General features: G+C 40.3%; 2 protein-coding genes across 3 annotated transcripts in view; both read right to left on the reverse strand.

The window, feature by feature from the left end:
- Nucleotides 1-28,088: 28,088 nt before the first annotated feature.
- mntb (MAX network transcriptional repressor b) lies at nucleotides 28,089-57,553 on the reverse strand. 2 transcript variants are annotated; one of them, XM_080779790.1, is made up of 6 exons: nucleotides 57,214-57,553; nucleotides 50,507-51,146; nucleotides 50,254-50,295; nucleotides 47,561-47,672; nucleotides 35,231-35,423; nucleotides 28,089-33,104 (listed from the first exon to the last, which is right to left on the reverse strand). In XM_080779790.1, the coding sequence occupies exons 1-6, from the start codon at nucleotides 57,284-57,286 to the stop codon at nucleotides 32,269-32,271; spliced, it is 1,896 nt and encodes a 631-aa protein (XP_080635916.1). In that variant the 5' UTR covers nucleotides 57,287-57,553; the 3' UTR covers nucleotides 28,089-32,268. The 2 variants fall into 2 exon arrangements, with proteins under 2 accessions (XP_080635916.1, XP_080635915.1); XM_080779789.1 differs by having other exon boundaries at nucleotides 50,501-51,146.
- A 5,199-nt stretch (nucleotides 57,554-62,752) lies between these two features.
- Nucleotides 62,753-72,089, reverse strand: part of LOC308327095 (lissencephaly-1 homolog A-like) — a 21,290-nt gene continuing 11,953 nt past the window's right edge. Inside the window, exons 5-11 of the mRNA XM_080780240.1 lie at nucleotides 70,584-70,790; nucleotides 68,470-68,638; nucleotides 67,497-67,599; nucleotides 66,397-66,625; nucleotides 65,339-65,440; nucleotides 64,615-64,771; nucleotides 62,753-64,161 (exon numbers count right to left, since the gene is read on the reverse strand). Of these exons, the coding sequence (XP_080636366.1) occupies nucleotides 64,088-64,161; nucleotides 64,615-64,771; nucleotides 65,339-65,440; nucleotides 66,397-66,625; nucleotides 67,497-67,599; nucleotides 68,470-68,638; nucleotides 70,584-70,790 (1,041 nt within the window). The 3' untranslated portion in view covers nucleotides 62,753-64,087. The remainder of the gene's footprint in view (nucleotides 64,162-64,614; nucleotides 64,772-65,338; nucleotides 65,441-66,396; nucleotides 66,626-67,496; nucleotides 67,600-68,469; nucleotides 68,639-70,583; nucleotides 70,791-72,089) is intronic.

The following is a 72,089-nucleotide window of genomic DNA, read 5'->3' on the forward strand; positions in this document are numbered from 1 at the left end:
ACATGGGCTATAGCCCCTACCGTACGGCATACTATAGCACGCCGTTTTTCATCATTTTTGAGGATTTGAAGAAAATTCAAAATTTCAAAAAACATGGGTTATAGCCCATCGTTTTTTGAATTTTTGAAAAAAATGTTATCCTCATTTTTCATCATTTTTGAACATGGGCTATAGCCCCTACCGTACGGCATACTATAGCACGCCGTTTTTCATCATTTTTGAGGATTTGAAGAAAATTCAAATTTTCAAAAAACATGGGTTATAGCCCATTGTTTTTGAATTTTTGAAAAAAATGTTATCCTCATTTTTCATCATTTTTGAACATGGGCTATAGCCCCTACCGTACGGCATACTATAGCACGCCGTTTTTCATCATTTTTGAGGATTTGAAGAAAATTCAAAATTTCAAAAAACATGGGTTATAGCCCATCGTTTTTTGATTTTTTGAAAAAAATGTTATCCTCATTTTTCATCATTTTTGAACATGGGCTATAGCCCCTACCGTACGGCATACTATAGCACGCCGTTTTTCATCATTTTTGAGGATTTGAAGAAAATTCAAAATTTCAAAAAACATGGGTTATAGCCCATTGTTTTTTGAATTTTTGAAAAAAATGTTATCCTCATTTTTCATCATTTTTGAACATGGGCTATAGCCCCTACCGTACGGCATACTATAGCATGCCGTTTTTCATCATTTTTGAGGATTTGAAGAAAATTCAAAATTTCAAAAAACATGGGTTATAGCCCATCGTTTTTTGAATTTTTGAACATGGGCTATAGCCCCTACCGTACGGCATACTATAGCACGCCGTTTTTCATCATTTTTGAGGATTTGAAGAAAATTCAAAATTTCAAAAAACATGGGTTATAGCCCATCGTTTTTTGAATTTTTGAAAAAAATGTTATCCTCATTTTTCATCATTTTTGAACATGGGCTATAGCCCCTACCGTACGGCATACTATAGCACGCCGTTTTTCATCAATTTTGAGGATTTGAAGAAAATTCAAAATTTCAAAAAACATGGGTTATAGCCCATCGTTTTTTGAATTTTTGAAAAAATGTTATCCTCATTTTTCATCATTTTTGAACATGGGCTATAGCCCCTACCGTACGGCATACTATAGCACGCCGTTTTTCATCATTTTTGAGGATTTGAAGAAAATTCAAAATTTCAAAAAACATGGGTTATAGCCCATCGTTTTTTTAATTTTTGAACATGGGCTATAGCCCCTACCGTACGGCATACTATAGCACGCCGTTTTTCATCATTTTTGAGGATTTGAAGAAAATTCAAAATTTCAAAAAACATGGGTTATAGCCCATCGTTTTTTGAATTTTTGAAAAAAATGTTATCCTCATTTTTCATCATTTTTGAACATGGGCTATAGCCCCTACCGTACGGCATACTATAGCACGCCGTTTTTCATCAATTTTGAGGATTTGAAGAAAATTCAAAATTTCAAAAAACATGGGTTATAGCCCATCGTTTTTTGAATTTTTGAAAAAATGTTATCCTCATTTTTCATCATTTTTGAACATGGGCTATAGCCCCTACCGTACGGCATACTATAGCACGCCGTTTTTCATCAATTTTGAGGATTTGATGAAAATTCAAAATTTCAAAAAACATGGGTTATAGCCCATCGTTTTTTGAATTTTTGAAAAAAATGTTATCCTCATTTTTCATCATTTTTGAACATGGGCTATAGCCCCTACCGTACGGCATACTATAGCACGCCGTTTTTCATCATTTTTGAGGATTTGAAGAAAATTCAAATTTTCAAAAAACATGGGTTATAGCCCATTGTTTTTGAATTTTTGAAAAAAATGTTATCCTAATTTTTCATCATTTTTGAACATGGGCTATAGCCCCTACCGTACGGCATACTATAGCACGCCGTTTTTCATCATTTTTGAGGATTTGAAGAAAATTAAAAATTTCAAAAAACATGGGTTATAGCCCATCGTTTTTTGAATTTTTGAAAAAAATGTTATCCTCATTTTTCATCATTTTTGAACATGGGCTATAGCCCCTACCGTACGGCATACTATAGCACGCCGTTTTTCATCATTTTTGAGGATTTGAAGAAAATTCAAAATTTCAAAAAACATGGGTTATAGCCCATCGTTTTTTGAATTTTTGAAAAAAATGTTATCCTCATTTTTCATCATTTTTGAACATGGGCTATAGCCCCTACCATACGGCATACTATAGCACGCCGTTTTTCATCATTTTTGAGGATTTGAAGAAAATTCAACATTTCAAAAAACATGGGTTATAGCCCATCGTTTTTTGAATTTTTGAAAAAATGTTATCCTCATTTTTCATCATTTTTGAACATGGGCTATAGCCCCTACCGTACGGCATACTATAGCACGCCGTTTTTCATCATTTTTGAGGATTTGAAGAAAATTCAAAATTTCAAAAAACATGGGTTATAGCCCATTGTTTTTTGAATTTTTGAAAAAAATGTTATCCTCATTTTTCATCATTTTTGAACATGGGCTATAGCCCCTACCGTACGGCATACTATAGCATGCCGTTTTTCATCATTTTTGAGGATTTGAAGAAAATTCAAAATTTCAAAAAACATGGGTTATAGCCCATCGTTTTTTGAATTTTTGAACATGGGCTATAGCCCCTACCGTACGGCATACTATAGCACGCCGTTTTTCATCATTTTTGAGGATTTGAAGAAAATTCAAAATTTCAAAAAACATGGGTTATAGCCCATCGTTTTTTGAATTTTTGAAAAAAATGTTATCCTCATTTTTCATCATTTTTGAACATGGGCTATAGCCCCTACCGTACGGCATACTATAGCACGCCGTTTTTCATCAATTTTGAGGATTTGAAGAAAATTCAAAATTTCAAAAAACATGGGTTATAGCCCATCGTTTTTTGAATTTTTGAAAAAATGTTATCCTCATTTTTCATCATTTTTGAACATGGGCTATAGCCCCTACCGTACGGCATACTATAGCACGCCGTTTTTCATCATTTTTGAGGATTTGAAGAAAATTCAAAATTTCAAAAAACATGGGTTATAGCCCATCGTTTTTTGAATTTTTGAAAAAAATGTTATCCTCATTTTTCATCATTTTTGAACATGGGCTATAGCCCCTACCGTACGGCATAATATAGCACGCCGTTTTTCATCATTTTTGAGGATTTGAAGAAAATTCAAAATTTCAAAAAACATGGGTTATAGCCCATTGTTTTTGAATTTTTGAAAAAAATGTTATCCTCATTTTTCATCATTTTTGAACATGGGCTATAGCCCCTACCGTACGGCATACTATAGCACGCCGTTTTTCATCATTTTTGAGGATTTGAAGAAAATTCAAAATTTCAAAAAACATGGGTTATAGCCCATCGTTTTTTGAATTTTTGAAAAAAATGTTATCCTCATTTTTCATCATTTTTGAACATGGGCTATAGCCCCTACCGTACGGCATACTATAGCACGCCGTTTTTCATCATTTTTGAGGATTTGAAGAAAATTCAAAATTTCAAAAAACATGGGTTATAGCCCATTGTTTTTGAATTTTTGAAAAAAATGTTATCCTCATTTTTCATCATTTTTGAACATGGGCTATAGCCCCTACCGTACGGCATACTATAGCACGCCGTTTTTCATCATTTTTGAGGATTTGAAGAAAATTCAAAATTTCAAAAAACATGGGTTATAGCCCATTGTTTTTTGAATTTTTGAAAAAAATGTTATCCTCATTTTTCATCATTTTTGAACATGGGCTATAGCCCCTACCGTACGGCATACTATAGCACGCCGTTTTTCATCATTTTTGAGGATTTGAAGAAAATTCAAAATTTCAAAAAACATGAGTTATAGCCCATTGTTTTTTGAATTTTTGAAAAAAATGTTATCCTCATTTTTCATCATTTTTGAACATGGGCTATAGCCCCTACCGTACGGCATACTATAGCACGCCGTTTTTCATCATTTTTGAGGATTTGAAGAAAATTCAAAATTTCAAAAAACATGGGTTATAGCCCATCGTTTTTTGAATTTTTGAAAAAAATGTTATCCTCATTTTTCATCATTTTTGAACATGGGCTATAGCCCCTACCGTACGGCATACTATAGCACGCCGTTTTTCATCATTTTTGAGGATTTGAAGAAAATTCAAAATTTCAAAAAACATGGGTTATAGCCCATTGTTTTTGAATTTTTGAAAAAAATGTTATCCTCATTTTTCATCATTTTTGAACATGGGCTATAGCCCCTACCGTACGGCATACTATAGCACGCCGTTTTTCATCATTTTTGAGGATTTGAAGAAAATTCAAAATTTCAAAAAACATGGGTTATAGCCCATTGTTTTTTGAATTTTTGAAAAAAATGTTATCCTCATTTTTCATCATTTTTGAACATGGGCTATAGCCCCTACCGTACGGCATACTATAGCACGCCGTTTTTCATCATTTTTGAGGATTTGAAGAAAATTCAAAATTTCAAAAAACATGAGTTATAGCCCATCGTTTTTTGAATTTTTGAAAAAAATGTTATCCTCATTTTTCATCATTTTTGAACATGGGCTATAGCCCCTACCGTACGGCATACTATAGCACGCCGTTTTTCATCATTTTTGAGGATTTGAAGAAAATTCAAAATTTCAAAAAACATGGGTTATAGCCCATTGTTTTTTGAATTTTTGAAAAAAATGTTATCCTCATTTTTCATCATTTTTGAACATGGGCTATAGCCCCTACCGTACGGCATACTATAGCACGCCGTTTTTCATCATTTTTGAGGATTTGAAGAAAATTCAAAATTTCAAAAAACATGGGTTATAGCCCATCGTTTTTGAATTTTTGAAAAAAAAAATATCCTCATTTTTCATCATTTTTGAACATGGGCTATAGCCCCTACCGTACGGCATACTATAGCACGCCGTTTTTCATCATTTTTGAGGATTTGAAGAAAATTCAAAATTTCAAAAAACATGGGTTATAGCCCATCGTTTTTTGAATTTTTGAAAAAAATGTTATCCTCATTTTTCATCATTTTTGAACATGGGCTATAGCCCCTACCATACGGCATACTATAGCACGCCGTTTTTCATCAATTTTGAGGATTTGAAGAAAATTCAAAATTTCAAAAAACATGGGTTATAGCCCATCGTTTTTTGAATTTTTGAAAAAATGTTATCCTCATTTTTCATCATTTTTGAACATGGGCTATAGCCCCTACCGTACGGCATACTATAGCACGCCGTTTTTCATCATTTTTGAGGATTTTAAGAAAATTCAAAATTTCAAAAAACATGGGTTATAGCCCATCGTTTTTTTAATTTTTGAAAAAAATGTTATCCTCATTTTTCATCATTTTTGAACATGGGCTATAGCCCCTACCGTACGGCATACTATAGCACGCCGTTTTTCATCATTTTTGAGGATTTGAAGAAAATTCAAAATTTCAAAAAACATGGGTTATAGCCCATTGTTTTTGAATTTTTGAAAAAAATGTTATCCTCATTTTTCATCATTTTTGAACATGGGCTATAGCCCCTACCGTACGGCATACTATAGCACGCCGTTTTTCATCATTTTTGAGGATTTGAAGAAAATTCAAATTTTCAAAAAACATGGGTTATAGCCCATTGTTTTTGAATTTTTGAAAAAAATGTTATCCTAATTTTTCATCATTTTTGAACATGGGCTATAGCCCCTACCGTACGGCATACTATAGCACGCCGTTTTTCATCATTTTTGAGGATTTGAAGAAAATTAAAAATTTCAAAAAACATGGGTTATAGCCCATCGTTTTTTGAATTTTTGAAAAAAATGTTATCCTCATTTTTCATCATTTTTGAACATGGGCTATAGCCCCTACCGTACGGCATACTATAGCACGCCGTTTTTCATCATTTTTGAGGATTTGAAGAAAATTCAAAATTTCAAAAAACATGGGTTATAGCCCATCGTTTTTTGAATTTTTGAAAAAAATGTTATCCTCATTTTTCATCATTTTTGAACATGGGCTATAGCCCCTACCATACGGCATACTATAGCACGCCGTTTTTCATCATTTTTGAGGATTTGAAGAAAATTCAACATTTCAAAAAACATGGGTTATAGCCCATCGTTTTTTGAATTTTTGAAAAAATGTTATCCTCATTTTTCATCATTTTTGAACATGGGCTATAGCCCCTACCGTACGGCATACTATAGCACGCCGTTTTTCATCATTTTTGAGGATTTGAAGAAAATTCAAAATTTCAAAAAACATGGGTTATAGCCCATTGTTTTTTGAATTTTTGAAAAAAATGTTATCCTCATTTTTCATCATTTTTGAACATGGGCTATAGCCCCTACCGTACGGCATACTATAGCATGCCGTTTTTCATCATTTTTGAGGATTTGAAGAAAATTCAAAATTTCAAAAAACATGGGTTATAGCCCATCGTTTTTTGAATTTTTGAACATGGGCTATAGCCCCTACCGTACGGCATACTATAGCACGCCGTTTTTCATCATTTTTGAGGATTTGAAGAAAATTCAAAATTTCAAAAAACATGGGTTATAGCCCATCGTTTTTTGAATTTTTGAAAAAAATGTTATCCTCATTTTTCATCATTTTTGAACATGGGCTATAGCCCCTACCGTACGGCATACTATAGCACGCCGTTTTTCATCAATTTTGAGGATTTGAAGAAAATTCAAAATTTCAAAAAACATGGGTTATAGCCCATCGTTTTTTGAATTTTTGAAAAAATGTTATCCTCATTTTTCATCATTTTTGAACATGGGCTATAGCCCCTACCGTACGGCATACTATAGCACGCCGTTTTTCATCATTTTTGAGGATTTGAAGAAAATTCAAAATTTCAAAAAACATGGGTTATAGCCCATCGTTTTTTGAATTTTTGAAAAAAATGTTATCCTCATTTTTCATCATTTTTGAACATGGGCTATAGCCCCTACCGTACGGCATAATATAGCACGCCGTTTTTCATCATTTTTGAGGATTTGAAGAAAATTCAAAATTTCAAAAAACATGGGTTATAGCCCATTGTTTTTGAATTTTTGAAAAAAATGTTATCCTCATTTTTCATCATTTTTGAACATGGGCTATAGCCCCTACCGTACGGCATACTATAGCACGCCGTTTTTCATCATTTTTGAGGATTTGAAGAAAATTCAAAATTTCAAAAAACATGGGTTATAGCCCATCGTTTTTTGAATTTTTGAAAAAAATGTTATCCTCATTTTTCATCATTTTTGAACATGGGCTATAGCCCCTACCGTACGGCATACTATAGCACGCCGTTTTTCATCATTTTTGAGGATTTGAAGAAAATTCAAAATTTCAAAAAACATGGGTTATAGCCCATTGTTTTTGAATTTTTGAAAAAAATGTTATCCTCATTTTTCATCATTTTTGAACATGGGCTATAGCCCCTACCGTACGGCATACTATAGCACGCCGTTTTTCATCATTTTTGAGGATTTGAAGAAAATTCAAAATTTCAAAAAACATGGGTTATAGCCCATTGTTTTTTGAATTTTTGAAAAAAATGTTATCCTCATTTTTCATCATTTTTGAACATGGGCTATAGCCCCTACCGTACGGCATACTATAGCACGCCGTTTTTCATCATTTTTGAGGATTTGAAGAAAATTCAAAATTTCAAAAAACATGAGTTATAGCCCATCGTTTTTTGAATTTTTGAAAAAAATGTTATCCTCATTTTTCATCATTTTTGAACATGGGCTATAGCCCCTACCGTACGGCATACTATAGCACGCCGTTTTTCATCATTTTTGAGGATTTGAAGAAAATTCAAAATTTCAAAAAACATGGGTTATAGCCCATCGTTTTTGAATTTTTGAAAAAAAAATTATCCTCATTTTTCATCATTTTTGAACATGGGCTATAGCCCCTACCGTACGGCATACTATAGCACGCCGTTTTTCATCATTTTTGAGGATTTGAAGAAAATTCAAAATTTCAAAAAACATGGGTTATAGCCCATCGTTTTTTGAATTTTTGAAAAAAATGTTATCCTCATTTTTCATCATTTTTGAACATGGGCTATAGCTCCTACCGTACGGCATACTATAGCACGCCGTTTTTCATCATTTTTGAGGATTTGAAGAAAATTCAAAATTTCAAAAAACATGGGTTATAGCCCATCGTTTTTTGAATTTTTGAAAAAAATGTTATCCTCATTTTTCATCATTTTTGAACATGGGCTATAGCCCCTACCGTACGGCATTTGTAAGTGTAAGGCTTTATTGGGTCGTCCACTCACAGTTAACAGTCTTTGTATTGAGTTTGTGCTTGAAATGTAGGCCTACTGTAATTCTGCAAACTGTTAATAAATATTTCAATCAATCAATCAATCAAAATTGACATTTCAACTATTGATCAGACGCTGTGCATTGACGACACCTAGTGGTCATTCATTTTAATTGCATGCATGCAGAGAAATCACAACATTGTGAGACGCACTGGGTCGTTGCCATGTTTTGCCACGGAAACCAGCGACCTGCCTTGTGTAAGTAAGTAAATTTTATTTATAAAGCACCTTTCTTAACAATGTTACAAAGTGCTGTACAGTGACACAATAAAATCAATCATAATTAAAACAGGACAGTACAACAAGCAAATAAGAACAACATAATCAAGTCAAATAAAATCAGAAAAATGTTCCCGAAATAAAAACGTTTTCAGTGGACGAAGCCAGGCTTGATACGAGCAGACGTGGCAACGCGATCGAAACACAGGGGCAATCTCCCGTTGGCCGAGAGGTTGGAACTCACGGGCCAATGGGAGCCTGTGTCGTGTAATTTCTCCCTTTACACTGACTATAATTCTATCTATTTGAGACAGAAACGGCTAAGCAATACGGCAGGCTGTAGGCTGTAGTCAAAAGCACCGGACGAATGAAGGCAGGCAGAGAGTGTTCTGAAGTGTAGTGTAGAGTCGATCATTTTATTGCAACCGAGACCAAGACAGAGAGCTTCGCCATTGTCCCTGAGCCTGGAGCTCAGGGACTCCCTCGTACTGAACCGCTGCCGCGGCCAGTTTAAGACTCCGTAAACCTTGCATTTTACAGGACATATATACAGTGTTTTTGCATAGACACAGATATACGGAGGTGAAGACTGAAACTTTACATACCGGTATTCATCAACATATTGCCACTTGGTAAGCAAAGGTCTCTCCTGGATACAATAGAATGCTAAGTTCCCTATCACACCTGGCCAGGCCAAGCTACTTGACTAAGGCCCACGACACCTTGACTTTAAATATCAAAGACAGGCCTCTGCAGACACAGTGACTGCAGATAGTGACAGTTGACTTATTTAGCATGCCCTTAGCACAGTGACCAAATGTATAAGTCGGACATTTTAACATGGCTTATATATGAATATCATGAAATATAGATACCACACCTGCATGCTTTTGGGCGGCCAATAAGGGCAGGGGTAAAACAGAGAGAATTGTTTCCGGATCCTTAACATCAACTAGCACAGAAAAGCTGTGTTGTATTAACCAGCAGTTAGCTCAGTCTGATGAGTGTCTGTGTTTGTGATCCACAGGTCCAGGGTTCAAATCCCACATTATTCATGTGTCTCTGTGATTCTTTGCTTTGCACACTGACTTTCAGAAGGACAACTTTAAAGCAGCACAGAAATTCCCAATGATTGTGTGCCTCAGTGGACCAACGGATAAGTCAAATGATATCCGTAGTATACCTAGTAGAAGTGTGCCGGTTCGAACCCCGACATACTCAAATCTTTACTGACACTTTGCATTCCACACTAACATCAACTAGCACAGAAAAGCTGTGTTGTAGTAACCAGCACTTAGCTCAGTGTGATGAGTGGCTGTACTTAGTTGTGATCCACAGGTCCACAGTTCAAATCCCACATTATTCATGTGTCTCTGTGATGCTTTGCTTTGCACACTGACTTTCTTGAATAAAAAATAAAAACTCAAAAGCACCAGGAGACATCTGCTGAATGCCCCAAGGTGCCTTGGCTCAATGGTGTGGAGCGCTTGACCCAGTTGCCAGCTAAAGACAGTTGGCCGGTTCAAGTCCCATGTCATGACATCAAGGTGCTGGAGGACCATCGGGAGTTCCTCCTACAGCTCAATGCTGCAGTAATTTGAACTTTTCAAGGCTAGAATAAAAAATAAAAACTCAAAAGCACCCGGAGACATCTGCTGAATGCCCAAAGGTGCCGTGGCGTAATGGTGTGGAGCGCTTGGCCCGTTGCCTCTGCTACAGTCAGTTGGCCGGTTCAAGTCCCATGTCATGACATCAAGGTGCTGGAGGACCCCTGAAGAACATTTTCAATGTCCATCTAAATTCTAAAAGGCTTGTTAAATATGAGTTCCCGGTTATACCTTACATGCCAGTGTGGCGCAGGTGATAAACCGGGGGTTTGTAAACAGGACATTCAGGGTTCAAGTCCCCTGAAGAACATTTTCAATGTCCATCTAAATTCTAAAAGGCTGGTTAAATATGAGTTCCCGGTAATTCCTTACATGCCAGTGTGGCGCAGGTGATAAACCGGGGGTTTGTAAACAGGACATTCAGGGTTCAAGTCCCCTGAAGAACATTTTCAATGTCCATCTAAATTCTAAAAGGCTGGTTAAATATGAGTTCCCGGTTATACCTTACATGCCAGTGTGGCGCAGGTGATAAACCGGGGGTTTGTAAACAGGACATTCAGGGTTCAAGTCCCCTGAAGAACATTTTCAATGTCCATCTAAATTCTAAAAGGCTGGTTAAATATGAGTTCCCGGTTATACCTTACATGTCAGTGTGGCACTTAGCTCAGTGTGATGAGTGGCTGTACTTAGTTGTGATCCACAGGTCCACGGTTCAAATCCCACATTATTCATGTGTCTCTGTGATGCTTTGCTTTGCACACTGACTTTCTTGAATAAAAAATAAAAACTCAAAAGCACCAGGAGACATCTGCTGAATGCCCCAAGGTGCCTTGGCTCAATGGTGTGGAGCGCTTGACCCAGTTGCCAGCTTCAGACAGTTGGCCGGTTCAAGTCCCATGTCATGACATCAAGGTGCTGGGAAGGACCATCGGGAGACGGTGCTCTCTCCCCCTGTTTCCTGAAAAGTAACGGTTGGGGGTTATGCCGTACGATATAGGCTATAGCCCACGGTCCAAAATGATGAGAAACGAGGATAACTTTTTTTTTTCAAAATTTCAAAAAACATGGGCTATAACCCATCGGTTTTTTTTTTTTTTTTTTTTTCATTTATTCCGCAATTTCCGCAATTTCCATTTCCACAATTTCCATTTCCGCAATTTCCACAATTTCCATTTCCGCAATTTCCGCAATTTCCATTTCCGCAATTTCCGCAATTTCCATTTCCGCAATTTCGCAATTTCCGCAATTTTCACAATTCCGCAATTTCCGCAATTAGAATTTCCGCAATTTCCGCAATTTCCGCAATTTCCATTTCCGCAATTTCCGCAATTACCATTTCCGCAATTTCCGCAATTACCATTTCCGCAATTTCCGCAATTACAATTTCCGCAATTTTGCAATTTCCGCGATTTCCATTTCCGCAATTTCCGCAATTTGCGGAAATTGCGGAATAAATGAAAAAAAAAAACGATGGGTTATAGCCCATGTTTTTTGAAATTTTGAAAAAAAAGTAATCCTCGTTTCTCATCATTTTGGACGGTGGGCTATAGCCTATATCGTACGGCATAACCCCCAACCGTTACTTTTCAGGAAACAGGGGGAGAGAGCACCGTCTCCCGATGGTCCTTCCCAGCACCTTGATGTCATGACATGGGACTTGAACCGGCCAACTGTCTGAAGCTGGCAACTGGGTCAAGCGCTCCACACCATTGAGCCAAGGCACCTTGGGGCATTCAGCAGATGTCTCCTGGTGCTTTTGAGTTTTTATTTTTTATTCAAGAAAGTCAGTGTGCAAAGCAAAGCATCACAGAGACACATGAATAATGTGGGATTTGAACCGTGGACCTGTGGATCACAACTAAGTACAGCCACTCATCACACTGAGCTAAGTGCCACACTGACATGTAAGGTATAACCGGGAACTCATATTTAACCAGCCTTTTAGAATTTAGATGGACATTGAAAATGTTCTTCAGGGGACTTGAACCCTGAATGTCCTGTTTACAAACCCCCGGTTTATCACCTGCGCCACACTGGCATGTAAGGTATAACCGGGAACTCATATTTAACCAGCCTTTTAGAATTTAGATGGACATTGAAAATGTTCTTCAGGGGACTTGAACCCTGAATGTCCTGTTTACAAACCCCCGGTTTATCACCTGCTCCACACTGGCATGTAAGGAATTACCGGGAACTCATATTTAACCAGCCTTTTAGAATTTAGATGGACATTGAAAATGTTCTTCAGGGGACTTGAACCCTGAATGTCCTGTTTACAAACCCCCGGTTTATCACCTGCGCCACACTGGCATGTAAGGTATAACCGGGAACTCATATTTAACAAGCCTTTTAGAATTTAGATGGACATTGAAAATGTTCTTCAGGGGTCCTCCAGCACCTTGATGTCATGACATGGGACTTGAACCGGCCAACTGACTGTAGCAGAGGCAACGGGCCAAGCGCTCCACACCATTACGCCACGGCACCTTTGGGCATTCAGCAGATGTCTCCGGGTGCTTTTGAGTTTTTATTTTTTATTCTAGCCTTGAAAAGTTCAAATTACTGCAGCATTGAGCTGTAGGAGGAACTCCCGATGGTCCTCCAGCACCTTGATGTCATGACATGGGACTTGAACCGGCCAACTGTCTGAAGCTGGCAACTGGGTCAAGCGCTCCACACCATTGAGCCAAGGCACCTTGGGGCATTCAGCAGATGTCTCCTGGTGCTTTTGAGTTTTTATTTTTTATTCAAGAAAGTCAGTGTGCAAAGCAAAGCATCACAGAGACACATGAATAATGTGGGATTTGAACCGTGGACCTGTGGATCACAACTAAGTACAGCCACTCATCACACTGAGCTAAGTGCTGGTTACTACAACACAGCTTTTCTGTGCTAGTTGATGTTAGTGTGGAATGCAAAGTGTCAGTAAAGATTTGAGTATGTCGGGGTTCGAACCGGCACACTTCTACTAGGTATACTACGGATATCATTTGACTTATCCGTTGGTCCACTGAGGCACACAATCATTGGGAATTTCTGTGCTGCTTTAAAGTTGTCCTTCTGAAAGTCAGTGTGCAAAGCAAAGAATCACAGAGACACATGAATAATGTGGGATTTGAACCCTGGACCTGTGGATCACAAACACAGACACTCATCAGACTGAGCTAACTGCTGGTTAATACAACACAGCTTTTCTGTGCTAGTTGATGTTAAGGATCCGGAAACAATTCTCTCTGTTTTACCCCTGCCCTTATTGGCCGCCCAAAAGCATGCAGGTGTGGTATCTATATTTCATGATATTCATATATAAGCCATGTTAAAATGTCCGACTTATACATTTGGTCACTGTGCTAAGGGCATGCTAAATAAGTCAACTGTCACTATCTGCAGTCACTGTGTCTGCAGAGGCCTGTCTTTGATATTTAAAGTCAAGGTGTCGTGGGCCTTAGTCAAGTAGCTTGGCCTGGCCAGGTGTGATAGGGAACTTAGCATTCTATTGTATCCAGGAGAGACCTTTGCTTACCAAGTGGCAATATGTTGATGAATACCGGTATGTAAAGTTTCAGTCTCCACCTCCGTATATCTGTGTCTATGCAAAAACACTGTAAAATGCAAGGTTTACGGAGTCTTAAACTGGCCGCGGCAGCGGTTCAGTACGAGGGAGTCCCTGAGCTCCAGGCTCAGGGACAATGGCGAAGCTCTCTGTCTTGGTCTCGGTTGCAATAAAATGATCGACTCTACACTACACTTCAGAACACTCTCTGCCTGCCTTCATTCGTCCGGTGCTTTTGACTACAGCCTACAGCCTGCCGTATTGCTTAGCCGTTTCTGTCTCAAATAGATAGAATTATAGTCAGTGTAAAGGGAGAAATTACACGACACAGGCTCCCATTGGCCCGTGAGTTCCAACCTCTCGGCCAACGGGAGATTGCCCCTGTGTTTCGATCGCGTTGCCACGTCTGCTCGTATCAAGCCTGGCTTCGTCCACTGAAAACGTTTTTATTTCGGGAACATTTTTCTGATTTTATTTGACTTGATTATGTTGTTCTTATTTGCTTGTTGTACTGTCCTGTTTTAATTATGATTGATTTTATTGTGTCACTGTACAGCACTTTGTAACATTGTTAAGAAAGGTGCTTTATAAATAAAATTTACTTACTTACACAAGGCAGGTCGCTGGTTTCCGTGGCAAAACATGGCAACGACCCAGTGCGTCTCACAATGTTGTGATTTCTCTGCATGCATGCAATTAAAATGAATGACCACTAGGTGTCGTCAATGCACAGCGTCTGATCAATAGTTGAAATGTCAATTTTGATTGATTGATTGATTGAAATATTTATTAACAGTTTGCAGAATTACAGTAGGCCTACATTTCAAGCACAAACTCAATACAAAGACTGTTAACTGTGAGTGGACGACCCAATAAAGCCTTACACTTACAAATGCCGTACGGTAGGGGCTATAGCCCATGTTCAAAAATGATGAAAAATGAGGATAACATTTTTTTCAAAAATTCAAAAAACGATGGGCTATAACCCATGTTTTTTGAAATTTTGAATTTTCTTCAAATCCTCAAAAATGATGAAAAACGGCGTGCTATAGTATGCCGTACGGTAGGAGCTATAGCCCATGTTCAAAAATGATGAAAAATGAGGATAACATTTTTTTCAAAAATTCAAAAAACGATGGGCTATAACCCATGTTTTTTGAAATTTTGAATTTTCTTCAAATCCTCAAAAATGATGAAAAACGGCGTGCTATAGTATGCCGTACGGTAGGGGCTATAGCCCATGTTCAAAAATGATGAAAAATGAGGATAATTTCTTTTTCAAAAATTCAAAAACGATGGGCTATAACCCATGTTTTTTGAAATTTTGAATTTTCTTCAAATCCTCAAAAATGATGAAAAACGGCGTGCTATAGTATGCCGTACGGTAGGGGCTATAGCCCATGTTCAAAAATGATGAAAAATGAGGATAACATTTTTTTCAAAAATTCAAAAAACAATGGGCTATAACCCATGTTTTTTGAAATTTTGAATTTTCTTCAAATCCTCAAAAATGATGAAAAACGGCGTGCTATAGTATGCCGTACGGTAGGGGCTATAGCCCATGTTCAAAAATGATGAAAAATGAGGATAACATTTTTTTCAAAAATTCAAAAAACGATGGGCTATAACCCATGTTTTTTGAAATTTTGAATTTTCTTCAAATCCTCAAAAATGATGAAAAACGGCGTGCTATAGTATGCCGTACGGTAGGGGCTATAGCCCATGTTCAAAAATGATGAAAAATGAGGATAACATTTTTTTCAAAAATTCAAAAAACAATGGGCTATAACCCATGTTTTTTGAAATTTTGAATTTTCTTCAAATCCTCAAAAATGATGAAAAACGGCGTGCTATAGTATGCCGTACGGTAGGGCTATAGCCCATGTTCAAAAATGATGAAAAATGAGGATAACATTTTTTTCAAAAATTCAAAAAACGATGGGCTATAACCCATGTTTTTTTAAATTTTGAATTTTCTTCAAATCCTCAAAAATGATGAAAAACGGCGTGCTATAGTATGCCGTACGGTAGGGGCTATAGCCCATGTTCAAAAATGATGAAAAATGAGGATAACATTTTTTTCAAAAATTCAAAAAACGATGGGCTATAACCCATGTTTTTTTAAATTTTGAATTTTCTTCAAATCCTCAAAAATGATGAAAAACGGCGTGCTATAGTATGCCGTACGGTAGGGGCTATAGCCCATGTTCAAAAATGATGAAAAATGAGGATAACATTTTTTTCAAAAATTCAAAAAACGATGGGCTATAACCCATGTTTTTGAAATTTTGAATTTTCTTCAAATCCTCAAAAATGATGAAAAACGGCGTGCTATAGTATGCCGTACGGTAGGGGCTATAGCCCATGTTCAAAAATGATGAAAAATGAGGATAATTTCTTTTTCAAAAATTCAAAAAACAATGGGCTATAACCCATGTTTTTTGAAATTTTGAATTTTCTTCAAATCCTCAAAAATGATGAAAAACGGCGTGCTATAGTATGCCGTACGGTAGGGGCTATAGCCCATGTTCAAAAATGATGAAAAATGAGGATAACATTTTTTTCAAAAATTCAAAAAACGATGGGCTATAACCCATGTTTTTTGAAATTTTGAATTTTCTTCAAATCCTCAAAAATGATGAAAAACGGCGTGCTATAGTATGCCGTACGGTAGGGCTATAGCCCATGTTCAAAAATGATGAAAAATGAGGATAACATTTTTTTCAAAAATTCAAAAAACGATGGGCTATAACCCATGTTTTTTTAAATTTTGAATTTTCTTCAAATCCTCAAAAATGATGAAAAACGGCGTGCTATAGTATGCCGTACGGTAGGGGCTATAGCCCATGTTCAAAAATGATGAAAAATGAGGATAACATTTTTTTCAAAAATTCAAAAAACGATGGGGTATAACCCATGTTTTTTGAAAATTTGAATTTTCTTCAAATCCTCAAAAATGATGAAAAACGGCGTGCTATAGTATGCCGTACGGTAGGGGCTATAGCCCATGTTCAAAAATGATGAAAAATGAGGATAACATTTTTTTCAAAAATTCAAAAAACGATGGGCTATAACCCATGTTTTTTTAAATTTTGAATTTTCTTCAAATCCTCAAAAATGATGAAAAACGGCGTGCTATAGTATGCCGTACGGTAGGGGCTATAGCCCATGTTCAAAAATGATGAAAAATGAGGATAACATTTTTTTCAAAAATTCAAAAAACGATGGGCTATAACCCATGTTTTTTGAAATTTTGAAATTTCTTCAAATCCTCAAAAATGATGAAAAACGGCGTGCTATAGTATGCCGTACGGTAGGGGCTATAGCCCATGTTCAAAAATGATGAAAAATGAGGATAACATTTTTTTCAAAAATTCAAAAAACGATGGGCTATAACCCATGTTTTTGAAATTTTGAATTTTCTTCAAATCCTCAAAAATGATGAAAAACGGCGTGCTATAGTATGCCGTACGGTAGGGGCTATAGCCCATGTTCAAAAATGATGAAAAATGAGGATAACATTTTATTCAAAAATTCAAAAAACGATGGGCTATAACCCATGTTTTTTGAAATTTTGAATTTTCTTCAAATCCTCAAAAATGATGAAAAACGGCGTGCTATAGTATGCCGTACGGTAGGAGCTATAGCCCATGTTCAAAAATGATGAAAAATGAGGATAACATTTTTTTCAAAAATTAAAAAAACAATGGGCTATAACCCATGTTTTTTGAAATTTTGAATGTTCTTCAAATCCTCAAAAATGATAAAAAACGGCGTGCTATAGTATGCCGTACGGTAGGGGCTATAGCCCATGTTCAAAAATGATGAAAAATGAGGATAACATTTTTTTCAAAAATTCAAAAAACGATGGGCTATAACCCATGTTTTTTGAAATTTTGAATTTTCTTCAAATCCTCAAAAATGATGAAAAACGGCGTGCTATAGTATGCCGTACGGTAGGGGCTATAGCCCATGTTCAAAAATGATGAAAAATGAGGATAACATTTTTTTCAAAAATTCAAAAAACGATGGGCTATAACCCATGTTTTTTGAAATTTTGAATTTTCTTCAAATCCTCAAAAATGATGAAAAACGGCGTGCTATAGTATGCCGTACGGTAGGGGCTATAGCCCATGTTCAAAAATGATGAAAAATGAGGATAACATTTTTTTCAAAAATTCAAAAAACAATGGGCTATAACCCATGTTTTTTGAAATTTTGAATTTTCTTCAAATCCTCAAAAATGATGAAAAACGGCGTGCTATAGTATGCCGTACGGTAGGGCTATAGCCCATGTTCAAAAATGATGAAAAATGAGGATAACATTTTTTTCAAAAATTCAAAAAACGATGGGCTATAACCCATGTTTTTTTAAATTTTGAATTTTCTTCAAATCCTCAAAAATGATGAAAAACGGCGTGCTATAGTATGCCGTACGGTAGGGGCTATAGCCCATGTTCAAAAATGATGAAAAATGAGGATAACATTTTTTTCAAAAATTCAAAAAACGATGGGGTATAACCCATGTTTTTTGAAATTTTGAATTTTCTTCAAATCCTCAAAAATGATGAAAAACGGCGTGCTATAGTATGCCGTACGGTAGGGGCTATAGCCCATGTTCAAAATTGATGAAAAATGAGGATAACATTTTTTTTAAAAATTCAAAAAACGATGGGCTATAACCCATGTTTTTTTAAATTTTGAATTTTCTTCAAATCCTCAAAAATGATGAAAAACGGCGTGCTATAGTATGCCGTACGGTAGGGGCTATAGCCCATGTTCAAAAATGATGAAAAATGAGGATAACATTTTTTTCAAAAATTCAAAAAACGATGGGCTATAACCCATGTTTTTTGAAATTTTGAAATTTCTTCAAATCCTCAAAAATGATGAAAAACGGCGTGCTATAGTATGCCGTACGGTAGGGGCTATAGCCCATGTTCAAAAATGATGAAAAATGAGGATAACATTTTTTTCAAAAATTCAAAAAACGATGGGCTATAACCCATGTTTTTGAAATTTTGAATTTTCTTCAAATCCTCAAAAATGATGAAAAACGGCGTGCTATAGTATGCCGTACGGTAGGGGCTATAGCCCATGTTCAAAAATGATGAAAAATGAGGATAATTTCTTTTTCAAAAATTCAAAAACGATGGGCTATAACCCATGTTTTTTGAAATTTTGAATTTTCTTCAAATCCTCAAAAATGATGAAAAACGGCGTGCTATAGTATGCCGTACGGTAGGGGCTATAGCCCATGTTCAAAAATGATGAAAAATGAGGATAACATTTTTTTCAAAAATTCAAAAAACAATGGGCTATAACCCATGTTTTTTGAAATTTTGAATTTTCTTCAAATCCTCAAAAATGATGAAAAACGGCGTGCTATAGTATGCCGTACGGTAGGGGCTATAGCCCATGTTCAAAAATGATGAAAAATGAGGATAACATTTTTTTCAAAAATTCAAAAAACGATGGGCTATAACCCATGTTTTTTGAAATTTTGAATTTTCTTCAAATCCTCAAAAATGATGAAAAACGGCGTGCTATAGTATGCCGTACGGTAGGGGCTATAGCCCATGTTCAAAAATGATGAAAAATGAGGATAACATTTTTTTCAAAAATTCAAAAAACGATGGGGTATAACCCATGTTTTTTGAAAATTTGAATTTTCTTCAAATCCTCAAAAATGATGAAAAACGGCGTGCTATAGTATGCCGTACGGTAGGGGCTATAGCCCATGTTCAAAAATGATGAAAAATGAGGATAACATTTTTTTCAAAAATTCAAAAAACGATGGGCTATAACCCATGTTTTTTTAAATTTTGAATTTTCTTCAAATCCTCAAAAATGATGAAAAACGGCGTGCTATAGTATGCCGTACGGTAGGGGCTATAGCCCATGTTCAAAAATGATGAAAAATGAGGATAACATTTTTTTCAAAAATTCAAAAAACGATGGGCTATAACCCATGTTTTTTGAAATTTTGAAATTTCTTCAAATCCTCAAAAATGATGAAAAACGGCGTGCTATAGTATGCCGTACGGTAGGGGCTATAGCCCATGTTCAAAAATGATGAAAAATGAGGATAACATTTTTTTCAAAAATTCAAAAAACGATGGGCTATAACCCATGTTTTTGAAATTTTGAATTTTCTTCAAATCCTCAAAAATGATGAAAAACGGCGTGCTATAGTATGCCGTACGGTAGGGGCTATAGCCCATGTTCAAAAATGATGAAAAATGAGGATAACATTTTATTCAAAAATTCAAAAAACGATGGGCTATAACCCATGTTTTTTGAAATTTTGAATTTTCTTCAAATCCTCAAAAATGATGAAAAACGGCGTGCTATAGTATGCCGTACGGTAGGGGCTATAGCCCATGTTCAAAAATGATGAAAAATGAGGATAACATTTTTTTCAAAAATTCAAAAAACAATGGGCTATAACCCATGTTTTTTGAAATTTTGAATGTTCTTCAAATCCTCAAAAATGATAAAAAACGGCGTGCTATAGTATGCCGTACGGTAGGGGCTATAGCCCATGTTCAAAAATGATGAAAAATGAGGATAACATTTTTTTCAAAAATTCAAAAAACGATGGGCTATAACCCATGTTTTTTGAAATTTTGAATTTTCTTCAAATCCTCAAAAATGATGAAAAACGGCGTGCTATAGTATGCCGTACGGTAGGGGCTATAGCCCATGTTCAAAAATGATGAAAAATGAGGATAACATTTTTTTTTAAATTCAAAAAACGATGGGCTATAACCCATGTTTTTTGAAATTTTGAATTTTCTTCAAATCCTCAAAAATGATGAAAAACGGCGTGCTATAGTATGCCGTACGGTAGGGGCTATAGCCCATGTTCAAAAATGATGAAAAATGAGGATAACATTTTTTTCAAAAATTCAAAAAACGATGGGCTATAACCCATGTTTTTTGAAATTTTGAATTTTCTTCAAATCCTCAAAAATGATGAAAAACGGCGTGCTATAGTATGCCGTACGGTAGGGGCTATAGCCCATGTTCAAAAATGATGAAAAATGAGGATAACATTTTTTTCAAAAATTCAAAAACAATGGGCTATAACCCATGTTTTTTGAAATTTTGAATTTTCTTCAAATCCTCAAAAATGATGAAAAACGGCGTGCTATAGTATGCCGTACGGTAGGGGCTATAGCCCATGTTCAAAAATGATGAAAAATGAGGATAACATTTTTTTCAAAAATTCAAAAAACGATGGGCTATAACCCATGTTTTTTGAAATTTTGAATTTTCTTCAAATCCTCAAAAATGATGAAAAACGGCGTGCTATAGTATGCCGTACGGTAGGGGCTATAGCCCATGTTCAAAAATGATGAAAAATGAGGATAACATTTTTTTCAAAAATTCAAAAAACGATGGGCTATAACCCATGTTTTTTGAAATTTTGAATTTTCTTCAAATCCTCAAAAATGATGAAAAACGGCGTGCTATAGTATGCCGTACGGTAGGGGCTATAGCCCATGTTCAAAAATGATGAAAAATGAGGATAACATTTTTTTCAAAAATTCAAAAAACGATGGGCTATAACCCATGTTTTTTGAAATTTTGAATTTTCTTCAAATCCTCAAAAATGATGAAAAACGGCGTGCTATAGTATGCCGTACGGTAGGGGCTATAGCCCATGTTCAAAAATGATGAAAAATGAGGATAACATTTTTTTTTTAATTAAAAAACAATGGGCTATAACCCATGTTTTTTGAAATTTTGAATTTTCTTCAAATCCTCAAAAATGATGAAAAACGGCGTGCTATAGTATGCCGTACGGTAGGGGCTATAGCCCATGTTCAAAAATGATGAAAAATGAGGATAACATTTTTTTCAAAAATTCAAAAACAATGGGCTATAACCCATGTTTTTTGAAATTTTGAATTTTCTTCAAATCCTCAAAAATGATGAAAAACGGCGTGCTATAGTATGCCGTACGGTAGGGGCTATAGCCCATGTTCAAAAATGATGAAAAATGAGGATAACATTTTTTTCAAAAATTCAAAAAACGATGGGCTATATAACCCATGTTTTTTGAAATTTTGAATTTTCTTCAAATCCTCAAAAATGATGAAAAACGGCGTGCTATAGTATGCCGTACGGTAGGGGCTATAGCCCATGTTCAAAAATGATGAAAAATGAGGATAACATTTTTTTCAAAAATTCAAAAAACGATGGGCTATAACCCATGTTTTTTGAAATTTTGAATTTTCTTCAAATCCTCAAAAATGATGAAAAACGGCGTGCTATAGTATGCCGTACGGTAGGGGCTATAGCCCATGTTCAAAAATGATGAAAAATGAGGATAACATTTTTTTCAAAAATTCAAAAACAATGGGCTATAACCCATGTTTTTTGAAATTTTGAATTTTCTTCAAATCCTCAAAAATGATGAAAAACGGCGTGCTATAGTATGCCGTACGGTAGGGGCTATAGCCCATGTTCAAAAATGATGAAAAATGAGGATAACATTTTTTTCAAAAATTCAAAAAACGATGGGCTATAACCCATGTTTTTTGAAATTTTGAATTTTCTTCAAATCCTCAAAAATGATGAAAAACGGCGTGCTATAGTATGCCGTACGGTAGGGGCTATAGCCCATGTTCAAAAATGATGAAAAATGAGGATAACATTTTTTTCAAAAATTCAAAAACAATGGGCTATAACCCATGTTTTTTGAAATTTTGAATTTTCTTCAAATCCTCAAAAATGATGAAAAACGGCGTGCTATAGTATGCCGTACGGTAGGGGCTATAGCCCATGTTCAAAAATGATGAAAAATGAGGATAACATTTTTTTCAAAAATTCAAAAAACGATGGGCTATAACCCATGTTTTTTGAAATTTTGAATTTTCTTCAAATCCTCAAAAATGATGAAAAACGGCGTGCTATAGTATGCCGTACGGTAGGGGCTATAGCCCATGTTCAAAAATGATGAAAAATGAGGATAACATTTTTTTCAAAAATTCAAAAACAATGGGCTATAACCCATGTTTTTTGAAATTTTGAATTTTCTTCAAATCCTCAAAAATGATGAAAAACGGCGTGCTATAGTATGCCGTACGGTAGGGGCTATAGCCCATGTTCAAAAATGATGAAAAATGAGGATAACATTTTTTTCAAAAATTCAAAAAACGATGGGCTATAACCCATGTTTTTTGAAATTTTGAATTTTCTTCAAATCCTCAAAAATGATGAAAAACGGCGTGCTATAGTATGCCGTACGGTAGGAGCTATAGCCCATGTTCAAAAATGATGAAAAATGAGGATAACATTTTTTTCAAAAATTCAAAAAACGATGGGCTATAACCCATGTTTTTTGAAATTTTGAATTTTCTTCAAATCCTCAAAAATGATGAAAAACGGCGTGCTATAGTATGCCGTACGGTAGGGGCTATAGCCCATGTTCAAAAATGATGAAAAATGAGGATAACATTTTTTTCAAAAATTCAAAAAACGATGGGCTATAACCCATGTTTTTTGAAATTTTGAATTTTCTTCAAATCCTCAAAAATGATGAAAAACGGCGTGCTATAGTATGCCGTACGGTAGGGGCTATAGCCCATGTTCAAAAATAATGAAAAATGAGGATAACATTTTTTTCAAAAATTCAAAAAACGATGGGCTATAACCCATGTTTTTTGAAATTTTGAATTTTCTTCAAATCCTCAAAAATGATGAAAAACGGCGTGCTATAGTATGCCGTACGGTAGGGGCTATAGCCCATGTTCAAAAATGATGAAAAATGAGGATAACATTTTTTTCAAAAATTCAAAAACAATGGGCTATAACCCATGTTTTTTGAAATTTTGAATTTTCTTCAAATCCTCAAAAATGATGAAAAACGGCGTGCTATAGTATGCCGTACGGTAGGGGCTATAGCCCATGTTCAAAAATGATGAAAAATGAGGATAACATTTTTTTCAAAAATTCAAAAAACGATGGGCTATAACCCATGTTTTTTGAAATTTTGAATTTTCTTCAAATCCTCAAAAATGATGAAAAACGGCGTGCTATAGTATGCCGTACGGTAGGAGCTATAGCCCATGTTCAAAAATGATGAAAAATGAGGATAACATTTTTTTCAAAAATTCAAAAAACGATGGGCTATAACCCATGTTTTTTTAAATTTTGAATTTTCTTCAAATCCTCAAAAATGATGAAAAACGGCGTGCTATAGTATGCCGTACGGTAGGGGCTATAGCCCATGTTCAAAAATGATGAAAAATGAGGATAACATTTTTTTCAAAAATTCAAAAAACGATGGGCTATAACCCATGTTTTTTGAAATTTTGAATTTTCTTCAAATCCTCAAAAATGATGAAAAACGGCGTGCTATAGTATGCCGTACGGTAGGGGCTATAGCCCATGTTCAAAAATAATGAAAAATGAGGATAACATTTTTTTCAAAAATTCAAAAAACGATGGGCTATAACCCATGTTTTTTGAAATTTTGAATTTTCTTCAAATCCTCAAAAATGATGAAAAACGGCGTGCTATAGTATGCCGTACGGTAGGGGCTATAGCCCATGTTCAAAAATGATGAAAAATGAGGATAACATTTTTTTCAAAAATTCAAAAACAATGGGCTATAACCCATGTTTTTTGAAATTTTGAATTTTCTTCAAATCCTCAAAAATGATGAAAAACGGCGTGCTATAGTATGCCGTACGGTAGGGGCTATAGCCCATGTTCAAAAATGATGAAAAATGAGGATAACATTTTTTTCAAAAATTCAAAAAACGATGGGCTATAACCCATGTTTTTTGAAATTTTGAATTTTCTTCAAATCCTCAAAAATGATGAAAAACGGCGTGCTATAGTATGCCGTACGGTAGGGGCTATAGCCCATGTTCAAAAATGATGAAAAATGAGGATAACATTTTTTTCAAAAATTCAAAAACAATGGGCTATAACCCATGTTTTTTGAAATTTTGAATTTTCTTCAAATCCTCAAAAATGATGAAAAACGGCGTGCTATAGTATGCCGTACGGTAGGGGCTATAGCCCATGTTCAAAAATGATGAAAAATGAGGATAACATTTTTTTCAAAAATTCAAAAAACGATGGGCTATAACCCATGTTTTTTGAAATTTTTAATTTTCTTCAAATCCTCAAAAATGATGAAAAACGGCGTGCTATAGTATGCCGTACGGTAGGGGCTATAGCCCATGTTCAAAAATGATGAAAAATGAGGATAACATTTTTTCAAAAATTCAAAAAACGATGGGCTATAACCCATGTTTTTTGAAATTTTGAATTTTCTTCAAATCCTCAAAAATGATGAAAAACGGCGTGCTATAGTATGCCGTACGGTAGGGGCTATAGCCCATGTTCAAAAATGATGAAAAATGAGGATAACATTTTTTTCAAAAATTCAAAAAACGATGGGCTATAACCCATGTTTTTTGAAATTTTGAATTTTCTTCAAATCCTCAAAAATGATGAAAAACGGCGTGCTATAGTATGTCGTACGGTAGGGGCTATAGCCCATGTTCAAAAATGATGAAAAATGAGGATAACATTTTTTTCAAAAATTCAAAAAACGATGGGCTATAACCCATGTTTTTTGAAATTTTGAATTTTCTTCAAATCCTCAAAAATGATGAAAAACGGCGTGCTATAGTATGCCGTACGGTAGGGGCTATAGCCCATGTTCAAAAATGATGAAAAATGAGGATAACATTTTTTTCAAAAATTCAAAAAACGATGGGCTATAACCCATGTTTTTTGAAATTTTGAAATTTTTTCAAATCCTCAAAAATGATGAAAAACGGCGTGCTATAGTATGCCGTACGGTAGGGGCTATAGCCCATGTTCAAAAATGATGAAAAATGAGGATAACATTTTTTTCAAAAATTCAAAAAACGATGGGCTATAACCCATGTTTTTTGAAATTTTGAATTTTCTTCAAATCCTCAAAAATGATGAAAAACGACGTGCTATAGTATGCCGTACGGTAGGGGCTATAGCCCATGTTCAAAAATGATGAAGAATGAGGATAACATTTTTTTCAAAAATTCAAAAAACAATGGGCTATAACCCATGTTTTTTGAAATTTTGAATTTTCTTCAAATCCTCAAAAATGATGAAAAACGGCGTGCTATAGTATGCCGTACGGTAGGGGCTATAGCCCATGTTCAAAAATGATGAAAAATGAGGATAACATTTTTTTCAAAAATTCAAAAAACGATGGGCTATAACCCATGTTTTTTGAAATTTTGAATTTTCTTCAAATCCTCAAAAATGATGAAAAACGGCGTGCTATAGTATGCCGTACGGTAGGGGCTATAGCCCATGTTCAAAAATGATGAAAAATGAGGATAACATTTTTTTCAAAAATTCAAAAAACGATGGGCTATAACCCATGTTTTTTGAAATTTTGAATTTTCTTCAAATCCTCAAAAATGATGAAAAACGGCGTGCTATAGTATGGCATGAATTGAACAAAGGGCATTGTTCAATTCATCAAAACATTTAGAGACAAACAAATAGACACTTATATGTAGTTAAAGCAACAGAGTTAAGCAACAGAAACAAACAACATTGGATTATACAGTGTAAAGACACCAATTTAATTATAAATGTCAATAAAGTTGAATATCTAATAATATCAATTTAAAATGTATTATCCAATACAAATTTCCTTACCATTTTTAATGTTTTAGTTTTGTATTGCTATTTTTATTTGCTAATTGTAGATTGACCTACTTTTTGTTTCTGGCATTCCGCTGCTTGTTATTTTTTATTTTATTTTCATGTGAAGTACTTTGAGTTGCATTTTATGTATGACATGTGCTATATAAATAAAGTTTAATATGTGAAGTACTTTAGTTGTCAAGGATGCAGACAGAGTTGAACCCAGGAGCAAAGTCACAACAAACTAGAGTATAATAATAAAGTATTTAATAAAGAATTACGAGATATCTTACACAGGGGAATGCAGGTAGGAATCAGGCATGAATCAGAATGACATCAAAGTCAACACATGAACAGGCAGGACATCTGTGACACAGGTTATGAACTGACAATGAGTGTTTGTACTGAGTCCAGTTTTATAGTGAGCAGGTTGATTGGAGAAGTGTTCACTGCTGGGCTGATTAGGTAGTTGACAGGTGTGTAAATGGAACTGGGTGTGCTGGAATGGGATATGGGAGGCCAGTGTGGAGACTGAGGGAGAGACAGAATGTGACAGAGTTGCATTTTATGTATGAAATGTGCTATATAAATAAAGTTTACACCACTGACTGTCCCTCCATATAAAATAAAAGCGAAAGTCACAAAAGAAAATTGATCAGTTACAATTCCAGACTATGAAGAATCATTTAATAAAGGAATACTTCCAGATTCAGTTAGATTAGCTACAATAATTGTGATATTAAAAGTTAAATGCTCGTCATATGACATAACAGAGAGGAATGGGCCGGACCCTGCGCGCAAGGGGACAATTTACAATTTTACAATTTAGGCATTTAGCAGACGCTCTTAATCCAGAGCGACATACATTAAGCAAGAACAAAAGCATGGGAATACATCACATAAAAGCATTTATCATGAAACATGCGTGCGTATATATAATTGCACCACTGAAGAATCCCAACAATGTGAAGTGAGGGGCGCTCTCATCGATTCGCCGCATGGAGCTGGGGGGGCGATGGGCTGAAGTCCAGGGGCGATGAGCTGGATAGGGGGAGGAAGAGGAGGAGGAGGAGGAGGAGGAGGAGGAGGCAGCAGGTAGGCTGGCGGATGATGAATTTCTGCAATTTCCGCAATTTCCGTAATTTCCGCAATTTGCAATTTCCGCAATTTCCATTTCGGCAATTCCGCAATTTCGGCAATTCCGCAATTTCCACAATTACGATTTCCGCAATTTGCAATTTCCGCAATTTCCAATTTCCGCAATTTCCATTTCCGCAATTCCGCAATTCCGCAATTTCCACAATTACGATTTCCGCAATTTATTTTCTGTTAACCAACTTGCTGGCTGGCAGGCAGGCAGACAGCTACTCATAGATAATGTGGCCCACAGGTAAATATATTTGAGTATCCCTGCTATAGCACGTCGTTATTCATCATTTTTGAGGATTTGAAAAGAATGAAAAAATTGCAGGCCACAGATATACATTAAGCAGGGGAGGATTTTCATTAAAAATATAATATATATCATAGAAAACCATGATAAATAACAGTACTAGTGTCGAAAAGCATGATTTTCATAATTTAACTGGCTCCCTCTCAGCTGTCATTACACGAAGAAATGTGGCTATCCAGAGAAATATTGACAGACAACCATTATTGTAAATGTAATAAGATTTATTAAGAATCTTTATTATTTCTTCTGCATAACTCTTCAATTTTTTTATATTCATTTAATTGTTATCTTAAACAGTGGACAGTTAATCTAAAAGGCAGCCCAAAAACATACAGGCGATATAGATATATATTTATATATAACTTAAAACTTTCTCCATAGGGAAAACATTGTTTTATATTTAGATATAAAATATCAATGTAGCTTGAGGTCCAATGTCCCGCCCACATCATACAGTATCATTGTACATGGTCCCGGAAAAATTAAAGAAAACGTACAAAAACCAACAAAAGAGCTAAACGGCAATCTACATGCAGAAAACTAAACGGGCATGGGTCAAATTTTGTAAACTACATACACTCAAATGCCTAAACGTGCATACGATCACACATTTACAAAAAAAAGTACATACAAATATTACAAAACTCAAACTGAATATCAGACATTAGGTTAGTTTCTTTTCAACTTTTTTACTTGTCTCAGTGGAACTCACAAAAGTGGCCAAAATAGAATAACAAAAAAAACAAATGTGACTGTATCTTTTTTTCCCCATTCATTCATTATGTGTGTATACATTTCGTCGAGGGTTTTATCACAGTGTTGAGAAAGGTGAATACACGAACATTGCTCATACATACATACATACATACATTATGATACACCCAGCACCCATACATCGCTTCTGTATGAAAAGAAAAAGTATGAGTAAACAAACGCCATACCCCGGCGGGATGGTCACGTTAGCACCAGCGGTTGCATGACAACCAACTTACTAGCCAATGGCAGCGTGGCCTTCCTTCTAAGCTATGGAATCTGAATTTTATATGCCATATATAAAGAAACATACCTCGCCCGCAAACGGACGGTACATTGTCGCTGACATGCACAGTGGGTCAAACTGTACAACCAAATTAGAACCATGCATCAGAAACAGCAGGATTAGCTATAGTACAGGATATAAACAGAATATAGTCACATATACATACATATATAGAAACAGAAAAAAAAGGGGGGGGGGAGAGAAAAAAAGGCAAGGGTCAATTTTGATTTCATACGTAACTGGTGAAAAACAACAAATTAGAATGTGACAGAGACACAGAAATGTAGTCATGAGTCTAGGCTGGCAAGAGGGCTGTTGAGCCATGAACTCGATGTAAACGCACACAAACATTCTCAGGGTTCCTACATTTTCAAAATCCACATTTTTCCACTCATTATTTTATTGACTTGATCTGTAGAGTTTTACCATGTTCTTCTTTTTCTTATTTTTTTTTTTTACCCCACTCAGCAGCAGGGCATATGAGAATAGGTAAACATTGTTTTTCACACAAAATAGATAAGGAACAATTGAGTTGTGCATCTGTGGGCATGCGTACCTGTTCTGATTAAGCCACTTTCAACCTGTCGTCCTTATTTTTGGCATATCATTACAGGCAAACATTTACAAAAATTCTCACTTTTGTTTTATAAATAGTGAAAATAGCAGATCTACAAGTTCACAATACATCACATTGTGCCACATTGAGAGCTTATAGATCAGTTATATTCCATTCATCATAAAATAATATGACGAATGATGAAGTATAGGACTTAAGTGGTTAATAACCTTAACCCCTTACTTTTGTAGACTTGTTTTGTGTGCCATTTCTGGGACCTGATCCAGTTCTACACACTTCATTTAGGTACCCTGCACAGTGCTTGTTTGGTGCATTAACAGTAGTTGTGTGCTGTGACTAACTGTAGAGGGTGCCATGTTACTGTTGTGTTGAGAAGATGTGAAAACCATCATTTTGAAGGTGAATTAGCCATGGTGACAAAGAGCTTCAACTTGTTTTCTCTCTGTGTGATTGATAACCTGGAATCTGGTGGTGGCAATCATTGTGATACATGTTAAGGCCCCAAATATTAATTATTTTCTTAGAGATTATTCTTACTTTTTTCGATTTAACCAAATAATCGAGGATTATGTTTCTATAATATGAAAAAAGGTTCATATCTTTTTTTAAATAATCAACAAAATCAATTATTCTGATTAACAACCTAGCTCTATTCTATAAGTCACACATTGATGTAAAAAAAATTACAGAAAATGTCCGATCTACAATCTCACGTGTCACTTCAAAACTTGTAGGCTTGTTAATTATTTTAATATTATTATTATTTCATAATCAATTAAGTCTATTAGTTTGATTAACTTCTGTACCCCTAAAATACAGGCCCACTGAAGACTATCTTCAGCCTCACTTTGTCAAGCACACAGACTTCATCATCTCACCAACATGGGTGCACTTTAACCACTTAGACCCCAGCATCCTTACCGTGGGGAAGGCTTTCACAGAAAGTAGGCGATCGACAAGCTCACAGAGCTTTGGCCATTTCAGCCAAAGCTTTTCCCCACAGTAACCCAAAACAGAAAAACACTAGTATTGAGCCCTGAGGGTTAAGCGGTTAAGTTAAGTGGTTAAGCGCAATACATACTCCTCCCGACGTCATAACCTTTCTTCGGAAAGGGCGGTGATATATACTACAAATTGACGTCATTCCAACCTTCAAAAAGGTCCATCCATTCAGAACTGGAAGATTGCCCAACACCAGAAGGAGTATGTGTTTGACTTTACTCACTGACATCGTTGCTGTTTCGTTTTTTTGGAGGGAGGGAGTTTGGAACACAGAACAAATACATACCACTATCGCCAGAGACTAATCAAACGCTCTCACGTACAGATTTCTCCTGAATAGGGCTGGGCGATATGGACTAAATCAAAGTTCACAATATCTCCGAACAAATACCTCAACATCAATATTGTGACAATACAATATCCATTTTTGAGAATTCTTGACAATTTCAGAAAATAAGGCTTAAGTGATTAAAACCAGGGTGAAGACTGGAAAAAACAATATGCCATACAGTGTCACAATATTATGATATTCAAAATCAACGAACCACATTTAGTCCCATATCACAATCTTGATATAATGTCAATATACCGCATTGCCCAGCTCTACTCTTAAATGAATGAAAGAATATGTAAGGTAGATCCTTGATGCCTGAGTGTGAGCGCTGAGCTTATTATGTTAGTGCTTCTGGTTGTACGCTGAGGAAACGTGGAAAGGTAGTGCAGGAAGGAAGGGAGGAAGGAAGGAGGCAAGGGAAGAAAGGAAGGACGGAGGGAAAGATGGAAGGTCCTGTCTTGACAACAGCAATGAGTCTTCACGAATAAGCCACTCACTCTGCAAACATGTCCTGGTTGTGTACTTACGTACGCACATGCATAAAAACAAATCCCCAAAGATCCTCTCTAGGCAATGGGATCTGTAGTCCCTGGTTTCCCTAGTCTCACGTAGCCAGACAACTATTCCACAATCTCGGAATGCTATATAGAGTCTGGAACTATACCTCCCGAAATCCAAGTAAGGAAGCTGCTATTTCCGTTCACGAAAATATATTTTTAAATTTCACATTTCATTTTTTATTTCATTTTCTGCTAAGCAACAAGCTATGTATGCTTAGATGTTTTCTATGTATATTTGGATAAATTTGCGCAACTGTAGAGACGAAACTGAAGTGGGAAGGAGGCTCCACTTCCACTTTATATTTGACTCATGATAGCTTTTCCATTGCTCCAGACTGGAAGCATTTGGAAATTGCGAGAGGCAACAGTCTGGCAACGCGAGACTATGGTTTCCCGGACGGTGGCATTCCCGTTTCCTGTTCCTGTGTCCTTTACCCATAGCTTCGTTTGATTGGCTCTGTGATTAGATTTGAACCGGAAACAGAACAACTTCAAGTGTTTCTGGTCCAAATCTGCTGCAGAGCCGCTTGAACAAAGCTATGGGGAAATGAACCAGAAACGTATGACAGCTTCGGCAAACCCGGGAATACAGTTGCACAAAGCCTATGAAGCAGTGGTTCTTGAAGTGGGTTTCGGGGACCCCGGGGAGTCCCCAGCCAGGTTATTGATAGTTAGGAACCAAATGGACCCTTACAGCTCTGTAAGAGACCGCTATAGGGGGGGGGGGGGCTGTGCTCAAATGCATACCAAATTGGCGGTCCTTGCAATGACAAAGTTCGAGAACCACTGCTATAAAGCAGACATCACATTTCATTTATCTACGAGGGAATGTTGTGATGTTCTTAAGACAGGACTTCACATCAGTCCATCCATGCATCCATCCATGCATCCATCCGTCCATCCATCCATATGTCTCTCTTTCAGGCCAGTTTGAGCGTGCTGACAGGGAAGGGTGGGACTGTAACCATGGTGACGGGGTTGAGGACTGTGGTCTGGCCCACCAGCTGCGGGTGAGGGGCCAACACGGCCGTGGGCTTCCCCAGGGTCTGCCCTCCCTGGCTCATCACGGCCGCCGCCGCGCTCATCTGGGTGGCGGCGTGCGCGGCGTGGACGTGAGGCAGGTGGGTGAAGGTGTGGGTGATGTGACCCACCATGGTGGGCTGGGACATGGTGACGCCCTGCGGGTACAGCGCCGTCGACAAGTGCGGTGGCAGCGGGCCGCCCAAGTGCGCCACGGGGTGCACCGTGATGTGTCCGATGGGCTGCGCCGTGATCGGGTGGTGGTGGTGGTGGTGGTGGTGAGCGGCGGGCGTCACCGTGAGCGGCGTCGGAGCGGGAGCGGCCGCCATTTGCTGGGGGACGACGACAGAGGAGGACGACAACGTGGGCCCCGGCGAGGGGGCGATGTGCGTCAGGTGCTTGTGATTGGCCGGCAGGGCGTGATTGACGGCCTGGATGACGGAGGCGTGGGAGACGGCGGCGTGGTGGGCAATCACTGTGGGTTGCAGCTGCATGGCCTGCGGCGGGGCCAGTGTCATGGTGGGGGCCGGGGGGGCGGGGGCTATGGGCTGAGGGGCCGGGGAGGCCGTCGTGGTCAGGAGCCCGGAGAGTGGGAGGGCCGCGTGTTGGATCGACAGGTGAGGGGCCAGGAGGGGCGAGGCCTGTAGGAGGGGGGCGATGGGTTTGGGGAGGGACGGAGGACGAGCAGTCGAAGACACGTCCTCCTCGATGTCCTGGTCAAAGTTGTCTTCACCTTCTGTGGAGAGGAACGGGACCGTTAGTCTTAAGGGGGTGTGTGTGTGTGTATGGATACATGTATTACTATACTTCTGAGGGCCAGATGTCCTCACAAGTATAGTAGAATTTGAGAACCATTTTCCTGGTCCTCACAAGATAATGGTTGTTATATACAGTTAAACCTTTTTTTTTTTTTTAGTTAAGATAAGATACAATAAGAAAATATTGGGGTTAGGGTTAGGAATTGAGTGGTTAGGTTTGGGGGTTAGGGTTGAAATGATGACTGATTTATATGTTGTTGTGCGCCGGTGTCGTGACTCGTGCACCAACGATAGCAGATATACAAGCTCACAACTTGTGAGCCTGGCTATTTACAGGGTCAGGTTTAAAAATGGTAAATGGCATTCATAAAATCGCCTTCCTAAAATGTTGAAGCCTTTCTAAGTATAGTAATATAAACATACACGTTTGTGTGAGTGTATGTGTATATGTGAGCTTCCTCGGGTTAAAAAAGAAGCCCAGTGGTAAATTGGATACCAACGCAACTGGTTTTGGTGTAAACTCTGACTGGCCTGATCTGAATGATCTGTGTAACTGTACTGGTGTCTCTTTGGAGTGGAAAGGAGCGGACAACGAGACGATGCACGTCTCTGAATCTGTGATCACTGACCTGTCAATCAACGCTCACGCAACAGTAAGCCGCAACGACGGAACAACAAGCGCGCTCCCTAACAACGGCACGTGTGCGCATCTTCTAGCGCTCAGAGAGCAGCATAGAAAACGCGCTGGACAGGACTACGGCTGCAATAATCATGACCCTCACTGTCTACAGTACACCATGGACAGCATCAGACCATAGAGTCTATGTCTCATATATTAAACGGCTGAAATATTTACAAAGGACTGTATATAGCCAGGCATGACAGAATTGTGAACATTATTGCCAAAGACGTGTCACCTATGTTTCATTCTTCCGTTGTGTTTCACAAAAAACAGCAGAGAGGTTTTTCTATTGGAAGTTGGCTGTGCTTTTGATTCAAGTTTAGAGGAAGCTTTCCTTACTAAACAAGTAAAATATTAGTACAGGCCATTATACAACTGGGCTATACGTGTCATCTCATTGTTTGACCTGGGCCATGTCCACAGGGTAGTGGTCAGAGGCTTGAGGATTATAGGGTTGTCCAAGTGTAAGGCAAAGCAGCTTGCAACATACGGTTCAATCTCCTCCATTATAGGCAGTCGGTCTATTTGGAGGAGAAGGTGCTTTTTGTACCCATGATTTACTTTCGGTGTTGGTAATATGACAGACTGAAGTGACCAATGTTTGCTGTGAATAAGTTCATGTGTTGCCTATATTCTGTACATTTAGGGCTTGTTTGGACTCAAGCACTGAGACACGCAATGTTTCGAGTGTGTAGTATATCAGAAGCAACTGAAAATATTTGTGCCCTTGATAATGTATTTTATAAATGTGGACTCAAATAAAGAAATTGAAATGTATGGGGGGGGGGGGGGGGGTGTCCCATTGGTCGTGTGCTCGTATCATGAGCCAATGGCTGTAGCTCTGAGCTTCCCAGACCCAGGTTCACATCTCAACTCACACATGCCGTAAAGTGAATTGACAGCCACAGGTCTGCTCAGGTTCTGAGCAGTGAGCGCTCTTCTCTTCTCGTGAAGAAAGCAGGACAGAGTTGTCAAATCCGTCAGTCATACTGTATTTATTCCCCGACCCGACATTAAAATACGGAACAACGTGCGTCCCATATCAGTTCATTACGGGGCTCGTGACAGGCTGCAGACACTTGAGAGTTGGGACTAGCGGCTAGCCGATAGCGCTGTTGCTCCTTCAGTTTAGTTGTTTACAAAATAAAGTTTATTTTTTATTATTGGGATTTGATCATTGATGCAAATTCTAAACATATGGATGCAGTTGCAGAAGTTGTGTTGCTTAAAGGAATGCATAGTTGCGTTCTCCTCAACTGCTGCGCAGCAACAACAAAAATATAAAAAGAATGAAGAAAAAATAGGAAAAAAATCGTTTGACACGTTGATTTTCGGCCTCGACACGTCGATTGGCCAAATATGAGTCGTTTGGCATCCCTAATGTGTATGTGTGTGTATGTATGAGTGTGTGTGTGTGTGTACCTGATGCGGTAGAGGTGGAGACCTGGTCGTCCTCGGGTTGGACGGTCTGTCTGAGGACTCGCTCTATCTCCGTGATGTCCATGCACTGACTCAGCTCTTTCTTCAGCTCGGCCAGACGCTGCTGCGTGGCGATCTTCTCCCGCGCCAGGCGCTCCATCTCATGTTCGTACTCCTTCTCCTTACGTTTCAGAGTCTGACACAAACAGAGACATGGACCGTACAGTATGTTACAGCAGTGGTTCCCACTGGGCCCTGGTGATTAGCTTAATGTGCAACATTGTTTTATCACTCAACAGTAAACAAACCAACATCTGCACATTTCTAAAGTTACAATTTCATGACTTTTAAGATCTTTTTAACACCTTGAGGGCCGGGCCTATTTAGTCCATTAACACCAAATTCGTAAGAAAAACTGCAAACATTGTGAAAATAGCTCACAACGCCTTGCAGTGCTTGTAGTTTGGCTATTTTAACATTTTTTGTGTGGCGGCGGGTCAAACTAATTTAATGCCTACAATTTCAAGTGCTTGTCAGTGAGGGGAGGGGTCCCCAATGCAGTTCAAATATGAGAAGTTTGGGAAGTTTGGAAATTCCAACTAGGTTAGTCATATACTGTAGGAACCAAATGGACATCTGAGTGTACAAAGGGAAATTCTATTATTCAGGGACTTTCAGTAGCATGTGTACAAACGCTGAAAAGATTTTCATTTCAGCCAGCATCCAGTAATACAATAAGATGGAATGGTAAAATAATATCTAGCTGACTGATGAATGATACAATAACAATGAATAAACACCGGCCCGTTTCATTTGCTAGGCTTGGCTGTTGCTACCGTCACTGTGTTTTCATTGTGTGCCGCATTCCTGAAGTCGGATTTGACAAAGGGTGCACGTATGAATTTTACATGCCTGATAGCATGTACAGAGCCAAGCACATGTACAAACACACACACACACACACACACACACACAGTCTCATTTACTGTGTCACTGAGGGAAACCCCTCCCATTTCCTGGACATCAAACTGGCGCTATAGATAATAACTATTTATAAAGTGGGGGTCAGCTGAGTCCAAAGCCTTCCCTACTCCTTTGATGTCATTGGTAGACCCATCTGTGTCCTAATAAGACCCAGTATGAGTGTCATATGGTACAGCAAAGGTCAACTTATGGCACAGCTTTCTCATGGACCAGACCAGAAACATGTTGTGGACGCACTTGACAACTGAGCGATAGAGAGCGAGTCAAGATTAGAGAAGGTAAGAGAGTAATTTATACTTTGTGCAATGTTGCACCAGAAACTGATTATTGGTGCACGATACTGGCGTGCAATTAAGCACAAAGTAAGCATTTCGGAGAGAAAGCTGTGGAGAGGAGAGAGACAAAGTCAAGTGTCAAAGGGCACAGCCTCTCCAGAAGGGGATAAGCTAATCATTAAATAATCAATTGACCAAAGATGTCATACAATGTCATATTAAAATAAGTCCACACTAAAATGTGAAAACCTGCCTTTATTCCTTGTTTTGTGCCTGGTAAATATATAATCATAAATTAATACATAATAATATTTCTATTACCTAAAGTAATAGATCAAAACAATACCCGACAGAATAATATATTATGAAAAGAATGTGTTTGTTGCAGCCCTACTTCCTTTGGAGTTCCTGTGTGTGCGTGTGTATGTGTGTGAGCGTGCGTGCGTGTGTGTGTGTGTGTGTGTGTGTGTGTGTCTGTGTGTGCGAGTGACCCACTTTGTGTGTGGCTCAGCTGACGCAAGCAGCACATACAAAAAAAAGCAGCGTGCCTGCCTGCCTAAAGACATTAACACAGATTACTGCAGAGGGAGGGGAGGTACGAGTGGGTGACCGGCGGCGGTGGGGACACTGCACGTTCACAGTTCACACTCCCTCAGCGCATCAAGTCCATGTAAAGGCTGGGCAAGGTACAGGTGTGTGTCTTGGAACTTCTAAATACTTTCATAACCACCTTTAAGGAAAGGTCGGAACTCAAACGAAGGTTAGGGCTATCATCACGATTATGAAAACAAATAATTGCAATGAATGAGTTTCTTTCATTAAAAACCCCCCCAATTCGGTTGTTTGGCTTTTAAGCCCCAACCGCTCCAATGATTCGCCATGCAAGTCCTCGGAACATGCAACTGCGCTCGACCTCCTGGAGACGCTTTCTCTAGGAGGGTCGAGATCCAATTGCCGACCGACACAAGTCCTTATTCGGGGCTATGGGATAGGGGTGTAACCAATCATTAGACTCAGGGAGATGTAAAGAAGGTGGCGGAAGGGTCAAAAATATTATTTCTCAATTTTGTGAAGAAAGTTTCATTGTGGAAAAGGCTTAACTGTAATTTTTTGGTTAGGGTTAAAGGGGAATTCCACTGATTTTGAACATTTTACTATGTCACTAGCGCTAAATTATGCCATTTAGCGCTAGCATTTATTTTACTCCTTGGAAGTTTAACAGGTCCCGTTCAACTGTTGTTTACAATTTGGGTCCATGCCAGTGCACTTGGGGGCTCCTCATCGCAGGCTCTGTGCTGTCAAAGAAACGCTGTTTTGACCAAAATGCCATCCACATTCGGACACAGGCGATTGAAAGAAACAGATAGAATGGATTATTATGGCAACGACGATCTAAGATGGGCGATCCAGTGCTGTGCTAACAACACAGCTAGCTAACCGGCTAAAGTAAGTAGCCTTATGGCTCGATCCATCGAATGCACTATAAAAGCGCAATTGACAAAGGTCTTCGGCAATGGCGTTAAGCGTTAGTATCAAAATTAGGCTTCAATTGACAAAGGACTTCGGCAATGGTATAAGTGTTAATATACCTTAGAGTTGTTGTGTGGAAATAATAAAAAAGTCCCCCCATTCTGTGTTGCCTAGAACTGGAGGTCTGAAAAAAATCTGTAACATTATGAAGTACATTTTTGTGATCTTTGTGATTTTTTTCAGACCTCCATTTTTAATTTTGTTTCATAAATCAATGCTATTGAACCCTTTACGTTTGTGTGTTGATTAAACCTCTTTAAAAAATGTGGACCCTCAAACTGTCTGCTAAAGCATCTAACTCCACCTTTCCATCTCTCATGTAAGTAATTGACAATATATAAAGTCACAATACCAACTTTGATGAGGCAGTATTGCTTTGATTTAAATGGTTTTCCTGATAAATGTATAATTTAAATGTCCTTTAAACTTTAGTGACTTCTTCCCGACAGCAGAGATAAACAAAGCTTTATTCCCACAGTTGCTGCCGTGTGTAATCCGTGTACGTCCACAACCGTGACTTTTCAGGAATTGGACATTTGGAATGTGTTCAAATGGATCAAATGGAGTTATTATTCAGTCACACGTTCTTTTAATACATTTCATTGGTTAAGTAGTTATATAACCCACAGACACATTTAACCACATAACAAGTTACAACGTGTCAAATTGTAAAGTTGTATATCTGCTGTTTTTACTACTTTTGCGCTGTCATGTGACTGTACAAAATAGGGCATACATTTCTGAAGAAAAAAAAGGAAAACCTAAAAAGATCAAATATGGACATCCAAGGTTTCCTCCCCCCCGACAGCAACAATAATTATGATGGATTCAATTCCCTCCTTCTGACCAATGGTGTCTTTTACTGTCCCGTTGGGGAGTGATAAGGAGCAAAAAGGTAGGGAGTTTAGAAGACTGGAGGGTGGAGAGAACAGGTGGAAGGAAAGAGGAGGGGATATAATTAAGAGAGAGAAATGGAGGGGGAGAGAGAGAGACAGAGACACAGAGAGAGACAGACACAGAGAGAAGAGACAGACAAGAGAGAAACAGAGACACAGAGAGAGAGAGAGAGAGAGAGAGAGAGAGAGAGACAGAGAGAGGAAGTGATAATGAGAAATGAGCCTTTGGGGACACATGTTCCTACTCCAGGCCACTCAGTCCAGTGAGCAAAGATGTTTACCTTGGAGGCTCACGTGACGTCTCAACACACGAACACACTCCCTGCTAGTGCCAACACACACCCAGTCAACTTACACAACCTCCCTGTCGTGTGTGTAAGACACTATGTGTGTGTGTGTGTGTGTGTGTGTGTGTGTGTGTGTGTGTGTGTGTGTGTGTGTGTGTGTGTGTGTACGTGTGCGTGCATTCTTGCATTTCTAAGATGACAATAAGGAAAATCCTGCACTGTTTCAGGGTTAGAACTAGCTTTAGGTTACTGAGGTCGAGGGACCCTCAGGGTTCCTTGAGGGGGTTCAAAATGGACCCTAAAAAATGTGAAACTCTTGAGTGTACAAATGGTTCCATTTGAGAAGCCCTGCTTTAGGTTAAGGTCAGGTAGTGTCGACTGATGCTGCGTTCACACTAGCGGCAACAAAGCATGAGGTTAGAGGTAATTTTCAATGGAAGCCAGTGACACAAATCTACAAACTGACACCCGACACTTGATGTGGCGTCACACGGAACAATTTGATTTATCAAATCAAACTTTATCAATCAAACTTTATTTATATAGCACATTTAAAACAACAGAAGCTGACCAAAGTGCTGTACTGTGCTGTTAAATATATTTTACATTTAGTTTTTGAGCAGGCTTCAACTTTTTTTAGCGCTCTGATGACGCAGTGAAGTGTCAATCAATCGTGTTTTTCTTTCAATGTTTCCACTCCCCTTCTCTCCACAATTCCTACTCCATGAATGGAAGGAAAACCCCATTCATGTAATAAACCAGTTAGCATTTGTATTTAACTCTTTTCATTTATGCAGTTCGCCTTAGCAATACTTCAACTAGCGTTGAAGTTGTTCTGTAGCTACGGCTAAAGGGTTAGGGAAGGAATGCAGTTCATGGATATCACTGACACGCGCACACACGCACACGCACACGCACACGCACACACACACACACACACACACACACACACACACACACACACACACACACACACACACACACACACACACACACAATCCAGACGAGCCTTAAAGGTTGCACTACGACGATTCCAAGTTATATTATTCATCACTTCAATGAGACACATGACTTTACTGACACAACCACATGTGCACCGACTGCCAATGGACATTGTATTTAACACAAATCTTAACCACAGTAGTGTCTGGCCATAACAGGCTTACAATCACATGCATGGGTGTGTGTCTGATGCGCACGCCGATGCAACTAAACAATTAACCACTCTAGACTGAGGAAACTGGGCCTGAGTTGACTTTGTACTTCGGAGGTAGCCGATCTACAAGGCGTTATGAGCTTGTATATCTTCTATTTTTGGTAAATGTTACCATCAGAATATGGATGCTGGGGTTCAAGTGGTTAAAGGATCTCTACAGCCTGTTGACAGTGCAGTGGTTCAGACAGACACGCAGCGTTCATGTCTGTCTCCCCTAGACTGTCTCTGTGTCTCCCTCTCAGCGTTCATGTCTGTCTCCCCTACACTGTCTCTGTGTCTCCCTCTCAGCGTTCATGTCTGTCTCCCCTAGACTGTCTCAGTGTCTCCCTCTCAGCATTCCTTCTGTCTGTGAGTGTGTCTCTCCTACAATATCTCCCTCTCAGTTTTCCTACTGCCTGTGTCCCTATCAGTGGTCCTGTCTGTCTCCCCTACACCGTCTCCCTCTCAGCTTTCCTAGCTTTCTTCTCCTACAAAGATTCCCTCTCAGTTTTCCTACCGTCTCTCTCCCACAATGATCCCTTCACAGCTTCCCTGTCGCCTGTCTCCCATTACAAAGTCTCCCTCTCAGCTTTTCTTGCATTCTGTCTCTCCCACACCGTCTCCCTCTCAGCCTCGTCTGGATAAAAAAACAAACATAATGCAATTATTAAGAATCCCCCTCAGTCCCTCAAATCACCACGGAAACAGCTGCCACCCCCATGGCCGTTACCGTGGCAACCCCATCCACGAGGAGCCGGCTGCCGGAGCGACAGAACAGCGGAGGGCACGAGGAGACGTCTAATTGGCTGATACCTACGGGGCAATAACGTACAAGGAGCGATGTGATTGGGCGCTTTGCCAGACGACCGCGTCAGATCACTTTGCCACATCCCTCCCAGCCCATCATCCCACACTCCTCCTTACTCTTAACCACTTAGACCCTCTGTTCTCCAGTTGCACCCGTACTTGGTGCGCGCCACAACGCCAAATCTCTTTGCTTAAGAGGGAGACGATCTGAATGCTCACAAGTCACAATGCGTGGCAGATAGCTTGTAGATCTGCTAATTTCTGCAAATCCTGCAGATCCCCCAGGATAGGCATCATACGCCCATCCTCTTTGTGTTCTACTCTCTGTCGTTCATTCTGCCTCGTCTTCACACCTCCTCTCTGTAATGTTATTAATGTTAATATTACAGTTCATTCTGCCTCGTCTCCATACCTCCCCTCTGTAATATTTACGCTCCCTTGCACACCAGTGTTGCAGGCTGCACGCTGGAAACGGCAGACCTGCAAGCCCACAGGGTGTCGTGGATTTGTAGGTCTGCTGTTTTCGGAGAGCGACACCGTTGTGCGGTGCCACGGAGTATGAATGGGTGAAAAGGGTGCCTGGGGGTGTCGTATGTTTCCGACAGACCCCGCCGTGAGAACATATTGCGGTTATTTCTTCTTTATTGGCTATTATGGTACCATCCATCCACAGGCTGGACAGAGGGTAGAGAGACGCTGCATTATGTAGTACACCGTTCCTCAACATCTGGTCCAAAATGCACCCTTAATGGTCTGTAACTCTGAGAGGGTACACATGGGACCCCAATCTAAACTGTACCATTATCAGCATTTATTTACAGTATTTTACACTTTCTCCCTCTCAGATTCTTTCTCCTACGCTGTCTACGTCTCAGCTTTCCTACAGTCTGTCTCTCCTACGCTGTCTACCTCTCAGCTTTCCTACAGTCTGTCTCTCCTACGCTGTCTACCTCTCAGCTTTCCTACAGTCTGTCTCTCCTACGCTGTCTCCCTCTCAGCTTTCCTACAGTCGGTCTCTCCTACACTGTCTCCCTCTTCCTAAAGTCTGTGTGGGGTATCACAACCGCACATTGCTAAGTGACGTCCTCATATGAACCTCAAACTGATAGTCTCAGGCATATAAGTCTAGTCTCTAGATGTGCTCTTTTTACTGCCGATTCCATTTTGATAAGATAAATCAAACATCATCCTGCAGTTTCACTTGTAGAAGTGCCTAAATCTAATTGACAAAAGCTCAAGTTTACTTAAGGACTAGGGTTGTAACGATATAGTAACTGAATCAAAAAATTGATTTTAATTTCAAGAATCGAAGTATATCAATATGAAAACAGCAATATCGTTTGTATATATTTTTTAATCTCTTTGTATCGTATCGTTATGCAATTCAAATAATCGGTATCGAATCGTTTTGCAATGCAAATAATCGCAAGGTACTTGTGCGTTGTATTTAGCAATGTTAAGAAGAAAGACGAAAAAGGGGGGCTTAATTACTTTTCCATTCCATATTACTACACTCTATCAATAAATGGGTATATTCTCTGTGTTCATGTCAATGTATGTCCATATGTGTTCAAATGTAATGTCCATTTATTTGCCAGAGAATCATTGTTTACTTTATTGTGACTAGGGTTGGGATTCGTTAGGATTTTAACGGTTCCAGATCCTTACCGGATCCCTCTTAACGGTTCCGGTTCCTAACGGTTCCCTTAACGGATCCTAATATTATTTTTTCCCCCTTCTGACATAGATTAAGCTTATATTATATTTATAACTAACCTAACCAAGTACATAATAAACACAAATTCATTAATTCAATTATTGAAAATGCACTTTTATGAGGTGGCACTATTATTTAAACTTCACCACCACCACCAGGCACCAGCTAGCCACCACAACAATATCATCGTTGCAATTTGTACTGTATATTGCAATTTGTACTGTATATTAAATATACAGTCCACATTGCAACAATGATACCATTGTGGTGACAAATGTTGTGTCTTTAATGTTCAGATTAATTTAATATGAAGGACCCCTTACCCTAATGGAAAGTTGGAAACAAGCCATAGTGCTTTCTTGGATTATAAAATCCTTTTAGCAGACCTTGTATTGAACTGTAAATTACTGTACGCTACGTTCCTGTGCTTTTTTCTGCAAACTGTTTATAAAGTAATCAATATTATGGAGGTATAAATGCACCTAAACGCTGGGCTCTCAACAGTCACGCGATTAATTCAGAGCCAAATCAAAAGCAGTTGAGTTGCTTATAAGTTGTAAAAATAAGTGCAGACAAATTGATTTGGCTCTATAGTTAACGTGATTCATAAAATATCAGACAGAAAGACGTCGAGTCATTGGCGTTCTAAATTAACAGTAACACCATTAACAACAGTTGTACAATACGCCTAATGAAAAGCTCTGTAGACGTTAGTAGTTTTTATTTTCTAACGTTACTAGCCTGGGGAAAGTGAACCAGCCTTGCATCATCCTCATCCCCCGCCGGCTGTGGTGGAGCTGCGGGGAGAGCAGACACGGCTTTCCACATGGCTCTCAAACACGATGTGCCTAGATTAATCTAGTTGTGCACTCGTTAGGCATATTGATTTTTAGATGTTTCCTCAATGTGGACGTGGTGCAACTGGTACAAGTTGCAACAACCTTTGCAGTATCTCTTCGACATACTGTCCCGCTCACTCCACGGCGGTGACCAGTGGCTGAATGCACAGAACAGGGCGTATCCTCCCCGAGCCCACTCACTCATGTAGGTGGGGTGACGTCACCCGAGGCTCTGCTTGCCATGCATGCACAGACACAGCGGAGCTAAATGACGACTGATGAGAACCGTTTGGGGAACCGTTAATAAAAAAACTATGGAACCGGCTCCGGATCCGCAATGTGGGAACCAGGTATGAAATGGACCCGGTTCCGAATCCCAACCCTAATTGTGACTGTATGTCGCATTTACTATGAAAACCTGCTTCTCCCGTCTGTCCGTTAGTTAGTCAACCACAACTCCATATATGGTCACGCCTCCACATTATAGTCATGCCTTGTGACATCTCATCTCATCATGGAGACCCTTAGATCACCATCTGCATATATGGAGCCGGCCAGCAACATTTGACCTCAAACCCTTATATCCATATCCATATGGAGCTGACCTGTTCTGACATTCTATATGTTGATCTGACCCCCCCATGCCAAAGCGCCACTGCTCGCATAGCAGGCTGCTGTCTAAAGGGCGAGGTCGCTTCTCGCCCTCGGGGCGTCTTACTGGTATCCATAATATTAAATGTTTCCCTTAAAAGACCTACACTATCCACATGTTTCACACAGATTTAATTTATCTGCTGAATAGTTACTGTATCGATTTTAAATCATTGAATCGTATCGTATTGCCATGAATGGACCAATATCGTATGTATCGTATTGTCAACCTCGTGCATCGTGATATGTATCGCTGTTAAAATGTACTGTATCGTTACACCCTTATTAAGGACCCATGCTTCCCCTCAGTCCTCTCTGTCCATATACTCAAGGACCCCTGGGGGACCTTCAGGACCCAGAAAATAACATAGTAGCCAATATACAAGCTCACAACGCATTGCGTTGGTGGAAACATTGTGAATATTTGTGAATCATTTTAACAACACAAATCTTGAATGGTGGTCCCTCCCTTCCACCCTGACACAACATAATGTTCAGATGAGGGTCCGCAGCCAAACACATGTGGGGAGATCTCTGACACGATAAGGTTTGAGAACCAATGCTGTACAAAGTGTAGACGTGAGCGTATGAAGCATCTTCAGAGATGAACAGGAGTTGTATGAAAAGACACCTCTGAAACATCCCCACTGGCACTGCAGCAGCGTCACCATCACCCACGCCAACAAAAACTCAACACACATACAATCTGGGCTTTTTTGACGTGCAGCACTGCAGCATGCACGCACACACACAGACACACACACACACACACACACACACCCACCCTAAGGTGGGTTGTCCACCTGCCATCATCCGTTGCTATGGTTACAGGGTGTTGAGGACCAGAGACGCGAGAGGGCAACGGAGGACAGGAATGAGCAAAAGAGAGCGGGAGGGGGGAGTGATAAAAAATGAAGAAAGGGAAGTGTAAAGAGGGGGGAAAAGTCTTGCACAAGCCTTCATTACAGGACTATACCCAGTTATATGGAAGCAAATTGTCTGCTGCACATGCCCAGTGGCACACACTGGACAAGAACACAGCACACCATTCACCTTCTCTCCTTACATGCCTAGCCCAGTGGTTCTTAATGTGGGCTGCAGGGACCCCCAGGGGTCCTTGAGGGTCCTCAGTTAAATAATCAATAGTTAATAAGAACCAAATGGACCCTTGGCTTATTTGGTTCTCTTTGTACACTTTCAAGAGTTAATTTATCACTGAGGATTTTCCCAGAGATACAAAATTGGTATCTAATGAGAGCCTGTGATCTTTATCCATGTCAAACTGGGAGTCCTTGAAATGAAAAGACTGAGAATCCCTCTGGCCCCTCCCCCACCCTTTCTCTCTCCATCCTCTCTCTGCTGCAAGAGGGAGGGGCAGAGCAGTGCGGGGGCAGGCGACAGAGGATGATGTCATGGGACTCGGGCTAGCCATGTGCTCACAGCTCACGTGGCTTCTTGTGGAGAGAGATATGCACAGACAGATGGAACGAGAGAGAAGGATGGAGAGAGAACAGAGGAAATGCACTGTGAGCAAGTCAGTAATTCACGAGGAAATAACCTCACTTTGCATTGGGCTCCGTAGCACCCTCCTGTCGTTCCGTTATTGTCTCATAAAGGACATGTTCAAAGTGCATTAGCTATTACTTAACAGTCAGAATCATCAAATTATTAACTAAATAGCTGAGAGTGCAGCTGCAGTCGTTTGATCCAATCTATTTATGCCCTTCTGATCTGTTTGCCGCTTTAATTTAACCCTGAACCCCCATCTATCCCCACAGATCTGCTGTCCATCTTGAAAAACGTAAGACACCAAAGATCAATCTAATGAAACGCTAACGACTCAGTGACAAAAGCTACAAAATGTCACAGCCAACTACTGCCAAGTCACCGTTACACAAGCAACTGAAAAAGGCAGTGTTAAACAGCACAGGGCAGGAATTAGTTTTTTTATTCTATTTCTGTAACAGAGCAAGAATTGTGGAGAGAGAAGGAGAGTGGATATGGTGAAACAAAAAATATGATTGAATGACACTTCACTGCGTCACTGGGGCACTGAAAAAGGTTTACGCCAGCCCCACTTTTTAGCATGTCACACCTGTCACACTGCAATAAGTGTTGCCCATCAGTTTTCAGCTTCATGTCACATGTCACTTCAATTGAAAGTTGCTTTGTTCAACTGTTGCTTTGTTGTGTGAATGCAGCATGAGCATCACAGGTTGAGAAACACTTCTATGAAACTTGTACGGCTGTGCCCAACTCAAACCTTTCTGCCTTTCAATATGATTTGACAACTTGTTTATACGTATGTATATAAAGTTCTACAGTGACTGTACTGTATATACTATGCACCACACACACACACACACACACCACTGACCAACAGTCCCCTCCACTTCACTTAGTTTGCAGGACTTGTCATATTGTTGCTTGAATATGTTAAGAGACTCTGCAACCGGTTTTGATTGAAAAAGAAAGGGGCAGGAGTGTTTGAAGTGACTAGCAAGTCCATATATGGTAGGAACAATGCTTGAGGGCATTGCCAACCAAGGGTAGCAACTAGAGCCCTGCACGGGCCCAAAATATGGGCCCTGGCCCGGTCCGTTATGGTACTGCAGTTTTCCAGTCCGGTCCGAAGCCTGACACCTTTTCTAGTGCATTCACAGTGCGCGCAACAGCTGCTACACTGTCTGTCAATCAGCAGCGCTCTACTCTCACACTGCATGATAGAAAACAAACCCACAATAACAATAAGTCAAGAACACTTGCAGCGGACTGCCACACTGCAGAAGCTAGTCCAGTCTGGGTGAAATTCACACCGGAAAAGCCCGGGTCGCAACGGGCTTGCAGGGCTCTAGCAGCAACACAAAACATTTAGCAAAGCTCCCAATGATAAAGGACAGACATCACACAACAAACTCCATACTAATAGTATGTAAAGACTTTCAAGAGGTTGGTGACCGCTTTCATTTCAACATCACTGCAGCATTAAGAAAGATATCTCAGAAAGCTACTCTGACCCCTCATCCTCCACGATCCTGAGAATAAAACAACAACAACTGAATAGTGTGACTACAGGCCATATAGTCACACTCTGTAGAATTTGATCCAAGTAATTCTGGGTTTGGGGGAAAGAATAACAGTTTTTTGGGTACCTGTATGTAACGCAAGGCGCTGCGGAGAACACTCAAGTTGGACGTCTTCTTCTCATCCACATTTGGAACATTCTTCTTCAGGGTCTCAAAACACTCCTTCAGGTGTGCTCGTCTGGAGAATGGAAAAGACATAGAAATAATTGGATAACTGTAAGTCTGGGTGAGTTTCTGGTTACTGGCTACCAACAGCATGCAGGGAAGTGATGGCAAGATGGCACTACACATCTCTAAGTTTGTTTCATGTGTCATGTTTGTGGTTTTTACTGTGCTTTGGTTTGAAAGAAAACATTTTCAAGCTAAAAACTACTTTGAAATAAACCAAATGTATGGATTTAAACAACAAAACCCAACAGGATCTTGTATTTATCCTGCAACTGTTGACATCCTGCTCCGTGCTTTACTGTTGTACCTGCCGGTTGCCCACCCCCTCCTCCAGTCTGCTGTCCCTGCTGTGCTCCCTGCTTGTTGCTTTACTGTTGTTGCCGACAGGTGCATCTCCTCTCTCCACCTGCTACTATGCTAGCTTTCCCATTGTGTGCCTGCTGTCCTGCTGTTAAGTGTATCTCTGTTCCAGGTGCCTCTCCAATACGTGTGCGTGCACACGCACACGCACACACACACACACACACGCGCACACACACACACACACACACACACACACACACACACACCTGTTGTGATGTGCATTCCGTTTTCATAATGGGACCTCCGGCTGGATGTGCACTTGGGGACACAGATCTCTCTGCCGGTTGTGCCAACGCGATTACCAGCACTCTGCCGCGCTGTGAACTGGCTATGCGGAATATTCTTCTTACGCTGACTTTTTCCAACTATGTGAAATGAACCATATGTCTGTTTTGAAAGGATATTTTAAAGTTTAAGAGAATTCTCTCACTGACCGTGTAAATGATCAATCATGTAATGCTACTAGCTAGTTACTAGCTACCTTAGCTCGGAATTTTACCTAGGGTGCAGGTCTTTTTTCCGACAGCATATTGATCCGAAACCTCAATCCTAACCTAACCCTAACCGCAAGCACGGGAGGAGCGCATGTCGGACCATCGCTTTTTCGCATCGCAGCTACGGAGCGGACCGTTGCCCCGTCGGCTAGAATGCTGTCGGAAAATAGTCCGCCTCCCAAACTATCCAAAGAAGTTCTAGAAAGTATTACAATCATCTTTTGGCTATGTACGCTCTAGTCTAGTGAAACTTCTAACCTACATAAATTGTTAAAGAGTCCTGCACTCTGACTCATAAGTCAGCCATGCTTAACCGTTTCAATGGGCAATTTATTTCTGTTGGTTTTCTTTAGAATCCTTGTGTCCTGAATGCCTAATTATGTGTGCAAGTTGACAATGCATTCCCTGCCAATATCACATGGAGCTACTATTAATTAAATTGACCATTTCAATGTATATCGTTCTCCATTTATGTCAACAACCTTAGAAAATATGTATTTGGCATTTTCTGTACAGGCCTTTTGACATTCCAGTCTGCAGTTCAGTCCTGCCTGCAGCAACTAAACTTGGTATTAAATATCGACAAAAAAGATTTCAGAATCACTGGCCAATCGGAGGGGACGTTATATGCACGTTATATCCAAAGCGCTTTATAATGAGCATTACATTCACTCATTCCATATTAAACACATTCGTTTATTGACAGCAGAGGAAGCAAGGTACCTGCTCATTGGGAGCAGTTAGGGGGCAAGTGTCTTGCCCAAAGACACTTGGGACACTATTCCCAGGGGAAGTCGGGAACCCAAGTGGCCTCCAGGTGAACTTCTACTTGTGAAATAAATCCTGTCTCTCCTTTAGAGCCATGATGATATACCTTGTGTTGACAAGTTGACGACCTTCTTGTCATTGCAATATTATGGCGACTTGTTGTACATGCGTGCCTATGTGGTCGCTGGACACTTTGTCTCATTGTGAATTTGTTGTTCTTCCAATCCACCATATAAAATCCAATTGGCCTTCTCTTTTATGTACCGTACATAGGAATTAAAGGCATCATATTCAAATTAGATCGAACCGAAAGGGAATTAGAATTAGAACTTAGAAGTATTATAAATTGTCTCTATATCAGTAACAGGACTACAACAGTTAATCAAACTAATACATTTAATCAAATCAAAATAAAATAATAGATTTTCAAAAGGCTGTATAAGCTCTTCAACACTGAAGAGCTCAAGAACCTGATGTTGGATAGGAAATTGTGGAGGGCAGCGATCCAGGAATCCAGAGTTGGTGTTGGCTAGACGTCACTCTCGCAGCATAAGCACACAACGTGTCACGATGTGACGTTGTGAGCTTGTAGATTTGTTTTGCCCTTTTCTGCTCATTTTGTGTGTACAAATATCTTTAATTATTATCTTTAAATATCTTTTTCACTTTTTTCGCTTCTCAATTATTTATTTAATAGAAAAGGTAATCAATAAAATAACCACTAAGAAGATAATTGACACCTGTAGCCCTAATATCAAATTTATTTATTATTTATGTGTTTTTTTCTTTTTATGAATCCCAACTGTATCCGTTTTTATGCAGCCCTCTTGGTTAGGTTTCTCTTAAAAAAAAGGTTTCGAATTCTTTGCCAGGTTAAATAAAGGTTTAATAAATAACCTGATAATTTGCTTTAATGTTTGTCCATGAGTCAGCAGAAATACACTGGTGTTACACATTGTGACTCACCTGTTCTTCTCCAGCTTGTTGTGAACCTCTCTGGTACCAGCTCTGTAATCATACACACCCACAGACACGTCAAGATACAATAAGCTAACTTTTTCCTACTAATGCATTTTATTTTTGACATACATTCCTTATCCCCTGTCCAAATGTTATGAAACATTAGTTAAATGTAACTGTGCCCATTTCATCATGCCATGCCTAATCAACTGGTTTTATAGCCAACATTTTGTCAAGAATACAATACACATACACTAACCCTCCAGGTCGCCTCTTCCCGTCTATGGACCGCATGTCGTCCAACATCAACCCGTTGGTTCGTGGCTGAGGGGAACCAGGGGTCGGGGCTTGCTGGGGGAGCAGTGCATGCTGGGAGGCCGGCGTGGTTGCGGCGATTGGCGAGGTGTACGGGATCTGAACCTGAGGCTGCATGGGCATGGTGGGCTTTACATCGACGGCCAGCGGCGGCGAGCTAGGTTCCACCTTCACCTGGGGAGCACACAGGAGGTGTCGGGGAGGGGTCTGCTGGGGAGGGGAGGAGTGGCCGTTTTTGATCGGAGCGGAGCTGTGGACCGCTGTGGCCATGGCTATGGGGCCAGTAAACGGGAGGGGAGGGACCGATGAAGTGGCCGTGACAACGGGCACCATCGGGATGACGGTGATGGGCACATGGGAAGGCGGGAGGGGTGGCGGAAGAGGCGGCGGGACAGGAGGTGCGGGGGAGGGGTGCCGCGGTTGTTGTTGTTGCTGTTGCGGTAGTGGTGGCTGATGCCGGTGATGGCCATCGCCCCAGATTACGTGGTTGGGTCTGATTGGTTGGGCCGTCAGGGTCGCCGCCACCTCCATGCGCCTGGACTCCTCCCGGCCGAGGAGCTCCTTCTCTCTGCGCTGATCCTCCTCTGTGAGAAGACATGGGATGAGGTCAGAGGTCAGAGGGATGTAGAGCAGGGAGCCACAACAATAGAAAGGAAAGATACAGTATAGGCTCTGTTGGGCAGAAACCTTCTATCGCCATATTTCGTAAATAAATGCCCTACTTCGTAGTACAAGCAGATGTAGAAGCTCATAACACGACTCTATTTAAGGTCACATTCACACCAGAGAGCTTTGCTGCGATTAAAACGAATCCTGCTGCGCATTTTCAGAAAGTGCACTTCGTTTGGCAGGTGTGAAGGCTCATTTGAATCCTAATGCGCATCAAAGAACCGCATTCTACTCCGAGCAAAAACGGGCGTTTCGCTTCGCTTCAAATCGCACTTGATTACGATTCGGTGCAGGTGTGAATGCAATCCGCAGTAAATAAAGGAAATGAAGCAAACAATGTGGTGGGTGAGGAGCTGAACACAGTTGGAGACGGAGAAGGCATATTTTACGCAGGCACGGTTACGCAGTTACCGTGGATAGACGTGGTCGAATGAGGAGACTGAAGCCCTGATCGAAATGAGGACGAGTACATTAATCAATTGCTTAAGAAAACACATAAAAACACTGCAGTGTATTATAGCCTACAGAATATTCTGTCTGTCTGTTTGTGCGTGCGTGCCATAAACATGGAGTGCTGTCACTGTGGAGTAGGGACTTTCATCTCGATAAACTTGTACACATTTTGCGCTGCTGTCTGTTATATCAGTGCGCTCAGCGCTGTGCCTCCATGCCCAAAAGAACAGTGCGTGGCTGCATGCGTATAGTGAGAGAGAGAGGGGGGGGGGGGGGTCCAGTCCCAGACGGCACGAAACATGCACGTTATGAGTATAATTTTTATCACCATAGATTTCACTGTGTAGGCTAGTTTATGAATGAAACACATTGATAAAGGTCCCCCCTGCTGCGTTTCCAATTGCTGCGGATGACAGTGTGAAGGCAAACTGCAGCAAATTAAATATGCAAGAATCCCAATATCTCCGCCCATACGCATCGAGTCTACCGAAGTATTAGGTGGGAATGTGACCTAAAACATAATTAAGTGGTTAAGTGTGTCTGTGAGTTTTATAATGATTTAACCTAAAAGTATTAACAAGAGTTTGTGACAAATTGTGAGAAAACCACATTGGATCCACTGGAACACATGTTCTTTTCTCCTTTTCCTGACCGTTTTGGACATACACCACCCGACACCGAAAGCAATGATAAGAAGGTGGATGGGGGTCAGATAATAATCATCATCTAACATGGTCAGATAACAGGTCAATTGTATGTGCTGCATTCTGTCTCAGATTGAATTGTTGGTGTAAGGCAGTGGTTCCCAAAGTGGGGTCCGGGGTCTGTAACCCTGAGAGTGTACAAATGGAACCAAATGGGCCCATGTAAACATGTTCTCTGATATGCCAGGGGGTCCCTGGCATATCTTTTCTAATGGGGGTCTGCAGGCTAATGAGTGTCATTTTGGGGGTCCTTGACATGAAAACGTTTGGGAACCACTGGTGTAAGGAGCCTTACATCCTTGCAGAGCAGAGCCTACTTTAAGTCAGTGTATAAAATGGTTATGCATGCAACCTATCTTAAGACACAACCATTTATAACTACAAATTACTACAAAACTGTTGACCAGCACTTAATATACATACATACATACCTAGTACCTACCTAAAATAACATCCCAATCTGTTTATTGAGCCAATGTGTAAAATGTGCAAAGTATAGCAATCATAATCTAGGCATCTAGCAGCCCATTCAAAACTACTTAAAATATACATGTTTAATGGCCAGTTTCGAGTTTGATGGTTCCGAATGTCATTGTTTAAATTGATGCATATTGGTGTGTGTTACATCTGATAAATGTGTCATGCCAGGCAGACACCCGTGTCTAAAAGACTAGCACTTTATATTTCGGAGTTATTGCAAGCAGCTTTTCATGCTGATTGCCAAATTGATTTGCAAATGCAATATGATATGATATCCGTCTACTCAAAAGACTGCCTCTGTGGCTGCACTTGTATTTGTCCTGCTCAAAGCCAGCATCTTTAAGTTAGTGACAGGATGCAGATTCCAACAGTCATCCATGAGATGGCCATGAGATAAAACCATTTCATCCATTATGGAGGATCCTCAGTCCAGCCACCAATCTTAATTATTATGATTCTAATTCATATTCTACACCTATAGGAACAACTCATGGTAAGAAAATGTACATTTCATACGCACACGCACGCACGCACGCACACACACACACAGGAGGCAGACAGCCGATACAGACAGGAGCGGAGAGAGAGAACATGTCTGCCTGTGCCTCTTTAACCAGAGAAACCCTCCTGCTGCCTGGACCATTCATTCGACGTGCGTGCCTGCAACGAACCCCAGCCTGTGATAGGCTGCTTGGTTGAATGGGCAGGGCCGGTTGTCAGGGAGCCACTCAGCTGCGTCAGCTAGACTTGGCGCCACGGCAACATATACAGCGCGTCACTGTACAGCGTGTGTACAGAGAGACATGCTTACATGCAGTGTAACCAAGTGCATGTATTTCCATTTTTCAATACTTTTACTTCTACTCCACTACATTTCAGAGGCAAATATTATACGTTATACTCAACAAAAATCTTGACTTTCTAGTTACTTTGTAGATTTTGATTATTATAAAACATGTCAGCCCTATATACACTTCGGGCGCGTTGTAAGCTTGTAGATCAGCCATTTTCAAAAGATTTGTATACATTTCGAAAACTTGTTAAATAGGACATTCTGCATATGAGTACTTCCAAGTTCCAAGTATACCTTGATGCCGAATTGGCGATACTTTGATACTTTTACTCAAGTAAGTTTTGTAACAGAGTATTTCCACATTGTGATATTGATACTTAAATACTACTACTACTTAAATAGAAAGTATTCTTTCTATTCCACAGCTTTACTCGCAGCCAGGCGCACACAGAGGGGTGAATGAAATTCTGGGGCCCTCCATGTCAACATATCACACCGTTTCCTCAAGTTAAACACAATATTCCATAAATATATTAATTAGGGCTGGAGCTATCGATTATTTCCTTCACAGCGATTATTATATTAATTACTTTTTCGATTAAGCTAGTAATAACCGATAAATGATCGGGAACGGGATTTTTGTTGTCAACAAATCAATTAACCACTGACGTCCTATTTTAGACTTTGTCACACAACAGTGGTGATGTGGCCTTGTAGATCATCTTATTTCACTATTTGACAACAATTATTTATTAAAATAATTGTTTATTAATTATTAATAAACAATTATTTTAATAAATGATAAATTATTTTTTATAAAATATTAAATCTACTAGTTTGATTAATTATAGCACCCATATGTTCAATTAATGTTATCGAGCAATAATCTATGAACCAGAAAATCTTTGCCAAGGAAATCACACACACACACACACACACACACACACACACACACACACACACACACACACACACACACACTCAAGGGTCCTTAGTTAGTAGTTACTATGACTACAGTTATATTCCCATGGATTCATTCCTGAGACCCACACAGCCCATAGCAGCTACTGCCAGTATAACACACAGCAAAGTACAATCATGTAACACAACTGTCATAAATGTGTGTGGTTGATTAAAATGCTACAGTTATTGACAGAATATCTCCCCCTAACTGACAGCATGTGGGATTATGATCATAATTGCCTAGCCTGAACACAAGTTCACCTAAATATGGCCACCACCCAAAAGACTGGACATGAGTGAAATAACACAAGTGACCCAGCTACCATTATTTGTGCAAGGAGCTAAAAACTATGTTAAGGGGATTACACATCATTTTGTATTACAAATGATGTTAAATATGAAAATTTTGACCTACGATGAAAGCAGGAATAGCTTGTCTTTGATCTACAAGAGCACAGTGCAAGTGTTTGTGAGCTTTCTATTCTTTTTACATTTTATGATATGAATCATGTAATCTGAGCGCACTTCTGTATGTCTAGTCAAATATACAATAATAATCTAGTGCAGCAGACACCCAGAAATAGACATCATTCACATTCATATGGTCTTTCTCTCTTGCTTCACACAGCACAGCAGGCATTTTACTCTAGTTTTAGACATTAACATTCCCATATTATGTCATCCTTTTTTCCTAATGACACATGGATTCACTTTGCATCAAAGCATGCAGACTAGGAAAATACAGTGCATGTTAATGACCTCTTTTGTGTGCATTTCTGTGGATTAGAGTTGGTCTCTCTAGCTCTTCCCAGAGTGTCCTTCCCTTGACTCGCACAAACACACACAATTCAGCCATGCTCTAGTTTGGAAATGCACGCAAACGTAAATTACATAACTCCTGCATTGACGGAGGGAAGGGGGCGGGGGGATAAAGAATTGTGGTGGTGGTGGTGGTGGTAGTGGTGTGTATGTATGAATGTATGTATGTATGTATGTATGTATGTATGTATGTGATAATGTGTGTGTGTGTGTGTGTGTGTGTGTGTGTGTGTGTGTGGGGGGGGGGGGGGGTGTATCATGTGCGTGTGTGTGTGTGTGGGGGGGGGGGGGCTGCCCTACTTCCCCCCTCTCCCCGTGACCCGCCGCTGTCAGCGGTGGGGAGGGGGGGGAGGGGGGTACAATGCACGTGGTTGTCGAGGGCGGGCCCAAGCACGCACAGAGTACTTTGTTGCCTTTAAAAGGTCGGAAGGCAACTTGCATTATGCATATGCATTGCATGATTTGTAACGTAAATGTATAAAACGCTAAATTTTTCAAAATGAAATTTAGCAGTGGCTGTTAAGAATTAAATAAAGAATAATACGTTGATAACTGTGACTATTTAAACTATGCTTACTAGTCTGGATGATGATGAGTCATGACATATGTCATCATGTCAGTCATAACCAATGCTATAACCTACGTATATAAAATAACAGTCCAATATTTCATAGCCTCGGCTGAGTCGGCTCGTGTTGAACGTTGTGCTCAGAGAGTCAAATGGATGGTCACTCACGACCCGAAAGAAGCAAAAGTCTTGTGAAGGCAAAAACACACCCTGTGTGCCAAGCACGCGGTATGTAAGTGGGGGTGTAGATTATCTGACACGTCATCAGAAGGGAGAGACAAAAAGAAGCCCAGTTCCCTTTTCCAGTATCTTGTTGGTACTGTTGATTATTTATAAACTGCCCGAGGGTGAAACCGGGGGGGCTGCAGGTCACATAACGCATTTTACCTTTCACTATCACTTAGTTTAAATCGACATCAAATAGATACACGCGTGCGCGTCAAAGCGAGAGCAGGGGGGGGACCCGCCCCGGTGTGTCATAAGATAGCAGAGCAGAGCCATGTCAGGGCATTACATAAAGAGAGCAGTCTCTCCTGCCACCGCCCTACCACCCCCACGACGGACTGAATGAGAGAGAGTGGGTCAGTAGGACTCCAAAGGGGCCCATTCTTTCTTCATGAAACCCGCCTGGGGGATGTGCGTCAACAAGGACCAAAAAAGTGTGTTTATCATTAACTAATGGCTACTACTGAGGTTTCATTACTGCTAGTACAGGGTAGTTAATGCCAGGGCAGGGAGGCAAGGTGGGGACACTTGTGTAACAAAGTTACCGCGACGGAACGTAACCTAAAACCCCAGCAACAGTGCGCAGGAGCGGGCAACGTGCCGTGGTGTGTGTGTGTCTGTCAGCGGACTGTTCAGTTCACATACACCACACACGCACGCACGCGCGCACAGCCAGTGTGGAAAGAAATAGTTTGAAAAATAATAAACTTTTGGGGCCATTTCCGCATTTGGAATAGGCCAGGTAAACGGACATAATAACTAATGGACAGGTTGAGTATGTTGTTGACGCAGCACCGGAGGCTTCCGCTCTCCTCCACTAGGCGGGTCAGTTGAAATGCATGACCAGTAGCGACTGACTGGGACGGGCTCGTTTCCCCCCAAAACTTTAAGGTTCGGGATTCGACCGCTGCAGCTGATCAACGGTTCTGTCCAGTAGCCTCCGCCCGGGCCAGGGTGGTGCTCCTGCTCCGACTTACCACGTGTTGTCTGTTGTTGCTGGGCTTGCCATTCCAGATATCTGGCCGCCTCCAGCAGAGTATCGATGCTCATCGCGCGTCCCTCACGGTAGGCGACCCGGTTCCCCGGGACGGAAGGAAGCAAGAGAAACGGGCGGGTGTTTTTTTAGTCTCCAGCGAGGCCCGGTGTGCACGATCAACCCGCACGCACGCGTCGATCGTTCCTCCCTCTTTCTCCTCGAAAAGGGACCGAAAAAATCAATTGGAGAAACCGAAGGTAATTCCTCTGCATACGTAAAAGATGATTGCAACAAGATGGCGATGCGACCACGGGAATACACACAAAACAAGGCGAGTCGTATTCTAGGCAAGCCCCGCCCCCCAGGGCTTTAGCCCCGCCCTTCTTACTACGACCTTCGGCAAAACACGGCTGACATTGGCTGCGTGGTGGCACGGATTGTCTTCAGCATCTTGAATCTGAATCAGTGATCATTCATCCCATCCTGATCCCATCACAGTTCAGTTTGATATACATTAGGCCCCAGCCTGGGACCCCCAGACCCGCATTTTGATACGATTGATTTTCATCTAGCCGTGTTGTTAATTTAACTCAAGAGTTACAGAGCTAAGCACTTAAGGGTCAATTTGTTTCAGATGATAAATCATTTAGAAGATGCTAGACCCCTTGAAGGTCCAGCCTAGAACCTCTGGCCTGGACCTATATTTATACTCTAAGGCCAGGACCCTACTCGAACTAAACTGTTCGAGTAGGGTTATTTTGTTCCCCGTCCCTTTGACATTTTTTGACTCAGACGTCTATTTGTGTAATGCCTTTCTAAACAAAGTTACAATGTGCTTTACAGAGCAAAGTTAAAAGCAGAAAACAACAAAGTACTGCTATAATTACTTAAGTCAGACACATTCAAATTAGAGCGGTCATGGGCAAATAATACACTTGACCTATGTTTCAGAAGTTCTGTGGTGGGAAATGTAGAGCTCTCTTTTTCAGCATGTGAGGAAAAAGTCTCCAAGGAAAACAAAACACGTACGTGGGATCCATTCCCAAATTCATCCGCCGGGGTTTGTATGCAGCCGCGCAGGGCCGCAGTGCATTCAGACATGTCTGTGCGTGCGGACCAATGAGCGTGCAGAACAACAAGGCATGGTGCTGGTCCACATGGGCACCCGCCCGGCCCGACACTGACTCATTTGCATGGCGAGAGCGTGACTGGCCACCCTGCTGTCTCGGGATCCCACCTGTCAATCAAACCATGACGAGGGCGTGGTTTACCAGCCTGCATTCATGGCTGTGTTATTATGCATTACGTGCCACAACTCAACTGTGATGTCTTTACACTAGCCGTGGTTTTTTGGGGTTGGTTCTCAAAACATGTTCACCATATTGATATAGGCTATTTGGCCTCCGACCCCTATTTGAAAAGATGACGATGCCTGTTGTGTTCAAAAACTAAAACAAACAAAAACCTGAAACTTTTTTTGATCGTTCCAAAAATAGGCAACTTTTACAAGCTTTTCTAATTTCCACAAATTTGCAGATCTGCAAGCTCACAACGCGATCGTTATGCATTGTGAGCTTGTAGATCAGCTATTTTCAATAATGCCAAAGTATACAAATACTAGGTATGGTGTGGTTAAACTGTTCCTCATTTTGCTGGGGACCTCCTGGGAACCACCACAAGGACCCACTTTGAGAACCACGTTGCTTTTACGGATATATCATGCAAGGCCTGAATGAATTTCATCAGTGGAATTGCATTACTAGCATGACCCAAGCTGTTCCCTAGCAACTTGCTAGGAAACAGCTTGGGTCCAAGTTTAGTCAACTACTGATATTCAGATATCAACAGAATGGACTCATGTAGGCTACGTAGACTATTTTATGTTGTCAGTTTATTACTATAGATATATAACTATTAAATACACAAACTAAAACACAATATTCAAGAAATTATAAAATGAATTATGCTGGTGAACACATCAAAACAAAAAAGTTATCAAATATCATCAGAAAGTTAATTAGCTGTTTACATATAAGGACATAGGACAATAAGACACATTTGCACTGACTGTAGCTTTGAAGGTTGTTGGCTTATAAGGGATATAACTATAACTTTAACTGTATTGTTCACCATTGTATTTGTTATAGTTGTGGTCCTAACTGCCCCTGTGTTCAATTATGTCAGTCCTCTTCCCTCACAGAATGCAGAGATACATGCCATGAAATGACGTGTGTGTGCGCGCGCGCGTGTGTGTGTGTGTGTGTGTGTGTGTGTGTGTGCGTGTGTGTGCATGTGCATGAAGAGAAACTGTTTAAAACACCATGGCAGCAGTTTAGAATGGCGTGATTGTATACAAACACATGTATGTATGTATGTATTTGGTTAAAATAGGTAGGGTTTAAAAAAAGGCAAGAGCTTGCTCTGGTGCACTGGCCTAAAAGTGGGTCCTTAAAAACTGCTAAAACTTCTGAAATGTATGTATGTAGGTATGTATGTATGTATGTATTTGGTTAAAATGGGTAGGGTTTAAAAAAAGGCAAGAGCTTGCTCTGGTGCACTGACCTAAAAGTGGGTCCTTAAAAACTTCTGAAATGTATGTATGTATGTATGTATGTAATGTATGTATGTATGTATGTATGTGCGTAGTATTTAAAAGGGGGGATGTATGTATGTATATGTATATGTGTATCTATACACAGTTGTGGACAAAGTACTCAATAGTAGTATTCTCCTGGTCAAATATTACTCAAACACAAGTAATCATTAGTAGTATAATCCTGGTCAAATAGTACTCAAGTCTCAAACACAAGTGGAAGTTGTTCTACTGGAGTTGCTTTCAAAAACACTTACCAGTAAATTATATTCAAAAGAAAAAGCCTTTAAAACATACTTAATATTCAAAAGTGAAAATGACAAAGTACATTTTCTTTTTAAAATCAATGCATTGCTTAAAAAAAACCCAATTTAAGAATTTTTCGAAACATATCAATAATAATGAAAATAGCAAATCTATGAGCTCACAACATGTTGCCTTGTGACACATTGTGAGCTTGTAGATCGGTTATTTTCACTATATTTGAAACAGGGCAAAGCAGTACTATAGTATCAAGTTGAAAAAACATGAAACTGTTGCGTTGTACAGTATATATGGTTTATAGCCAATAGCTAATTCGCAACCCCAGTCCCTGGTTAGGCCTTTCTGTAGGGTACAAATGTTAATTACCAATGTACCTTTCCCAGAAATGTAGTGGAGTCAAAAGTACAATATTTGTCTACACAATAATACTGTATACTAGTACACACATAATCTGTTTATAGGAGTGTAGTCTGTGTGGCTGCCTGTTAACGTATTAACGCCTTCAGGCTTTCGTATTGTAATACAGCAGCATGCTTTGAAGAACATAGGAGGGCAAGGAAGGAAGGATAGGAGGAAGGATAGTTGAAGGAAGAGATAGTTGCTCTTGCTGTGACTAGTGAGCAGCAGATGGGCATAAACTCTGGGGTCAGAACAAGAACTGAGGTGGGAAACACTGACCCATTTAGAAGTGCTGCATCACTGGACAAATACTGAGAGAGAGAGAGAGAGAGAGAGAGAGAGAGAGAGAGAGAGAAATGAAACACTGAAAACCACAAGGATAATAAAATTATGGTAGCCTAATTAATTGACCTTCATGGCTGCACATAATGAAGCCAACAATATTATGTAGGCTACATGAGCATTTTGGTTATGGATGTCTTTAAGGGGCAACAGTAGTGTGTATGAAATATGAGAAACGCAACACAACACATTTCATGTAATGCACCCAAGAGGTGAATTCAGGCTACATAATTGGCTGTTCCACTTTCAGTCATGAGGGGAGGTGCATGTGAATGGGAGAAGAGGATTATGTTTTTGTGTTTCACTGCACCAGAACGGACTGCAGAGCCATATTAGACAAGGGGTTGCTTGCATTTTGTGCACAGTATATGCTAGGGAATTTCCCTGAACACCATCCACAAAGGAACTGAAGACTGTCATTGTACTTAACTACCACTTGAGGGCGCCATAATCCTTGTGCCAAAGTAGTGCACACTTCGCCTAGCGACATTCCAAAGACATCCACCAGTTCCACCACTACGGGGCTCTGTTGGATTAGATTGCTAGTCACGTAAACTGCACTAGGATGACACACAAACCTATATAAAATACACAGATCCTTCTCCAGTAGGCCTAGCTACCGGTGCAAAGAACAGTTTTAACTTGCAATCACTATTATAGGCTAAAGACAAGTAATTGGTCACTCATAGGCCTTTATCTGACAGTGGCACTCGGAGAATAAAATATTTTAACTTAACACCATGTTACTACTGAGCATGTCTTGTGAATTTATTATGTAGCCTATTTACATTCAGGACTTAACTGTCATAAACTAAAGTCCTCAGATGGAATGAATCTTGTAATCACGTCTCGTCTCAGTCCGTTTATCCCTTGACCTTGAAACCTCCGAGCAGTGTCTCATTTTATCCCATCAATGCGGGCTAGCCTGCATGTTTTTTTATAGTTTTATACCTAACCTCTCATGGTTTTATCGTGCACGAGGAAGTGCATGTAGTGTGCGTGTGTGTGTGTGTACTACCAGACACAGTAGACTAGACAGTGCGTGATACCATAAAGTAGGCCAATGTTTCTGGCTGGGTGGCTCTGGAGAAACGAGATGTCTGAGACAGTTATTGATTCATTACTTCCTATAAATGTTTGTATTCCTCTATTCATACACCTAGCAGCACCACTAGTTTAATGCCTTCCCTCTTCCTATAGTAATCTTGTCTGCTGTAGTGTCCCACCAAAGGCAGATTTATTTTTTGTGGTTTTGTGCCTAGTTTCCAAAGCTTCAAATTAAAAGATAGATGATGCCCTTTTAACATCATATAAATAGTAAATACCAAAACAAAGCATTGCATATGGACACAACTTTATAACAGCTGAAAAGTATAAAACAGGGCAGGGCCAAATCAATTTAGTTAATAAATCGATGGGCAATTATTGTCACATCGATTCATTAATCTAGGATTTACACACGGAAATCTATAGTTATACTCCTACACCTTTCCACGTACAACTCAACTAGATTGTTTTAGGTGGATATACAGGGGAGTGGTGCACTGTGTGCATCAGTGCAGGATGCATGACGCTCACCGTCTTGGCAACAGTTGCCAGGATACTGTACAGGGCAGGAAGAAATAGCTGTGCATGTGAGTTTAGACGTAAGCTGACGCAATATACATAATTGATAAAAGCCGGGGGACTGACTGAAAATCTGCCCGTTTCACCCAGCCAGTCTTTTATGTAGTCGGAAGGCTTTACTGATAAGGTTAACTCCTGAGCAGGGCCAAAATTAGGTACTGAGCAATCTGGAAACCCATTCGCTTAGCAATTTGATTCTTATTCATGAATCCATATTGGCTTGAAATTGAACGGACGCATTTCAGGTTTCCTTTCAGTTCATACGCCTATCTCTTTGTACCTAAACAAAATCCACGGGAAGGAACAAAAGGAATGTTATATTTACAGATTTTTATTTTATTATGTTGCAAACAATGACATCCAGATATATTGATACACAACTTTTTTTGTACTGTGCATGTGTATGTGCATTTGTGAGTGTATGTGTATGCGTTGAGAACATGTGGCAAGACAGAACCACAGAAAGCAGAATGTAAAATCCCATGAGGGGAGGCCCTCGCAGGGTGAACAAGGCAGAGAGCGAGAGAGAGCAAGAGGGCGCTGGGGATTCTCTGGGAGTCAATACACACTTACATTCACACACCCACAGACACACACACAAATCATTAAAGGTAAAACACACCTTTGCTGTGGCTGTGTATGCGTCTGTGTTCTCAGCAGCAATAGGGTTTTTTTAAGGTCCTGTGAGTCATCTACTAAAAGCAGAGCTGTCAAAGAGATGAAGAAGCGTGACTTTGAACAAAGCGGGTGAGAGGCTTTGCGTCCCGGGCCCCGACCCCCCCCGCTTGTCCAACCTGCGGAGGAGACTGCGGGACGGAGACTCTCCTGTCGTAATATACAAAGACGGACAGGTAAACACACACAGTGAACACACACACATACGCTCGCCCGTGTAACCTTGAGGTGCAATCGGACTAAAGGGCCTGCATTTGCTCTGTCCTTTCTGATCTTTCTCCCTTACGTCAATCCAACCGTTATCTTCCACTCCTTGCCCTCCTTTGTTCCCTTTCTTTGACTGAACTCATTCACCACACAGGCAACAGACCATAACAGTGGAGGCATGAAATAAAACTAAACAAAAAGAAAAAAAAAGAAAGAAAAAGAAAATCCTAAACAAATCCCTTCAACAAGGGACACAATTAATTTTTTCGTGCACCGTCAGTTACCCAGAATCCACCTGCGCCAGCACACAGGGATCATTTAAACTTTGACCCCAATAGGGAAGGTCATGACAACGGTATGCAAATTATGCAAATTTAACAGTATACAATTTTTTTTGTTTGATTCACCATGCAAAGAATACTTTGTTTTTCTTTTTTTCTATTTTTTCCTTTTTTGATGTCGTGTTTATGTTTATGTGTCTTGAGATTGCGTGACATTTATTTTAAGCGTACCCTACATCCAGAATAATTTACATAAAAAGGACAAATAGTCATCTTAATAGGGCTGGCCCAGTGTAGAGGGAAGAGAAGAGAGGAAGGTTGGGGACGGGGGCAGGGAGAGAGCAAGGTAAACTATGAAGTATGAGAGGAGAAGTGTTGGGGGCAGGGTGGGGGATGAAGTAAGGGGAAGAAGACGAGTAGCGAGGCCAGAGGGTTGGGGCTATAGGGCTGCTGTTGGACTGGGTGGGGGAGGGGGTGTAGAGGCAGTCTCAGCGGCACTCCCAGACTTTGACTGTTTGGTCGACGCTGCCCGTCACCACGTAGGGAGCCGTCTTGTGGAAATCTGTAGGGGTGGAATGCCAGTTCAGTGCCATGGTGTTAAAGAGCAGTACACTTATTCCAACCGCTTTTAGGTCTATCCGAAGACCCCTAATGTCTCCATCGTCTATTGTTATAGTATTTTCTATTTAGCGTTACAGACTACTGGCACAGATTCTTCAGCTGCCCACTTACAACAAGCAGTTTACTTTAGCAATTACACGCTGGTTGAATTAAAAATATTGACCTTTGGTACATCAACACTACTACACTGACATTAACTGGGACTCTTTCAACTTCATTTCAAATTACAATCAGGAAATTAACTGTAGTGCTGGAATAAAAAAAATATCTGCGTGGACTAAACCTACTGGTCTGGTCTACGCGACACATGACTTGGTTGTTCCTGCTAAGAACTGTAGAGCTGGTTGTTCAGAGTTGTGGAAAAGGGGATTTAGGGCTTTGGGTTGAGTCTTACCCAGAGAGGTAACAAAGTGTTCATGGGCACACAGGGTCTTCATGCAGCGCTTGTTCTTGTAGTCCCAGATCCTCAGCGTTTTGTCATCGGCACAACTCACTATGAACCTGCCTCCAGGATGGAACAGGAGCCCACGCACCCAGTTGTCATGACCCACCTACAGAGGAAGACGACATCGTTTCTCAAATGGCTCCTGCTAAACAGACGTCGGCTATAATTACATGCACTGAGAATCCCCTTCATTGTCCGTATTCCGTTTGATGCACTGAACAAAATTAACATGGCAAATACGAGACAATAAGGGATATGGTGCCAGAAATAAAATAGCTGGGTTTCACGGTTTATGCAAAAGTTCTATGCCCTGTACATCCACAGCAGGTGGATGGATATTCATAGAAAGCATTCCATATGTGACTGTGATTACAGCACATCAGTGTTGTTTTAGTTGCAGACACATATAAACTTGGATATTGGAAAGCTACAGATGTAGCTATATGACCAACATTACCGTAAGATGTTAACAGTCATACGAGTGTATCTAGAAAAGAAACACCAAGACAGCCATAAAAACAACTTGTTGATTGCAAACAGCCAACACAAATAAACTAACTTTGTTGTCACGACACAACAAAAAGAGAACACACACACACACACACACACACACACACACACACACACACACACACACACACACACACACACACAATACACACACAATACACACCAGGGTCATAAGGCACAAGCCAATGCTGACGTCCCACATCTTAATAGTTTTATCTCTGGATCCAGAGAGCAGGAAGGGTCCAGGTTTCCCACTCTTCTTATTCTGCAGGAGAAACAGACATGGTGAAGAGGAACTTCTACTTAGGTACTTATACTGACACTTCCACAATATCTCAAATCCAAATAAGTTTGTGCAGTTTTAACTCTGCTATATGAAATATTTGAATGAACATGAAAAATGTAATATGAGGATATAAAAATATTCCTTATTTTCAATGCCTTTAAACATGCCTTTATGGGTCACTTATATCAACATCCAATGTCTCCATATCATGTTTTCACTCAAGTTACATAATGACAATTCAACAATGTACATCCATGTTCCTTTGTTAAATTACTAAAATCAAACTTCTGAATGACACAGGTTAATGTGAACCAATATCCCCCGACATCAATAATTAATACTTTTTTCATACTGTTGATTAAAACAGATCCTATTGCATTGGAGAATAGCCTCTGGGCTCCATTTTCATCCATGCTAAACCCCTTGTCCTTAAACTTCTTTGCCTTATTTTGCAAAAGATTTTTGAAAAGTTAAAAATAGCCAATCTACAAGCTCACAAAGTAGTGTCGATGTAGATTGGCTAGTTTAACTATTCAAAAAAAGTAATAAAAAAAGGCAAAGAAGTTTAGGGAAAAGGGATTTAGCATGGACAAGAAATAGAGCCCTCTGTGTATAACTGTAGTTCCCCACAGTGGCATAAACATTTGCTGTTCCGGTTCAGTTTCTCACAGCTTGATTCGATTCACTCAGAAGCAGATTTGAACGGAAACACATATGAAGGTGTCGTGTTTCCAGTTCAAAAAGGGAACTATTAGTTATGCACAGTCCATTTGATATATAGCCCAAAATGTGTGAAAGCAAAATCCTGAGAATACATTTTTAAACAGAGTGTAAAATTGTTCATTTTAACACTCTTGGGCTGATAAGGGTTAACACCATCAAACTAGAGGCCTCAGAGGTCAACAGAAGACAACTGTGCTGGGTGTTCTACATACCTCAGAGCCAGTGGCTTCCAGGATAGTGGGGTGCGCGCTGTCTGGGGCCCAGGCGATGCACTCCACCACGTGCTCGTGCTCACGCAGCTCTGCCTTGCACTCCTTGGAGGCGGTCACCCACACACGCACCGTCTGGTCGTTGGAGCAGCTGGCGATCAGTGTGCCGTCCTGGTTGGGGCGCACCATGCGCACCCACTCCCTGTGGCCTGCGAATGTCTTCACACAGTAGCTGTGGGCGGAGTTATACACACACGCTTAATAGACACACCTTGTCATGGATCAGATTGGCTAGTTAAAGGGGTTGTTAAGTAGGGCTGTACACAACATTTCTAGCCTGGATCCAGCCCAAAGACACCGCCCACTCTCTGAGTGGACTGCATCTCTTGGTCTGGTGTTGCACTGTGAACCTATAATTTCTTCGGTACAAAAATGTATTATCCAATGAGAATCGGTGGTGGGGGTAGGTCTAACGAACAACCAATCAGCGCCGAGGCCCGTTTTCAGCGTCATCACACAGCACAACACACATGAGGAAGGAGGGAAAAACAACAACAATGGCTATTGGTTGAGGGAAATTCTAATCCCCTCCCCCTTGAAATCGCTCAGACAGGAGACAATGTCAGACTGAAGCTTCAAGAAAGCTACAGTCTGATAATCAGGCTACAACATTTATGTCTTTCTTTTCGCTTCATACTATTCATATGGCTCTGTTGCAATTCTCTATGTATTGTGCTCCAAGCACTGAAAGTTTCTGAAACAATTGCAATTGCAGCCTCCAAGGTCACAATTTCAAAGACCTATTTTCTATATAATAACGAATCGCTAACGAGTCGCATTAAACTCCCGACTCCGATTCAACTAGATAAATCCTGAGTCAGGGAACGCCCTAGTTGTAAGTGATATTTGTTGTTCGGTAACAAGAGTCTCACATCTTTCCAGCTCTTTAGTAAACAGAAAATACATTTTAACAAAACATAAATAAATAAAATGAAATCCCAGCACAAAAATCCAAGGCCCATCTCAAATAACATTTGTATTCTCTTATAAAAGCACATAAAGATGTACTTTACGGAAATAATGGTAGATGTAAGAATTCTCACCCAGTGGCTACTTCCCACATCTTGATGGTCTTGTCTCTGGAGCCAGACACTATGTGGTCTCCATTGGGCATGATGGCTACAGACGACACATTGTGGTCATGGCCTAAAACACAGAGGACAGAAATGAGTAGGTAGCCCTACCAATATACACAGAAAGATATTGGCCACATCAATATCAGCCATTATGCAGCCGATGAGTCAGATTTTAAGCCTAAAGGTTCCGTATATCTTCCCAAATAGATGTGCACAACGCACAGCTTGTGAAATTATTATATGTATTCGTTTGCTTGTTCCTTGTATAAAGTTATTTATCATTTTATTATTATTTACTTAATTTAATCAAATTCAAGATTTTGCACTTTAGATCGTTCAAAACATCTGTAATGATGGTGCAGGATTCATTTCAAACCCAGGCATTGGTCAGGCTCTAGTCTAGAGATAATTCATACATAGTATAAGATTTGAGAATGCAACTAAACTAAATCATCTTTTGCATCATATTTTGTTCACACACAGCTGATGATCACCTCGTGATCATGGTGTAAACTTAAGAGAAAAAAGAAACGCGTGACAGTGAGGTGGTAGCTTAATTAGCGTCACTATAGAGCGTCGCAGTCCCTCCCCCTTTCAGAACGACGAGTGGCCCAGGAAATTAATCGCAATGCATTTTTCCCATAGGCATTTCAGAATGTATTTATTTAAAGACCTTTTTAAGGTTTTATTTATTTATTTTGAGGTCAAGCCTAAATGAGTTAATGGTACCCCAAGTTTCAACCCCTTAATTTACCATGATCCACAATACAACCATCTTTACTTTTGTTATTTGAATGGCCCTAAAGGATCATAAAAACCTTGAACGATTACTGTATTGCAATTTCCTTTGGTTCAAACCTTAGATCGACTAGGCTACTATGCGGGTCGCAGAATGACCACAGAACTGTGATGGCAGCCAATGAGCGAGTCTAGTACTGACCATGCATTGTTCTGATGCACTCGAAGCCCTGGAAGTCCCACAGCTTGATGCTCATGTCGGCTGAACACGAGGCCAGCAGCTTCCCTGTCTGGTCAAAGGAGATGTCCTGGACAGAGTCTGTGTGGCCCTTCAGGGTCCGCTCAAAGTCCCCCGCCTCGTAGTCCCACACCTACACACACACACACACACACACACACGGTGGTCAGATTGTACAGTTTCACACTTCAAGACAGGCAGATGTGTGTAGGTCAAAGCATTGAAAATGTACAAAATGTTTCTCCCTCCATCTGCAAGCATGGGGTAGTTATGTTAGATTGCATGTTTTATTTATGTATTTCTTAGTTGGATTTATTTCACATTTATGTTGTTTATATATTCATCTCCGAATTGTAGAACTTCACAATTCATAAAAACAGTGTTGCTTGACGACTGGATGATAATGTGCCTGTGTGGGGTGAATATTTTATGAGTTAAGTTTCTGTACCAGCATTCTGTAGTGATGCACAGTATAGCTACAGAGGGTAAAATCACACCCGTGTGAAGTGAGTGGTGCAACTCCGTGTGGGGGTCCCCATAGTTCCAGACCCACAGGACCCACGGCTCGACACTCAAAACGGTTGAGAAATGACAGTTACCACGTGGGGGTCTCCGGGGAGTCCCCGGAACCTCCAGACTCATGTACTGGCACACCCAAAATCATCATATACAGTTAATGTGCGTTTGTGTGTTAGGTTGCGCACAGGTGATGAAAACAACCATGCTATTTTCGTGCTCAGACCCAGGCACACACATAGCTCCGTAAGGGAGTGGTTGCACCAAAGAACACATACAAGTTGAGTGGACTGGACTGCCACTGTCTCTTTAAAATAAACAAACCAACACTAGCCCATCTAATTCAAAGTGATCATGACCAAACAGGGCATTGATCAACAGCAAGATGAAGGAAAAACGACTGAGAAGGCTGAAAGAGAAACCGCCATTTGCATGTTTCCCAGGGTGCTCCGGGAGCGTTGTGCCAGCGTTGCCCTTAACAACAAGAGCATCAGTCGATATCCACCCAGAGCAGTGACACAGCAGAAAACCAGCAGGGAAAATAGAGCGCTGGGAGGAGGAGGGCAAGGAGGTAGTGAGGGGTGGTGCTGGAAAGCGTATGAGAACAAGAAGACAAAGAGCCTTCAGATCCACAGCATGGCTGTGAGTGTGATCTGCAGGATCAGAGCAACAGAAGCCCCGATGTCGAGTTGAACAGGTCAAATCAGTTGTGAGAACATGTGAAAACTACTTTTCCTACCCCATATATAATAACCCAAATCAAATAATAATGTGCACCACTGATTTGAATGCGTCTCCCAGCGTGATAGTTGTTTTATAAGGACTTTGAACTCCTTTAGCGCCATCTAGTGTTAGCATGCGCACATCTAAGGGATGCCAGCGGTCCACCTTAACTCTAGGGTTTCCTTTCTGGGTTATTCAGGAAGGTGGGGGCCTTTTTTTACGGGCACATCACCACTGGCATTAGCTCACAGCCTTTAGCTATAGCATTACAACCAGTTACATTTGCTCAGCGATGCGGTACAAACTCACAAACATTTTAGAGATACAGCGCTTTGAAAATCCTGTTATAATGGAGGCTCAACTGAGCTGGATTTAAAAATCCCATAGCTGGTGGGGACGGAGGCTCTCCATATTAACCGGAGAAATGCTAAAAGGTAAACAGACGGACGGCGCTTTCATATATGGAGTATACGGTTGTCTACGAACATACGCATAGATAGCACCAGTAGGACGGTACAGATAGCTTAGCTACTTTTATAAACGTAGATGGCAGATAGAAAGTTAAATGGATTACCATTTACCGGTACACAATGTCTGCATTAGTTTGGGTTTGTCAAAGAAACTTTGAAGAATGGTCAATTTAATTCTAAACAATGCTCTGAACGAACAGGTCTCATTTCCATTTTACAATGAAAAATTAAATGGGTCAATTTCTCTCTTTTTTGTTTCAAACTTTGTGGAGCTTGCCTTTAAATCGTAATATATTTAGCATCACCCGACACACACACAGACAGACAGACAAATTAAATAACCCATCAACACCACAACTCACTACCCACCTTGATGGTGGCGTCCTCAGAGGCTGTGACCATGACGGAGAAGACGGGGTGGAAGATGACGCGGGTGACGGGGCTGCGGTGCCCGCTCAGGGCGTACCTCTCTGGGGGACGGGGGATCCACTCCTTGGGGTCCCGTTTCTGTCCCACGGGACCACCGTGCGTCATCTCCTCCTTGGCCTCGTTCAACTTTGACTCCAGCTCCATCACCTGGAGGAGGACAATTAACCCATTTAGGCCCGACGTCGAAATTTAAAAAAATGTCTTCTAAATTCTGACAGTTTTCTGAAATACCCATGTTTCTGTATCAGTGGTGCTCAATAGTTCATGTCAAGGACCCCAAAAATTATATGTACTGTAATATGCCTCCGCCCCCCCCCATCTGAAAATATGTTGTTCCAGGGACCTCACCAGAAGCAAAGACTTGAGAAACAACTTGTGTGATTTAAATTAAATCACTGGTGCACCAAAGAACCATATGGATTGTCTACTAATGTTTTCAGCTGAATTGCCTAACGCGTGTTCACTACATTTTAGTTGGATTGTATGGGACACACATACACCAGGGCTTGATATTAACGGCGTCTCAATGTCCCTGGTCCTATAAAATATCAATTTGGGCTGATACAATATCTCAGTCGGGCCGGGACTGAGATAGGCCCGGGACTAGGGTTTTCAGTTCTGCACTGAAAATGCACATATCGTGCGCAGCTGCAAGCAGCGTGAGACTAGCAGTGCTGCATAAAACAGAGACTGATCAGAGACTCCATGAGACTGACACAGGGGGCGCGCTGCCTCAAATCCTGACACAAATAAAATTATCCAGAGTAGTCTGCTGCAAGTTAATAGGGACTTTAAGCAACAACGGCTTTCAGGACGGCTCCGCTAGGCGGAAGTACGGCGGCTATGACACCGTCGCCGTAGCTGTCAAAATCATTAAGCAAACAGCCATCGGCGACATTGGTTCCCATGGTGACGCGTCTATGCAACATGTGTCAAACATAAACACTTTTTTTAAAAACACCCTGTCGCACATCAGCTAACTTGCCGATATTGCTTAATTCTTACATGCACTCGACATGATTAGCAGTGGAAAGAGGAAGATGCTGGAGCAATCTGTGTTATTCTAAAACAGTTTTAATAAACAATAAACATGGTTAATATGACATATGGTATTAGTGTTATTTCTTCATTCAGAGCATGCCAACACATTACACAGCATAAATGTATGACAGCTATAATTTCAATAAACATGGTTATGACATGGTGTTGTAGACACTACGTGGAAGTGCACGTTCTGCCGTAGTAGAAAGGGCTGCGACGGAGAGCAGGTTTATGTATCGAGCACCGATCCATTTCCGGTTGCTGGAGCAGACTGCCGTAGCCGTCGTTGCTTAAAGTGGCTAATGTTGTGCTTGCCAGAGCCTCATACTCACACACCCCCACCACACCCCGACGGTAGCCTGTCGTTTTTGCCCCAAGAAGACACTAAGACAGCCCTCCTTCTCC

The sequence above is a fragment of the Protomyctophum bolini genome, assembly GCF_963924005.1.
Source record: "Protomyctophum bolini genome assembly, chromosome: 13".
NCBI lineage: Eukaryota > Metazoa > Chordata > Actinopteri > Myctophiformes > Myctophidae > Protomyctophum > Protomyctophum bolini.

What these genes read in the sequence shown, in the direction of transcription:
- mntb (XM_080779789.1), bottom strand. Translation starts at nt 57,286, where the DNA reads ATGAGCATCGATACTCTGCTGGAGGCGGCCAGATATCTGGAATGGCAA. An exon ending in GCAACAACAGACAACACGTG is followed by an intron (nt 51,147 to 57,213) that starts GTAAGTCGGAGC and finishes GTCTTCTCACAG; the next exon opens with AGGAGGATCAGCGCAGAGAG. An exon ending in AGGCGACCTGGAGGGTTAGT is followed by an intron (nt 50,296 to 50,500) that starts GTATGTGTATTG and finishes GTATGATTACAG; the next exon opens with AGCTGGTACCAGAGAGGTTC.